General features: G+C 43.1%; 2 protein-coding genes across 2 annotated transcripts; one reads left to right on the forward strand and one right to left on the reverse strand.

Annotated features, from left to right (window-relative positions):
* The first annotated feature begins 838 nt into the window (after positions 1-838).
* On the forward strand, positions 839-21,633 carry LOC112264500 (trafficking kinesin-binding protein 1). Its single transcript, XM_024441143.2, is given in 18 exon segments — positions 839-987; positions 1,158-1,352; positions 11,599-11,792; positions 12,093-12,196; positions 13,927-14,108; positions 14,478-14,608; positions 14,711-14,785; positions 14,887-15,024; positions 15,145-15,221; positions 15,369-15,617; positions 15,835-15,960; positions 15,962-16,104; positions 17,206-17,324; positions 17,419-17,512; positions 17,514-17,612; positions 18,377-18,482; positions 20,084-20,215; positions 20,372-21,633. Coding segments are annotated over 16 exon segments (2,337 nt in total). The 5' UTR covers positions 839-987; positions 1,158-1,352; positions 11,599-11,624; the 3' UTR covers positions 20,766-21,633.
* Positions 21,634-44,697: 23,064 nt separating this feature from the next.
* cckb (cholecystokinin b) lies at positions 44,698-50,299 on the reverse strand. The gene is made up of 4 exons (XM_024443424.2): positions 50,193-50,299; positions 49,195-49,315; positions 48,720-48,878; positions 44,698-45,100 (listed from the first exon to the last, which is right to left on the reverse strand). The coding sequence occupies exons 2-4, from the start codon at positions 49,313-49,315 to the stop codon at positions 44,964-44,966; spliced, it is 417 nt and encodes a 138-aa protein (XP_024299192.1). The 5' UTR covers positions 50,193-50,299; the 3' UTR covers positions 44,698-44,963.
* Positions 50,300-72,089: the final 21,790 nt, after the last annotated feature.

Here is a 72,089-nt window from a genome sequence, read left to right on the forward strand (position 1 = left end):
AGTACAAATAGAAGTAAATAGGGGGCCTCCTGGGTGGCGCAGTGGTCTAAGGCACTGCATCGTACTCTGGATTCGAGCCCAGGCAATTGGCCTAGCGTCGTCCGGGTTAGGGAGGGTTTGGCCGGTAGGGATATCCTTGTCTCATCGCGCACTAGCGACTCCTGTGGCGGGCCGGGCGCAGTGCACGCTAACCAGGTCGCCAGGTGCACGGTGTTTCCTCCGACGCATTGGTGCGGCTGGCTTCCGGGTTGGATGCTCGCTGTGTTAAGAAGCAGTGCGGCTTGGTTGGGTTGTGTTTCGGAGGACGCATGGCTTTCGACCTTTGTCTCTCCCGAGCCCAGCATAACTACTAACAATTGGATACCACGAAATTGGGGAGAAAAAGGGGGTAAAAATTGAAAAATAAATAAATATATATATTTAAAAACATTTTTTTAAAGTAAATAGTATCCAGAGTAGAAGCAGTGTCACTGCAGTAGTTAGTAGTTGTGAGTTGCTATGTGCCCATGCTCTGTCCATTGCATGTTTGGTTGGCAGGAGGCCAAGTGCACTGTCAGAATGTTCTAGTGGTCTACTGATTTATAAAGTGTCTTCTGTCTGTCTCTTTCCCCAACATTTATCTAATCTCTCTTCTTCACCCTTTCACTTTCTCTTTCCAACCCCCCTTCTCTCTCTCTCTCTCTTACTCTCTCTCAGGCCCCTCTCTCTCTTCCCCTCTCTCTTTCTCAGGTTTAGACCTCTGCACCTCTCCTTTCTCCGCAGGTACCTGGTAACCCAGATAGAACTCCAGGTCTGTAGGCACATGGCCCTCCATTCTCTCCCTCAGTGAGAGGTGAGCCACGCTGGCCTCCCCAGCCCCCGCCCTGCCCCCGGACCCAGAGCCAGAGCCAGAGCCCGGCCCGGCCAGCCGAGAGGAGGAGCAGTATGTGAGCCTGCCTGAGCCACCCACCCCACCACCACCATGCAGGGACGCTGAGACCCTCACTGGTAGGTGTGTGTGTGTGAGTACGTTTGTAAGTCTGTGTGAGTGCGTATGAATGTGTGTGTGCATCTACTAACAAGAATGAGAAAATAGTTATAGGATGTGATGTGTCTCCTGTTTCTGCCTGTGATACTTTTCTCATTCATAAAAAAGTGTACAGATTTAACCCCCCTAGATGTGTGTAACACTGCTGACCTACCGGAAGTTGAGATCATCAGTCTGTTGGAGGAGCAGCTGCCGGTGTATCGGTTACGTGCCGACACCGTCTTCGGTTATGACCATGACGACTGGCTACACACACCGCTACTGTCACCAGACGCACGCATCGACCTGACCACAGAACAGATCGAGGAGACGCTCAAATACTTCTGTAAGTGTTTGTGTGTGAGGGCGGTTATGTGTGCAGTATAGTGTAGGGTATAGTATAGTGTTTTTGCTGTTCTAATGCTTGGGGAGATGACAGTTTCCACACAGGTTCTAGATCTTCTCTGTTGCATAACTCAGCAAGTATATTAGATCTCTGTGTGTATAATGTATAATGTATAGGCCGTGGCTCGGGTGGTTGATGTCCTGGAGGGCAGGTAGTTTGCCCCCGGGGATGGGTTGGGCAGACCGCACCACCCTTTGGAGAGCCCTGTGGTTGCGGCCGGTGCAGTTGCCATACCAGGCAGTGATACAGCCCGACAGGAGGCTCTCAATTGTGCATCTGCCACCTTGCCATGGTTAAATGCGGTGGTTCGCGCTTTCAGTTTTGCATAACAGATTTCACGACATATTAAGTGTGTTCCCTCAGGCCCCTACTCTACTACCACATATCCACAACCCAAAATCCATGTGTACGTGTGTGTATAGTGCGTATGCTATTGTGTGTTTGTATGCATATGTCTGTGCCGATGTTTGTGTTGCTTCACAGTCCCCGTTGTTTCATCAGGTGCATTTTTATCTGTTTTTTAGTCTAATTTTACTGCTTGCATGAGTTAGTTGATGTGTGTTAGCAGTTGATGTTATTGTTAACACAGACCCCGAAGCAAATCAGGGGGAGAAAAATAGGCTTATTCAAAGGGAACGGATCATTGCTGTTATTCTGAGAAGTAGATGTTCATTCTTCCCTGTCCTCAGTGATTCTCCACAGAACAAAGTGACAGGATGTAATTTATAGCCCCCAACCCTAGCCTGTTGTTGACCAATTAGAATTCCTTGCAGTAAAATTGGGCCAATGGCCAAATAACAAGTGTCCTGTTTCAGGCTCAATGTATAGACTATTCAGACCAATGAGATCTTGCCACATGTAGCTATGAGTCCAGGACTGAAGCCCCTACACAGATTCTAACCAGATGTTGAACTGGAAAACAACTATTTCCATTGATTGTTAATTCCCTATTGACCTCTAGTCCTCTGTGTTGTGGATTATCTTAAAATATTCTTACATGTGGAGTAGAGTTCTATGTAGTCATGGCTCTATGTAGTACTGTGTGCCTCCCATAGTCTGTTCTGGACTTGGGGACTGTGAAGAGACCTCTGGTGGCATGTCTTGTGGGATATGCATGGGTGTCCGATCTGTGTGCCAGTAGTTAAAACAGACAGCTTGGTGCATTCAACATGTCAATACCTCTCACAAATGCAAGTAGTGATATAGTCAATCTCTCCTCCACTTTGAGCCAGGAGAGATTGAGATGCATGTTATTAATGTTAGCTCTCTGTGTACATCGAAGGGCCTGCTGTGCTTCCTTTTTCTGAGCCAATTGCAATTTTCCTAAGTCCCTCTTTGTTCCACCTGACCACACGAATGAACAGTAGTCCATGTGCGACAAAACTATGGCCTGTAGGACCTGCCTTGTTGATAGTGCTTTTAAGAATGCAGAACAGCACTTTATTATGGACAGACTTCTTCCCATCCTAGCTACTGTTGTATCAATATGTTTTGACCATGACAGTTTACAATCCAGGGTTACACCAAGCAGTTTAGTCACCTCAACTTGCTCAATTACCACATTATTCATTACAAGTTTTAGTTGGTTTAGGGTTTAGTGAACGATTTGTCCCAAATACAATGCTTTTAGTTTTTGAAATATTTACGACTAACTAATTCCTTGCCACGCATTCTGTAACTAACTGCAGCTCTTTGTTAAGTGTTGTAGTCATTTCAGTCGCTGTGGTAGCTGACGTGTATAGCGTTGAGTCATCCGCATAGACATACTACACTGCCTTTAATCAAAGCCAGTGGAATGTCATTAGTAAAGATTGAAAAAAGTAAGGGGCCAAGACAGCTGCCCTGGGGAATTCCTGATTCTATCTGGATTTCGTTGGAGAGGCTTCCATTAAAGAACACTGTTAGACAGGTAACTCTTCATCCACAGTATAGCAGGGGGTGTAAAGCCATAACACATACGTTTTCCAGCAACAGACTATGATCGATAATGTCAATCGCCGCACTGAAGTCTAACATAACAGCCCCAACAATTTTTTTAGCATCAATTTCTCTCAGCCAATCATCAGACATTTGTGTAAGTGCTGTGCTTGTTGAATGTCCTTCCCTATAAGCGTGCTGAAAGTCTGAAAGTCCACAACTGTACATTTGGCGAAGCATGACAACTCAGCGACACAATGTCTCAACGCAGCCTTATAAGTCTGGGTTGAGGGACCCAAATGATTATAATACAAGCATTTAAAGATGCAGATGGTTTCATGGAATTCTTATTCAGTTCAAGGCACTTGGTCAAATGTTTTATTTCTTCATGAAGAGTAATAATCCTTTCTTTACAAATGAAGGTATCCATCGAACCTTTCCCCGTGACAACTATGAACATGTCGCAGATTATACACTTAATAGCATGCCAGTCCCCAGCAGATTCAATGGCGTTTTCACTGTTGAACTCCAACAGTCCAAGGGAACAAACATTTCCCGGCGGCGCTGGGGACTTCTATGCTCCCTCCATGGCTGTGGACGCCACCCACCAGTGCCTCGCGTAACTGTGTTGTTGTCTGACTCTTGTTGATTGTGAAGAGCAAAAGAGAATTGCAGGGGGGAGGGTGATGGTTGGGTCGGTTGTCAGTGGCAGGTCGCCGGTTGTGTCTTGGTGCGCACCGGTCCGGCTGTGTGTTAGCGTTTGGTGTAGTCTCTCAGAGCTGTGTCCCCAGTGTCCCCAGTGTCTGTAGTCATGGGGAATACAAAACATAAGGTTACAGCATGTACTGGCCAACAACTGGAGTCGCACTCACACGCTGTTTGACTTTCCTTTAGTAGTTCTATAGAGAGCGTTGTATAAGTTGAGCTCTTGGCAGCCTGGCTCGGTTGTTGGTATCCAGGTACTAAAGGGACCGCAAGATGGGCCGCGCAACGAACTTCCAGCGGTGGCAAGAGGAGGGCAACAGATGGATAATTCTTGATACACACAGGAAGCTGTTGAGTGTAAAAACCCGTCAGTGTTGAAGATGGGCAACTGGCTGGCCCTATTGTAGACCGGCGGACCAATTAAATGTTTTTTAAAATAATAATAATAATAATAGTAATAATATATTTATTTATTTATTTTGGAACTCAGTCGGGGTCTCAACTTACTGTTGAGAGTTACAATAATAGAATACACAAGGTGCAATTTCGAAATTTAGTTGTGCATCAGCAGTAACTTAATTAGCCTATGTCAGCTAACATTTTTTAGATTGGCAAGTTTGTCTAGCGGCCAGCTATCTAAACATGGTCGTATTACCAACCGGGCTGGGGCCCACCGATCCTCAGTTATCATATAAAAACTGCAAAAATGTGCCTCCACCCTATGGGAAGATGTGTAGAGTTGCAGGAAATTAGCTTTTAAATTATTTATTCTTCTCTTCGCTGTCACGAGGGGGCCAGCTAAAATGTTTTGCTCACAAGGTGGGGATATGGTAGTGGGCACACAGACCGAGGAGCCTCTGCAGCCCCTGATAAGTTCTGTTTTTTGTTATTGCTCCACCCCCATCACAGTTTCCCATCCCTGTTGTATAGTGTATTCCTGAAGATGTATCAAATGGGTCTACACCAGGCCTGGGCAAATGCCGGCTCGGGGGCCGTATGCGGCCCGCGACTGATTTAGTATGGCCCGCGGAATCTTGCTCAGATCACATAAAGAATTTGCGATTGTAAAGTTTTGAAAAACGTATTTGTTATTCAAATTAAAAGCCCAATGAATACTCACCTTTGTGTAATGATTTAATTGAACTCCCACCGCTTGTGGGACATTTATTTTGAAAGCATGTATAAATAACAACTGCACGAGGAGACAGTGACTGACAGGCTGACAAACACATCACAGTTACAAATAGTAGCTAGCTAGAAATTGCAGTTTTTCATAGATTTCAAGTAAAAGGAAAGTAGACAATGAATGTAGGGTGTTCCAGCAAGAGTGGACATCTAAATATGTATTTATTGAGGTATCAGGGAAAGCTGTGTGCTTAGTGTGCAAAGAGAGCATCGCTGTAATGGTTTTCCTCCTCTTCTGAGGAGGAGTAGGAAAGATCGGACCAATTTTAATGAAATATACCCAAACACTGAATAGAAAAGAACAAGAGAAATAATTGAAAACCAAAACAGTTCTGTATGATAAAACACAGACACAGAAAACAACTACCCACATATCATAGTGGGAAAACAGGCTGCCTAAGTATGGTTCTCAATCAGAGACAACGATAAACAGCTGCCTCTACCAGGCCAAACACAGAAATACAAAAACATAGAACACATAGAATGCCCACCCCAACTCACGCCCTGACCAAACTAAAATAGAGACATAAAAAAGGAACTAAGGTCAGGACGTGACAATCGCTGTCTTGAAAGACCACAACTTGTCCCGACACTTCCAGATGAAGCATGCAGATTATTATAGGAATATGTCTTCAGAGCAGAGGGCAAGTGCATCGAAAGAATTGCTTTCTCAGTTGCAAATGCAGCAAGGATTTTTCACAAAACTGCATTCAACAAACAACCGAATTGCGAGAGCTAGCTATGTACTGTTCCACAAAATTGCTAAATGTAGCAAGCCATTCGCTCGGGGCGATTTCATGAAATCATTTTTAATTGACTCTGCAGCAATACTTTGCCCCGACAAGAAAGAGCTGTATGAAAATGTTTCCCTATCAAGACGAACAGTGACACAGCGTGTTGAGGACATCACAGAGAATATGGAACAACAGTTGAAAGACAAAGGATTTCACCTATTTCTCCTGGGCCCTGGATGAGAGCAGTGATGCACGTGACACGGAGCAGTTGTTGATATTCTTACGAGGTCATAACCCCAGACTGTGAAATTACAGAGGAGCGTGCAGTCAATGAAGAGCACAACCACAGTGAAATATTTATTGGAGGAGGTTAGGAAGTGTGTGGCAAAGCTGGGATAGTGTTTTTGGGAAGTTTTCCAGTGTGACCACTGATGGCTGTCCAAATTTGACAGGAAAAAACGTTGACCTTTTGAAAGGATACAAGATCAAGTAGCTGAGCTGAACCCAGGTCAGAAAATTATTTCCTGCATTGCATTATTCATCAGGAGGTGCGCTGTAAATGTGTTCTGAAAATGAGCCATGTTGTGGATACAGTCACTAAAGTGGTAAACTTCATAAGAGCGACATCTTTAAACCACAGGCAGTTTGTTTCACTGTTGGAAGAGACAGTCGGGTCATGCATGTGAGTTTTCCCGTCGTTTTGAAGATTTCAAAGTGTTGGAAAATGACATGCATTATGTGATCTGAGCAAGATTAAGCAGGCCGTGCTGAATCAGTCGCTGGCCGCATACGGCCCCCGGGCCGGACTTTGCCCAGGCCTGGTGTAGGCACATGCATCTCTCGATGAACAAAACTTTCCAAAGATTTGTAGTCATGCTCAGAAGATGTTTGTACTGTTTGGGTCAACCTATGTATGTGAACAGACATTTTCAGTGATGAAATATAACAAGTCAAGACACAGATCATCTCTTACCGACTCTCACCTCTCAGCAGTCCTGTTCGTAGTGACATCAGAAACTACCTGACTTCACTCCTCTAGTCAATGCCCATTAGAGACTTCACTCCTCACACTGATTGAGTAGTTTAAATGTAATGTTGAGTTCTCTCTTTCTTGTGCTTTTGTGCATAGCCGTTATTAACAGGAGTTCTGTCCATGGTGCTGAATGCACAGTGTGCTTTTCCCTCTGTGTAGTTCATTGCATGTGAAAATACCTACCAAAAGGAGAACATGGATGTGGTTTATTTCTGTGCATGTTAAAAAAGTAAAATAAGTAGCATATCTGGATGTGATTTACAGTAGATTTACAATATCTGTCAACACAGTCATACACATGATGTATAATCCTGTAATATGATTCTGGCCCGCTATGGCAAAAATATATCCTAATGTGGCCCTCCATGGGAAATAATTGCCCAGGCATGGTCTACACCACCAGGGGGAAGTCCAATCAATCGTTCTCAGCCTTGTTTTGGTCTTGTGGGATGAGGTGTGTGTGTGTGTGTGTTGATGGAAGCTTAACTGTGATTATATAGGTGGATGGATGCTCTTTGTCCTTGGACAGAGGGGGAATACGTGTGTGTGTGTGTGTGTGTTTGTGTTTACTCTATTGAGATGGCCTGTGGGCATGACAGTGGGTGTGACTGGGAATGGAGGAGGGTCTGTCCCTGATTTTACAATCTCTGATTGGTTCCCTCTGTCTTCCTCCCCTCCAATCAGGATGCTATCTCAGCTACAGCTCTCACTCAGCAGTACACTAGAGTGTGTGTGTGTGTGTGTGACTTTCTTACCTAAGTACTGTCACTGTGGAAAGGAGAAGAGGGAGGGAATGAGAGGAAAGAAGGATGAGGAGGATGGAGAGAATTACAGGGGATGGATGTGAGCTGGAGGACTGGCGCTATGAGGAGGGAACTGAGGGTAACACTGGTGTGTGTTTGTGTGTGTGTGTGTGTGTCTGTGTCTGTGTCTGTGGGTGTCTTTGTTTTTCTGAGAGAGAGAAAAAGAGGGTGAGAGTTGTGTTAAGTGTAAACCTGTTTTTCAGTTTGTTGTAGAGAGATTGTAAGACCCTATCATTAAGGGATTTAGTTCTGTATTGTGTAGAGAGAATGGTGCTTCAGGCTCATATTTGAGATTTGTCTGTAATGTGTTTAAGTGTAGCTTGTTTTCCGCTCATAGTTGACGCAACGCTAAGTGCCTGGATACAGCCCTTAGCCGTGATATATTGGACATATACCACAAACCCCTGAGGTGTCTTATTGCTATTATAAACTGGTTACCAACATAATGAGAACAGTAAAAATAAATGTTTTGTCATACCCGTGGTATACGGTCTGATATACCACGGCTTTCAGCCAATCAGCATTCAGGGCTCGAACCACCCAGTTTATAATAATGTTTAATAATGTGTTATAATAGGTTTAAAGAGGAACTGATGGAGCTGTGTGATGTTGAGCTGGTTCAGTGTGACCTGTCTACCCTCAGGCTCACAAACACTCCCTCACATCATATGTCTCAGTTTCTCAGCGTCTCAATTCATGTTTGTTTTTGTTTCGGTACTTGGTTTAATGACAGAATGTCAGGTTTTAGGAAGTGTCTGTCTATTGGAGGTTGAGGAAGCTAAAGAAGCATTGTATTTTACGGATGCTCTAGCTCTCTTTAACTGTAATTTAGTTAGAAGTTTATTGTAAAGATGGTTGATTTAGAAGAGGCTATGTTATGTTTTAGTGAGTTTCTAGGTCATTACTAATTAAATTGATAATTATAGTTCTGATCAATATCAGCTTCAAGCCTATTGAGCACATCAGCCGTGTGCGGCATGGAACATAGTCCCCTTGTCTGAACCCTCAGGGTGTTCCAGGGAAAGTATTCCCCAGTAGTGATGCACGGGTTGACTCATCATCTGGGGCAGGTTTAGGGTAATGAAATATTGTGTGGATGAAGGGCGGGTGGCTTGCGGGCGGTCTGAATAAAGAGAAAACAATACCTTAAATCCATAAAGGTGTCATTGTTGTGCAATAATATATTTATAGGCTACACATTGAGTTTTTGTTCTTCTTGTTTTAGGCTATATTGGAAAATATTTTTGGTAATGGGCAAAAAAAGTTAGCGTCGATCCATGGAGGCAAAAAGGACAATGTGTCTGTGGTGTTGAGTTTAATTCAATACGAGAAAAGCTGCACAATGGAGAGTTGAAAATAAAGACAAGGGAGGGCGAGAAAAGTCATGTTTGAGGAAGATTTGGTGATTATGTTATGTGTGATGAGTGTGAGGCGCAATACAAATTTGACAGTCACAAGATGGGGACTTCAAATAGGCCTATGGCATGTCAAGGGAACTGTAGTCTACTGTTCAGATGGGCTAAATGGAAACTGAAATCTGGACACTGACTGTAGGTCTGTAACCTCTCACATCGTCTTAATATTAACTCCTGCAGAATTAAGCATTTCTTTCAGTAAAATTCTACACCACCTATATGCAACATTTAGACTGGGAACATGAGTGGAGAAATGTGATTTCTTTCAGCATCTTAAGAGAATGTGAATGCAAATAGATGCCGTCTCTAGAGGGGCTTCTTTATCAGCATCATAAAAGATCATATTATTTCAACCACATAAAATATACATCCAAACTGAAATCTTATCAGAAACATGTTGGGTCGTTTTCACAGCTTTCTATTTCCTTACAACAGGTCAAACTGATGTCATTGCGAGGTTTTGCACAGAGAATCTTTCAATTTTTTGTTTTGTTATTGAATAATTCTCCCAGGTCCCTAATCGTCTTTGCTCTGCGAAAGAAGCAGAGATGACAGAGAACATTTTACCCATGGCAGCTACATTAAAGCATTCATTCTATTGATTTCTGACATTATGCTGGTGAGCATTAGTGTTCTAGGGCAACATATAATGACAGAAGAGAAGCTGCATGTATCTAATTATAGACAAGTTGACTATCAAATAGTCTCCCAAAATGTTGGAAATTATGAGCAGAAACATACATGTACAGCCTTCAGAAAGTATTCATACCCCTTGACCTTTTCCATATTTGGTTGTGTTACAGCCTGAATTCAAGATGGATTACATTGTTGTTTTTTTCTCACCAATCTACACACAATACCCCATAATGACAAAGTGAAAACATGTTTGTAGAAATGTTTTCATATTTATTAAAAATGAAGTAGTCACACTACTGAGTCAATACATGTTATAACCACCATTGGCAGTGATTACAGCTGTGAGTGTTTCTGGGTAAGTCTCTAAGAGCTTTCCTCACCTGGATTGTGCAACATTTGCCCAATATTATTTTCTAAATTCTTCAAGCTCTGTCAAATTGGTTGTTGATCATTGATCACCATTTTCAGGTCTTGCCATAGATTTGCAAGTAGATTTAAGTCAAAACTGTTACTCGACCACTCAGGAACATTTACTGTCTACTTGGTAAGCAACTCCAGTGTAGATTAGGCATTGTGTTTTAGGTTATTGTCCTGCTGAAAGGTGAATTAATATCCCAGTGTCTGGTGGAAAGCAGAATGAACCAGGTTTTCACGGATGACGTTGCCTGTCCTTTTAAAGAATTGATTTTTATTGAATATTTAAAACATACAATCTACTTGCAATGAAGCCGCTCAACATCTACATCACATTAGACATTAGTCTAACAGACTCCCGAACCAGCGACCCACCAGCCACCGGCTCAACCTCCCAACCGCCAGGCCACCAGCCCTCCAAGATCCCCACCACAGTTCCCCAATAGTAGTCCCTTCTTTGCGAGGCATTGGAAAACCTCCCTGGTCTTTGTGGTTGAATCTGTGTTTGAAATTCACTGCTCGTCTGAGGGACCTTACAGATAATTATGTGTGGGGTACAGAGATGAGGGAGTTATAAAAAAATCATGTTAAACACTGTTATTGCACACAGAGTAGGCCCATGCACCTTATTATGTAACTTTTAAAGCAAATGTTTATTCCTAAACTTAATTAGGCACACCATAACAAAGGGCTTGAATACTGATTGACTGAAGACATTTCAGATTTTCATTTTTGATACATTTGTAAACGTTTCTAAAAACATTATGCCACTAACATTATGTGGTATTGTGTGTAGATCCGTGACACAACATCTCAATGTAATCCATTTTAAATGCAGGCTATAACACAACAAAAATAGGAAAAAGTCAAGGGGTGTGAATATTTTCTGAAGGCACTATATCTAAATTAGGCAAACAAAAATCCTGCACTCCTGTTAAAAAACAAATTCTTACGTGTCTGACTGTTCTGTATTAGCAGGTTAGTCTCGGGATCGGGCATCAGATTTTCACTTTATCACATATAGTCTCTGATAGTTGGGTGCTTGCGGATTGATTATTAGCAATTGCGGGCGGGTGCGGGTAAACAATCAGCTGACCCGTGCACCACTATTCTCCGGTTCTCACTAGATGGCCATGCTGTAAAGGATGAAATGGACAATATCATTCGAATTGATTAGCAAGTAAATTAGTGTAATTTAGGGTTTGGGTTAGGGGTATGGTTAAGGATATGTTGAGGTTATGGCTATTGGTTAAAATCAGAGATCAATGTGTTCTTACTCTTCTCTATAAACAGTGTGTGTCAAGTCAGTTGTGTGTGTATTCTAGCTCCTCTCTCCATCCACAGTGCTATGTGCAGACAGAGTGGGCCAGATGACGAAGACCTACAATGACATCGATGCTGTCACACGTCTGCTGGAGGAGAAAGAGAGGGACCTGGAGTTGGCTGCTCGGATCGGCCAATCACTGCTCAAGAAGAACAGAACGCTCACAGAGCAGAATGACTACCTGGAGGTACAAGTGGGACACATCACAGAGGAGGTGAGAGAGACATTGGGTCACAGAAGAGCACACAAGTGCATGTACGCACACATGCATTTACAATAACTGAGTTACAAGGGCACTAGTTCCTCATGCATAAACCCAGCTTTGTTTTTTTGCCAATGTTGCAAAGTTAGGTGTCATTGGTCAGGTTTTTAAAATACATTTTGGCTATATTTTTTCAGTAGTATAAATGTGACTTTTAAAGATCCACTGTTATAGGTATTTTGTTTTTGATATCAGTAAACAACACTGAGTGCTAGTGCTGCATCACCAGCTCAGTGATCTGTGTGTTCTCAGGTGGCCCAGCTGCATCATGAGTTGAACCTGAAGGATGAGTTGCTGCAGTTCTACACCAATGCATCAGAGGAGAGTGAAGAGGACTCTACTACTGGCTCACCCACGTTAGTATTGTCTGTGTGTTTACTATTCCTGACTGTCTTTCTCTCTCTGTCTCATCGCCAAAGCAAGTGAAAATGATAAACAAAGTGAAATAACCACAAAAAAGTGAACAGTAAATATTACACTCACACAAGTTCCAAAATAATAGACATTTCATATTATGTCTATATAGTGTTTTAGCGATATGCAATTAGTTAAAGTACAAAAGGGAAAATAAATAGATATGGTTTGTATTTACAATGGTGTTTGTTCTTCACTGGTTGCCCTTTTCTTGTGGCAACAGGTCACACATCTTGCTGCTGTGATGGCACACTGTGGTATTTCACCCAATAGATATTTCGAGTTTATCAAAATTGGATTTGTTTTCGAATTCTTTGTGGGTCTGTTTAATCTGAGAAATATAGGTATGTCTCTAATATGGTCATACATTGGGCAGGAGGTTAGGAAGTGCAGCTCAGTTTCCACCTCATTTTGTGGGCAGTGAGCACATAGCCTGTCTTCTCTTGAGAGCCTTGTCTGCCTACGGCGGCCTTTCTCAATAGCAAGGCTATGCTCACTGAGTCTGTACATAGTCAAAGCTTTCCTTAATTTTGGGTCAGTCACAGTGGTCAGGTATTCTGTCGCTGTGTACTCTCTGTGTAGGGCCAAATAGCATTCTAGTTTGCTCTGTTTTTTTGTTAATTCTTTCCAATGTGTCAAGTAATTATCTTTTTGTTTTCTCATGATTTGGTTGGGTCTAATTGTGCTGCTGTCCTCTCTCTCTCTCTCTCTCCCTCTCTCTCTCTCTCTCTCTCTCTCTCTCCCGCTCTCTCTCTCTCCCGCTCTCTCTCTCTCTCTCTCTCCCCGCTCTCTCTGTCTCTCTCTCTCTCTCCCGCTCTCTCTCTCTCTCTCTCTCTCTCCCGCTCTCTCTCTCTCTCTCCCTCTCTCTCTCTCTCTCTCTCACTCTCTCTCCCGCTCTCTCTCTCTCTCTCTCTCCGCTCTCTCTCTCCCCGCTCTCTCTCTCTCTCTCTCCCGCTCTCTCTCTCTCTCTCTCTCCCGCTCTCTCTCTCTCTCTCTCTCTCCTCTCTCTCTCTCTCTCTCTCTCTCTCTCTCTCTCTCTCTCTCCCGCTCTCTCTCTCTCCCGCTCTCTCTCTCTCTCTCTCTCCCGCTCTCTCTCTCTCTCTCCCGCTCTCTCTCTCTCTCACTCTCTCCCGCTCTCTCTCTCTCTCTCTCTCTCTCTCCCGCTCTCTCTCTCTCCCGCTCTCTCTCTCTCTCTCTCTCTCTCCCGCTCTCTCTCTCTCTCTCTCTCCCGCTCTCTCTCTCTCTCTCTCTCCCCGCTCTCTCTCTCTCTCTCCCGCTCTCTCTCTCTCTCTCTCCCCGCTCTCTCTCTCTCTCCCCCGCTCTCTCTCTCTCTCTCTCTCCCTCTCTCTCTCTCTCTCTCTCTCTCTCTCTCTCTCTCTCTCCCCTTTCTCCCGCTCTCTCACTCTCTCTCTCTCTCCCGCTCTCTCTCTCTCTCCCACTCTCTCTCTCTCTCTCTCTCCCCACTCTCTCTCTCTCTCTCCCGCTCTCTCTCTCTCTCTCTCTCTCCCGCTCTCTCTCTCTCTCTCTCTCTCTCTCTCTCTCTCTCTCTCTCCCGCTCTCTCTCTCTCCCCGCTCTCTCTCTCTCTCTCTCTCCCGCTCTCTCTCTCTCTCCCGCTCTCTCTCTCTCTCTCTCTCTCCCTCTCTCTCTCTCTCTCTCTCTCTCTCCATCTAGGAGTAAGCGGAGTAAGCTGCTGGGTGTGTCAGGATTTGGAGCTGACTCTATGCAGAGGAAACTCAGAGAGCTGGAGGAAGAGAACCTATCTCTCCGCTCAGAGGCCTGTAATCTGAAGACTGAGACTGAGACCTACGAGGAGAAGGAACAACAGCTGGTCAACGACTGTGTTAAAGAACTCAGTGAGTGGAGGAGTATTATACTCTTATACTCTTTCTTTCCTCATGACCCATACCTCCTGAGCTTGCCTCTCTTCCTCTCTCTCTCTCCCTTCCTCTTTAGCTCTTTCTCGCTCTCTCGCACTCTCTATGCTCTCCATCATTTTCTATCAATTAAAATATACTTCACTGGTATTGAATGCCACTTTTGGCATGAATTTAAAATAATGTTGCCAGAGCAGCTAATGAATCCCCCCTCTCTCCTCTCCTGTCTCCAAGACAGTCCAGTCTGTAGATAAACACCTAATGAATCCCCCCTCTCCCCTCTCCTGTCTCCAGGACAGTCCAGTCTGTAGATAAACACCTAATGAATCCCCCCTCTCCCCTCTCCAGGACAGTCCAGTCTGCAGATAAACACCATAGCGGAGGAGTTGGCTCGGAAGACAGAGGACGCCATGCGACAGCAGGAGGAGATCACACACCTGCTCTCTCAAATAGTTGACCTACAGAAGAAAGCCAAGTCGGTGAGACACGCATACCCATGCTTTACCCTCAGTAATACACTGCATGCAATGTGGTATATACTCAGTACAATACTCTTTGTGAGTGTGTGTGTGTTTCTTCAGTTCGCAGTGGAGAACGAGGAGCTCTCTCAGCACCTAGGGGCAGCTAAAGATGCCCAGAGACAACTCACAGTCGAGGTTAGACTCACACCCTACCCCTTTGCCAACCTACACCTCATGAATACTTTGCCAATGAGAAAAAGTAATCACGCCTGCTCTCTTTTGTTCCTTCTCTCTAGCTAACAGATTTGGATGATAAATATTCAGAGTGTATAGAGATGCTCCATGAGGCTCAGGAAGAGCTGAAGTACTTGAGGAACAGAAACCATCCTGCTGGAACACCACGCAGATTCCATCCTCTGGGTCTCTACCCTATGGTATGTGTGTGGTAGGGGTTATCAGAACGTACACTCTCAAAAGAGCGATCTCCTTTTGAGAGTGTAGTTGTATATCATAGAGCTGATGGTGTGTGTGTCTATGGTGTGTGTGTACGGCAGGACTCCCTGGCAGCAGAAATAGAGGGGACGATGAGGAAGGAGATGAGTCTGGATGACCCTGAGTGCGAGGAACAGAAGTACACACGCTTCTATTAGTTTATAACACTCTTCTAATCTTTCTCAATACTGTATAGTAACATAAACTCACCTATACTCATAATATATACCCATAGCTACCATACTTGCCTACACTCATGCCTAATTCATTTTATGTGTGTGAACAGGGTGCACCACAAGCGTGTGTTTGAGACAGTGAAGAACATCAACCAGATGGTCCGGCAGCGTTCTCCAATCCCGTCTAACGCCAACATCCCGGGATCCAATCAGGCGTCGTCTCTTAGCTCCGCTCACTCTAGTGGCAGGACCACACCCATGACTGGTAGCATTAGCTGGGATGTCAGAGGTGACGGTGTCACCCTTGACAACCGACAACAGAGCATGCTCATGGAGTCAGCAGCAGACAATCAGGACAGGTAAGTCGTGCATACCTGAACCTGTGAACCACCCTGTCTTTGACACAGTATAGTTGTACAGTTTACCAGATCTCGCCTGAAGAAATGTTTAAAATCTAACGAACCATATTAAAATGAAATTAGAACAAGCTTTTCATATTCACCAGGTTCATTTTTTAAATAGTCTATTTATGTGCATCAGTCTAGTAATATTTATCTATTTCTGTTTGGGCTTTAGTGTGGACGCCCGTGCTAAGAAAGCAGCTGGTGTTGAGGACCTGAGGCTGGCGTTACGCCGCCTGTCCCTGCGCCGCCAGAACAACCTGAGCGAGAGACGCTTCTTTGAGGAGGAAAGAGGGAGGAGGAGAGGTGGAGGAGGAGTTGCGCAGGATGGGGGCAGGGGGTGGGATGACACCCTCAGATAGCATCATGTCTCTGGGGTCATTACACCTGTGGGCCTCCCGACCATACCTCCCCGACAAACTACAGATCGTTAAACCCCTGGAAGGTGAGGGAGAGAAGGAGAGGGGGACGAGGAGAGAGGAGAAGAGAAAGGTGGGGATGAGGGGAGAGGAGAGAAGGATGGGGTGGAGGAGAGAGAGAGAGAGGGAAGAGAGGGAGGGACTGGCCAAGCCGTGGGAGAGAGGTAGGGAATGGCAGCGAGATGTAGAAGGAGGGAGCGAGGTAGAGAGAGAAGGAGAGGGAGAGGGAAGGGATGGGGAAAAGAGTGGAGGAGAGAGGGAGAGAAGAAGTTGGAGCAAAAAGAGGGGACTAGATAGAGAGAGGGAGCGAGGGAGGAGATGGGCTAGAGAGGTAGAACAGGGGAGAGAAACAGAAGAAGGGATAGAAAGAGGAGAGCGTCCTGTATCTTTAATGTTGTTTAACTCCTTCTGGTCTCTGATGCATCACCATCGTAAGTCAGGCCTCTCCACCTCACAACACTCCTACTATAGAGACCCTCAGCCTAGAGGTTGGCTGGGGATCAATTAAAATATAAGTTTAATCATGAGCAGTGTGGTGTTTTGTTGTGCTGCTGCTACCCTCTGCTGGTGAGGGGATAAACATACAACATGATAACATTTTGATGTAACATTAAATATGTGAGATGTCTGAGTCTAACTCTTTATTTTCTCTTTAGTTCACTATTCCATCTGTTTTGGTGTACTTCCCCCCTCTGCTACTTTCTTTCTTGTTATAATACTTTAATTTCTTTCATCTCATTTACTCATTTTAATGAAATCCTTTGTTCATTTTTCATCTTCTGTTTAACTCAACTTTTACTCTGCATCTTCAATAAAAACCTGACCTCATTCTCTTCTTCTGCTCTCTTCATTCTTTCACTTCTGTTGCCTGTGTGTGTTTTTTCATTTTCTCTGCAGCCTCCCTAGCTTTGTGTTGGGCTTTACTGTTATGGCTTTAACCATTGTCTACAGTTGAGATGTTTTCATGCAATACAATAAAACACACCCACTTTCCTCACTTCTCTCAAATGTTTAACCATATATAGCAAATTGTGAAAATGTGTGTGTGTGTGTGTGTGTGCCTGTGCTTGTATGTAAATATGTTTCTCTCAGCCTTTGCATTTCTCTCTTGGTCCTGTCGTCTCCAGGCTCTGCGACCCTTCACCACTGGCAGCAGTTGGCTCAGCCCCACTTAGGAGTGATCCTGGATGCTAGACCTGGGGTTGTACCTAAAGGCTTCAGGCCTCTGGAACTAGAGCTGGAACAGGTAAGTGTGTGTGTGTGTGTGTGTGTGTGTTTCCCATGGGTGTGTGTGTATATGGAATAACCTGTGTGTTTGTGTGTATGTTTTGGTGTTGCAGGTGTATCCATGGGGTGGTTTCGAGGAGGATGAACCAGGAGAGCAGTACTTCCAGAGTCTCCCCACCTCCTCAGCCTCTGCCTCCCCCGCCCTCCCCCTCAGCCTCACCCTCCTTACCCCTCTACTCCCCCAGCCACCTCGCCTCACCCTCAGCCCCCTCTCCCTCCCCTCACCTAAGCAACACTGATCCTGCAGGTATGTTTCCATATGCACATACAGATACTATGATAGATGCTACATCAACATGTTAGATACTAAGAATACTTAACCATTTATATTCAAAGTGAAAGAGAGAGAGAGCGATTCAAAAGACAGAGAGAGAGCGATTCAAAAGAGAGAGAGAGCGATTCAAAAGACAGAGAGAGAGCGATTCAAAAGACAGAGAGAGAGCGATTCAAAAGACAGAGAGAGAGCGATTCAAAAGACAGAGAGAGAGCGATTCAAAAGAGAGAGAGAGCGATTCAAAAGACAGAGAGAGAGCGATTCAAAAGACAGACAGAGAGAGAGCGATTCAAAAGACAGAGAGAGAGCGATTCAAAAGACAGAGAGAGAGCGATTCAAAAGACAGAGAGAGAGCGATTCAAAAGACAGAGAGAGAGCGATTCAAAAGACAGAGAGAGAGTGATTCAAAAGACAGAGAGAGAGCGATTCAAAAGACAGAGAGAGAGCGATTCAAAAGACAGAGAGAGAGCGATTCAAAAGACAGAGAGAGAGCGATTCAAAAGACAGAGAGAGAGCGATTCAAAAGACAGAGAGAGCGATAGAAATAGATAAACAGAAAGAGAAAGTGTTTTAGTGGTTAACTAAGTGGTTGACTGGTTCAATCATATACACACTGGTTCAGTGGTTCACTGAGTGGTTCATTGAGTGGTTCAGTGGTTCACTGCCACTTTTCCAGCCAGGAAAGGTAGAGGAGAACAGATAGACTATTCTGTGTGTTTGTGTCTTTGTGTTTTCAGCGGTGTACTACCCAGGTAAATGCATGGCCCATACCAGCTCTACCTACACCTTTACTACCTGTCGTATCCTACACCCAACTGATGAGCTGACCCGCGTCACACCCAGGTACAGAGACACACCATACACCTACATCTCCTCCTTCTCTACCACCATACACCTCCCTCTTCTCCTTCTCTACCACCCTACACCTCCCTCTTCTCCTTCTCTACCACCCTACACCTCCCTCTCCTCCTTCTTTACCACCATATACCTCCCTCTCCTCCTTCTCTACCACCATGCACCTCCCTCTCCTCCTTCTCTACTACCATACACCTCCCTCTCCTCCTTCTCTACCACCATACACCTCCCTCTCCTCCTTCTCTACCACCATACACCTCCCTCTCCTCCTTCTTTACCACCATACACCTCCCTCTCCTCCTTCTCTACCACCATACACCTCCCTCTCTTCCTTCTCTACCACCATACACCTCCCTCTCCTCATTCTCTACCACCATACACCTCCCTCTCCTCCTTCTCTACCACCATACACCTCCCTCTCCTCCTTCTCTACCACCATACACCTCCCTCTCCTCCTTCTCTACCACCATACACCTCCCTCTCCTCCTTCTCTACCACATACACCTCCCTCTCCTCCTTCTCTACCACCATACACCTCCCTCTCCTCCTTCTCTACCACCATACACCTCCCTCTCCTCCTTCTCTACCACCATACACCTCCCTCTCCTCCTTCTCTACCACCATAAACCTCCCTCTCCTCCTTCTTTACCAACATACACCTCCCTCTCCTCCTTCTTTACCACCATACACCTCCCTCTCCTCCTTCTTTACCACCATACACCTCCCTCTCCTCCTTCTCTGCCACCATGCACCTCCCTCTCCTCCTTCTCTACCACCATACACCTCCCTCTCCTCCCTCTATACCACCATACACCTCCCTCTCCTCCTTCTCTACCACCATACACCTCCCTCTCCTCCTTCTCTACCACCATAAACCTCCCTCTCCTCCTTCTTTACCAACATACACCTCCCTCTCCTCCTTCTCTACCACCATACACCTCCCTCTCCTCCTTCTCTACCACCATACACCTCCCTCTCCTCCTTCTTTACCACCATACACCTCCCTCTCCTCCTTCTCTACCACCATACACCTCCCTCTCCTCCTTCTTTACCACCATACATCTCCCTCTCCTCCTTCTTTACCACCATACACCTCCCTCTCCTCCTTCTCTGCCACCATGCACCTCCCTCTCCTCCTTCTCTACCACCATACACCTCCCTCTCCTCCCTCTATACCACCATACACCTCCCTCTCCTCCTTCTCTACCACCATACACCTCCCTCTCCTCCTTCTCTACCACCATAAACCTCCCTCTCCTACTTCTTTACCAACATACACCTCCCTCTCCTCCTTCTCTACCACCATACACCTCCCTCTCCTCCTTCTCTACCACCATACACCTCCCTCTCCTCCTTCTCTACCACCATACACCTCCCTCTCCTCCTTCTTTACCACCATACACCTCCCTCTCCTCCCTCTATACCACCATACTCCTTCTTCTCCCTCTTCTCTCTAAAGTGTACACTTGTTCTCTGTCCACACGTTATCTCATAGATCACAATTGTTGCAGTGTGCAGTCTCAATGTTCTCTGTTCTTTCTCTGCCCGTCTTTTTCAAATGGTGTTGTTATCCCTTCCCTCCTCTCCAGTGTTAACCCCGGCATGTCCTCGTCATCCTGTGTGATGACATCATCTATCCTGGCCACTCCCGCTGCCACGCCCTGTCATACACCCCGCAGGATGAGTCTACTACGACCCTCTGAGTCCTCTACCAACCTCAGGTACACACACACACACACACACACACACACACACACAATATATAAAACTTGATAGATTGACTCTAGCTACTACGTCTCATTCCCAGGACTTTGTCTGTGTGTGTGTGTGTGTGTGTGTGCACCTGCCCGTGTGTGTATATGATTTCCCTTCTTCAGGGAAGCCACACGTACCACCAGTACCTCTCTGGGATTAGTGCGCCTTCTGCAGGAGAGAGGCATCTCTGCAGCCATGTACCACCACCAGACCCAGGGCTGGGACAGGGCTGGCGGGCCCGGGGTGGGGAGCGGAGGGGTGCTGTTCAGTACCTCTATCACCCCTAACCTCCACCCAGCCCCCCACCCCGACTCCCTCCGCCCCTCCACTCCCCCCAACTCCCCCACAGGACACGACCCCCCATCCTCGGGGACCAACACCCCCGCGGGCTTCGACTTCAAGTCTCCTTCCTATGACAACTTCCTGGCCTCCAAGCCGGCACGGTCCATTCTGAAGGAAGTATCGGGGGATGGGGAGCAGCCGGAGCAGGAGGCAGCAGAGGGGGAGAGATTGTGAGAGCCAGACAGATGTTAGCGTCACAGTTCATAACCTCAACCTGGTGGACAAGGTGAGGCGCCTGGGTGTGGCTGGGTGTCCTCCAGGACCAGGGGGTGTAACCGGGGGACCAAGTCCCCTCCTGGGGCCTCTGGGTGGGCTACGGAGGCCCGGGTCGCCCTTTGGACCAGAGGGGATGAGGAGGAACAGGAGTTATCCAGCTATGGTAGGGGCCAGTATGGCGATGAAGGGCCCGGGGCCCCAGGAGGACTCAGAACTATTCCTGCCTCCTAACAAAATGCCTAAAGAGAAGAGCCTCAAGTAGAGGCTGGGACCTCTGGCCTCTAACCGCTGACCCCTAATATTAACCCTAACCAACTAGTTTCCTCAGGAGACTGAACTTGTTACTTACCTGTTAGACCTCTGGTACTATAGCTAGTTTTTCAAAATCCTACAAACTATTGGTACTCCTGGTCTAGCTATTGACAAATGACAACCAGTCACCTTTCTCAGCTACTGACAATGAATTAGTCTTCTAGTTCTAGCCGATGCTTATCCTTCCAGCTCCAAAACCAAATGGCTACCCTGCTGTCTGCTACTGTTTAACCAGCTACCAAACTAGTACTAACATTGAACAATGATCTTCCATAATAGCTAAAACTTTTCCTCTCTAGCCCTTGAACACAGCTATTTCTCCCTGATGTAAGTCAATGAAATGACATTGAACCGATGTCTGCGCCCAGAGTGGGGTAAGCTCCTTACATGTAGACTAAGCATAATATATGTAGTTCAAATCTAATTGTATTTGTCACATTTTCTTTAACCTTTATTTAACTAGGCAAGTCAGTTAAGAACAAATTCTTATTTTCAATGACGGCCTTGGAACAGTGGGTTAACTGCCTGTTCAGGGGCAGAACGACAGATTGGTACCTTGTCAGCTTGGGGATTTGAACTTGCAACCTTCCGGTCACTAGTCCAACGCTCTAACCACTAGGCTACGCTGCCGCCCTTTGTAAACAACAGGTGTAGACTAACAGTGAAAGTCTTACTAAAGGGCCCTTCCCAACAATGCAGAGAGAAAACAAGTCATAATAACACAAGGAATAAATGCACAATGAGTAACGATAACTTGGCTACTTACACGGGGTACCAGTACTGAGTGGATGTGCAGGGGTACGAGGTAACTGAGATAGATATGTACATGCATACATACATACAATAATAAATAGTAGCAGCAGCGTATGTGACGAGTCAAAAGAGTTCATGCAAAAGGGTCAATGCAGATAGTCTGGGCAGCTATTGGTTAACTATTTAACTACCTATTCACCAGTCTTATGGCTTGGGGGTAGAATCTGTTCAGGATCCTGTTGGTTTCAGACTTAGTGTATTGGTACCCCTTACCATGCGCTAGCAGAGACAACAGTCTATGACTTGGGTAGCTGGAGTCTTTGACAATTTGCTGAGTAAGTTAGATCAAACTTACACATCATGTGATTGTCATGTCAGCTGGACTTGGAGCTTCTTCATCACCATGTATTTAGATTACTAGTATCATGTAGCACCGCTAACTATAGTCTAAACCTTTCTTCCTAGGTAATAATGGATTGTGAGATAATGTTGAATATATAACAATTCTAATGGTAAAGATTTTCCACCAAATTCATGAAATAGATGATCAACTTTTTTGCTCAACTCTTTCTCCTTCTTTCTTTTTCTCTTCCACTCTCTCTTTCTCTCTCCCTGTTCTCAATGAGAAGAATAAGTCATAGTTCACTTTTAAGAGTCTTGTTAATGTTTTGTCTGTGTGTTAAAGTTTCATTAGTGTTATTTTTCTAAATGACTATAGACAAAGGGAAATGGATAGTGGTTTCAGAGTGGTCAGTGAGTGAGGGAATTATGAAAAGATCAATATACCCACTGCTGGAATGGAGACAGGGAAGGAGGAACAGGGGGAAGGGATAGAGGTTAAACAGTCTTTGTGGTCAGAAGCGTTTCCTGCTTCTTACTTCAGAGAACTCCACAGAGAATTTCAATTGCTTAAATTAATAAAAAAAGCATTAGTGCCTCAATATGGTTTCTACATCACTATGCTCATACTGGTTGTTTATGTTCTTATTCTAACAAAAACGTTGTCCACTGAGTTACACTCGTTAGCTCTTACATTGATATGTATAATTATGTAATTTATTGACTAAACAGTCTTTTGATTGAATATGCAAAACTATTATTATTCACAAGATTTAACACATAAAACACATGCGGTATATACGGTATATAACACTATATTCATTCATTGTTATTAGTACTGGAAAACTCATTTACAACAATCACGGTGAAATAGAGTGGTGGTGTTCAATACTAAACAAAAATATAAATGCAACATGTAAAGTGTTGGTTTCATGAGCTGAAATAAAATATACCAGAAATTGTCCACAATTTTTTTTGTATTTCTCTCAAATCAAATTTTGTGCACAAATTTGTTTTCCTCCCTGTTATTGAGCATTTCTCCTTTGCCAAGATAATCCACCCACCAAATAGGTGTGGCATATCAAGAAGCTGATTAAACAGCATGATCATTACACAGGTGCACCTTGTGCTGGCGACAATAATAGACCACTCTAAAATGTGAAGTTTTGTCACACAACATAATGCCAGACATGTCTCAAGTTTTGAAGGAGCCTGCAATTTGCATGCTGACTGCAGGAATGTCCACCAGAGCTGTTTCCAGATAATTTAATGTTAATTTCTCTACCATAAGCCACCTCCAACGTCGTTTTAGAGAATTTGGCAGTACGTCCAATCGGCCTCACAACCTCAGACCACGTGTAACCACACCAGCCCTGGACCTCCACATCCGGACAGCTGATGAAACTGTGGATTTGAACAACCAAAGAATTTCTGCACAAACTGTCAGAAACTCTCTCAGGGAACCTGATCTGTCTGCTCATCGTCCTCACCGGGGTCTTGACCTGACTGCAGTTCGGTGTTGTAACTGACTTCAGTTGGAATATGCTGACCTCCGATGGTCACTGGCACACTGGAGAAGCGTGCCCTTCACGGATGCATCCCGGTTTCAACTGTACGAAGCAGATGGCCTACAGAGTGTATGGCGTCGTGTGAGCGAGCTGTTTGCTGATGTCAAAGTTGTATCGATGGCAATTTCAATGCACAGAGATACCGTGACGAGATCATGAGGCCCATTGCTGTGCCATTCATTTGCCGCCATCACCTTATGTTTCAGCATAATAATGCACGGATCTGAACACAAATCCTGGAAGCTGAAAATGTCAGAGTTCTTCCATGGCCTGCATACTCACCCGACATGTCACCCATTGAGTATGTTTGGGATGCGTATGACAACATGTTCCAGTTCCCGCCAATATCCAGTAACTTCTGCACAGCCTTTGAAGAGGAATGGGACAACATTCCACAGGCCACAACAGCCTGATCAACTCCATGGGAAGGAAATGTGTGGTCACACCAGATACTGGCTGGTTTTTCTGATCCACACTCCTACATTCTTTTTTACGTATCTGTGACCAACAGATGTGTATCTGTATTCCCAGTCATGTGAAATCCATAGATTAGGGCCTAATTAATGTATTTCAATTGACTGATTTCCTTATATGAAACTCAGTAAAATCTTTGAAATTGTTGCATGTTGTGTTTATATTTTAATTCAGTGTATATTTAAACAGTTGTGTTTCAGCAGTTACAGTGGCTTGCGAAAGTATTCACACCCCTTGGCATTTTTCCTATTTTGTTGCCTTACAACCTGGAATTAAAATAGATTTTGGGGGGGTTTGTATCATTTGATTTACACAACATGCCTACCACTATGAAGATGCAAAATATTTTTTATTGTGATACAAACAAGAAATAATACAAAAAAAAACAGAAAACTTGAGCATTCCTCCCCCCAAAGTCAATACTTTGTAGAGCCACCTTTTGCAGCAATTACAGCTGCAAGTCTCTTGGGGTATGTCTCTATAAGCACATCTAACCACTGGGATTTTTGCCCATTCTTCAAGGCAAAACTGCTCCAGCTCCTTCAAGTTGGATGGGTTCCGCTGGTGTACAGCAATCTTTAAGTCATATCACAGATTCTGAATTGGATTGAGGTCTGGCCTTTGACTAGGTCATTCCAAGACATTTACATGTTAGCCCTTAAACCACTTGAGTGCTGCTTTAGCTTAGGGTCATTGTCCTGCTGGAAGGTGAACCTCCGTCCCAGTCTCAAATCAGGTTTCACTCAAGACTTTCCCTGTATTTAGCACCATCCATCATTCCTTCAATTCTGACCAGTTTCCCAGTTCCTGCCAATGAAAAACATCCCCACAGCATGATGCTGCCACCACTATGTTTCACTGTGGGGATGGTGTTCTCGGGGTGATGAGAGGTGTTGGGTTTGCACCAGACATAGTGTTTTCCTTGTCGGCCAAAAAGCTCAATTTTAGTCTTATCTGACCAGAGTACCTTCTTCCATATGTTTGGGGAGTCTCCCACATGCCTTTTGACGAACACCAAACATGTTTGCTTATTTTTTCTGGCCACTCTTCCATAAAGCCCATCTCTCTGGAGTGTACAGCTTTAAGTGGTCCTATGGACAGATACTCCAATCTCCACTGTGGAGCTTTGCAGCTCCTTCAAGGTTATCTTTGGTCTCTTTGGTCTCAGATTAATGCCCTCTTTGCCTTTGTCCCTGACCTGTTTGGAGAGCTTCTTGGTCTTCATGGTGCCGCTTGCTTGGTGGTGCCCCTTGCTTAGTGGTGTTGCAGACTCGGGGGCCTTTCAGAACAGGTTTATATATACTGAGATCATGTGACAGATCATGTGACACTTAGATTGCACAAAGGTGGACTTTATTTAACAAATTATGTGACTTCTGAAGGTAATTGGTTGCACCATATCTTATTTAGGGGCTTCATAGCAAAGGGGGTGAATACATATACACGCACCCCTTTACCATTTTTGATTTTTTTTTAAACAAGTTATTTGAAATCAAAATCAAAATCCATTTAAATAACAGGTTGTAATGCAACAAAATAGGAAAAACGCCAAGGGGGGTGAATACTTTTGCAAGGCACTGTATAGAGTTATAAGAGTTTGTGGTCAACCCTTCTCCTGATAATGATTAATTGCTTGGAGTGCAGGCTTTTGCTAAAGCCATACTGTAACACATCTGATTTAGCTAATCAAGGTCCTAATCATTTGTAGTTATTTCGGTAGAGCATGGCGTGAGCAAAAGCCTGCACACCACTACCAGCTGATGGCACTGTTTCACAGCTTATTTCCTAGAAGAAGTCTTGTTTTCAGAACACGCACACACTCAGATATAATGTTTCCCTCTCCATAAGTGTTGCGACTGCCACTGAGAGGAAGATGGAGGATGATTGGTGGATAAATGAGAAATGAACAGGAACATTTCAACCTTCATACCTGTGTGTGTGTGTGCTCTCCTTTCAATAACCACAAATATCACTGCGGCTGCCTCTAATCCAACACAATTAGATGTCAACAGACGATTATTGCGTTTCAAATGCCATTGGTGTCGATCATTAAGATAATGTGTGTAAAGTTTCATAATATTTTAATAACATTCTATAAGTCATTGAGATCAAACTGTACCTGACAAATGGTGAAACTTGTTTTCAGTAATGTGAACGGAAATGATTGAGTCAGATTTGAGTTCCTTTAAAGAAAAGAGAAAGAGATAAAAGGGGTTAGAGATGGGGAGGGGGAGAGAGAAAGAGATAAAAGGGGTTAGAGATGTGGAGGAGGAGAGAGAAAGAGATAAAAGGGGTTAGAGATGGGGAGGGGAGAGAGAAAGAGATAAAAGGGGTTAGAGATGGGGAGGGGGGGGTTAGAGAGAGGAAGAGAGAGAGATGTGGAGGAGGAGAGAAAGAGATAAAAGGGGTTAGAGATGGGGAGGGGGAGAGAAAGAGATAAAAGGGGTTAGAGATGGGGAGGGGGAGAGAAAGAGATAAAAGGGGTTAGAGATGGGGAGGGGGAGAGAGAGAGATGGGGTTAGAGATGGGAGGAGGAGAGAGAGATAAAGATTAAGAGGGGAGGGGAGAGATGGGGGTTAGGGGGAGAGAGAAAGAGATAAAAGGGGTTAGAGATGGGGAGGGGGAGAGAGAAAGAGATAAAAGGGGTTAGAGATGGGGAGGGGGAGAGAGAAAGAGATAAAAGGGGTTAGAGATGGGGAGGGGAGAGAGAAAGAGATAAAAGGGGTTAGAGATGGGGAGGGGGAGAGAGAAAGAGATAAAAGGGGTTAGAGATGGGGAGGGGGAGAGAGAAAAGAGATAAAAGGGGTTAGAGATGGGGAGGGGGAGAAAAGAGATAAAAGGGGTTAGAGATGGGGAGGGGGAGAGAGAAAGAGATAAAAGGGGTTAGAGATGGGGAGGGGGAGAGAGAAAGAGATAAAAGGGGTTAGAGATGGGGAGGGGGAGAGAGAAAGAGAAAAAGGGGTTAGAGATGGGGAGGGGAGAGAGAAAGAGATAAAAGGGGTTAGAGATGGGGAGGGGAGAGAGAAAGAGATAAAAGGGGAGATGGAGATGGGGAGAGAGAGAAAGAGATAAAAGGGGTTAGAGATGGGGAGGGGGAGAGAGAAAGAGATAAAAGGGGTTAGAGATGGGGAGGGGAGAGAGAAAGAGATAAAAGGGGTTAGAAAAGGGGGGAGAGAAGAGAGAAAAGGGAGGGGAGGGGGAGAGAAAGAGAGAAAAGGGGTTAGAAATGGGGAGGGGGAGAGAGAAAGATAGAAAGATAAAGGGGGATACAGGAAGAGTAAGAGAGAGTGAGGGAGAATAAGAAAAGAGAGAAAAAGAAAGAGAGATGGGGAGAGTGATTGCCAGAGACAGAGAGATGTCGTGTATCGGACTGAAGTGAGTTTGGATTGATGAGCAATTCTCCTGGGTATTAGCAGTCTGAACGCTGGACTGAATGTTTCTGAAGCTTTTGAAGACTAACTCCCACAGAGAGCGAGAGAGTGTGAGTGTGTGTGCGTGTCTGTGCGAAGATAGGTATTTGATGTCCAAATGCTGCACTAAGTATTCTTTATGCTATCTTCCAGATGAAGTGATGGCAGTTTGGGTCCTCGGGTCATACAGTCATACATTTACCCCTGTCTCCAATCCTAACACACCTGAGCCATTACCTGTCGAAGATGTGAAGAATATTTTTTGGTCTGATGTGTGTAATGATGAATACCCTGACGCTAGACTTGAAGCATATATGAAACTGCTTCTTCTGGTTATGGATAAGCATGCGCTCATCAAGAAACTGACTGTCAGAACTGCCAAATCCGCGTGAATAGATGATGAATTGAAAAACTGTATGGCTGAGAGCGATGAGGCAAAGGGAATAGCAAATACGTCTGAAACACAGCAGACTGGCAAACCTACAGTCAATAGAGAAATAACATAGCTAAACAAAAAGAAGAAGAAACTACACTATGGAACAAAGTTGAATGATATAAAAAATGAAATAGTAAAAAAATCTTGGAGTAATTTAAATAATTCTAGGCAAAAAAAGCAAACTCGGCTCCATCCTTCATTGTGGCAGATGCCTTGTTCAAAGCAAATCCCTTTGATATTGCCAACCACTTTAGTAACTTTTTTGTTGACAGGATTAGCAAATTTAGGCATGACATGCAAACAACATGCTGATCCTTCATGTTCATGCATAATGGCCGGGGTATCCTGGAAGGATATTGATCTCATCCCGTCAGTAGAGGATGCCTGGATATTTTTTTAAAATGCCTTCCTAACCATCTTAAATAAACATGCCCCATTCAAGAAATTTAGAACCAGGAACAGATATAGCCCTTGGTTCTCCCCAGACCTGACTGCCCTTAACCAACACAAAAACATCCTATGGCGTTCTGCATTAGCATCGAACAGCCCCCATGATATGCAGCTGTTCAGGGAAGCTAGAAACCATTATACACAGGCAGTTAGAAAAGCCAAGGCTAGCTTTTTCATGCAGAAATTTGCTTCCTGCAACACTAACTCAAAAAAGTTCTGGGACACTGTAAAGTCCATGGAGAATAAAAACACCTCACAGCTGCCCACTGCACTGAAGATAGGAAACACTGTCACCACTGATAAATCCACCATAATTGAGAATTTCAATAAGCATTTTTCTACGGCTGGCCATGCTTTCCACCTGGCTACTCCTACCCCGGTCAACAGCACTGCACCCCCAACAGCAACTCGCCCAAGCCTTCCCCATTTCTCCTTCTCCCAAATCCATTCAGCTGATGTTCTGAAAGAGCTGCAAAATCTGGACCCCTACAAATCAGCCGGGCTAGACAATCTGGACCCTTTCTTTCTAAAATTATCTGCCGAAATTGTTGCCACCCCTATTACTAGCCTGTTCAACCTCTCTTTCGTGTCGTCTGAGATTCCCAAAGATTGGAAAGCAGCTGCGGTCATCCCCCTCTTCAAAGGGGGACACTCTTGACCCAAACTGCTACAGACCTATATCTATCCTACCGTGCCTTTCTAAGGTCTTCGAAAGCCAAGTCAACAAACAGATTACCGACCATTTCGAATCTCACCATACCTTCTCTGCTATGCAATCTGGTTTCAGAGCTGGTCATGGGTGCATCTCAGCCACGCTCAAGGTCCTAAACGATATCTTAACCGCCATCGATAAGAAACATTACTGTGCAGCCATATTCATTGATCTGGCCAAGGCTTTCGACTCTGTCAATCACCACATCCTCATCGGCAGACTCGACAGCCTTGGTTTCTCAAATGATTGCCTCGCCTGGTTCACCAACTACTTCTCTGATAGAGTTCAGTGTGTCAAATCGGAGGGTCTGCTGTCCGGACCTCTGGCAGTCTCTATGGGGGTGCCACAGGGTTCAATTCTTGGACCGACTCTCTTCTCTGTATACATCAATGAGGTCGCTCTTGCTGCTGGTGAGTCTCTGATCCACCTCTACGCAGACGACACCATTCTGTATACTTCCGGCCCTTCTTTGGACACTGTGTTAACAACCCTCCAGGCAAGCTTCAATGCCATACAACTCTCCTTCCGTGGCCTCAAATTGCTCTTAAATACAAGTAAAACTAAATGCATGCTCTTCAACCGATCGCTACCTGCACCTACCCGCCTGTCCAACATCACTACTCTGGATGGCTCTGACTTAGAATACGTGGACAACTACAAATACTTAGGTGTCTGGTTAGACTGTAACCTTTCCTTCCAGACCCATATCAAACATCTCCAATCCAAAGTTAAATCTAGAATTGGCTTCCTATTTCGCAACAAAGCATCCTTCACTCATGCTGCCAAACATACCCTTGTAAAACTGACCATCCTACCAATCCTCGACTTTGGCGATGTCATTTACAAAATAGCCTCCAATACCCTACTCAACAAATTGGATGCAGTCTATCACAGTGCAATCCGTTTTGTCACCAAAGCCCCATATACTACCCACCATTGCGACCTGTACGCTCTCGTTGGCTGGCCCTCGCTTCATACTCGTCGCCAAACCCACTGGCTCCATGTCATCTACAAGACCCTGCTAGGTAAAGTCCCCCTTATCTCAGCTCGCTGGTCACCATAGCATCTCCCACCTGTAGCACACGCTCCAGCAGGTATATCTCTCTAGTCACCCCCAAAACCAATTCTTTCTTTGGCCGCCTCTCCTTCCAGTTCTCTGCTGCCAATGACTGGAACGAACTACAAAAATCTCTGAAACTGGAAACACTTATCTCCCTCACTAGCTTTAAGCACCAACTGTCAGAGCAGCTCACAGATTACTGCACCTGTACATAGCCCACCTATAATTTAGCCCAAACAACTACCTCTTTCCCAACTGTATTTAATTTAAATTTATTTATTTATTTTGCTCCTTTGCACCCCATTATTTTTATTTCTACTTTGCACATTCTTCCATTGCAAAACTACCATTCCAGTGTTTTACTTGCTATATTGTATTTACTTTGCCAACATGGCCTTTTTTGCCTTTACCTCCCTTCTCACCTCATTTGCTCACATTGTATATAGACTTGTTTATACTGTATTATTGACTGTATGTTTGTTTTACTCCATGTGTAACTCTGTGTCGTTGTATCTGTCGAACTGCTTTGCTTTATCTTGGCCAGGTCGCAATTGTAAATGAGAACTTGTTCTCAACTTGCCTACCTGGTTAAATAAAGGTAAAATAAATAAATAAATAAAAATGGACCAAGTAATGAAAGACCAGCACTGTAGTGGAGAGTTCCACAAAGTGGGTGTGGAAGAGGTATATCTTTTTTTGCTATCTATAAATAAGGACAAACCACCTGGTACCGACAACTTGGATGGTAAATGCTGAAGTTGGTAGCAGAATACCCTCCTGTTTGCCACATCTTCAATTTAAGCCTGTGTGCCCTCAGACATGGAGGGAGGGAAAGGTCATTCCACTACCCAAGAATAGCAGAGCACCCTTTAATGGTTCAAACAGTTGACCAATCAGCCTGTTACAAGTGCTTAGCAAACTTTAGGAAAAAATTGTGTTTGATCAAATATAAAGGTGTTTTACAGAAAACTAACAAGACTTTCAGCATGCTTATAGGGAAGGGCACTCAACATGCTTGGCACTGACACAAATGACTGAAAGAAATTGATAGTGTTGTGGAAAATGTTATCCAAAGATTCTGCCACCATCATAATAATAATTGTGGGAGCTGATTTGTAAGACTTCAGTGCAGCTTTTGATGTCATTGATCATAATCTATTGCTGAAAAAACATAGGTGTTACGGATTTGCATCCTCTGCCTTATTATGGATTGAGAGTTACCTGTCTAATAGAACACAGACGGTTTTCATTAATGGAAGCGTGAGTGTGGTGTACTGCAGGGCAGCTGACTAGGGCCATTATTGTTTTCTGTTTTTACTAATGATCTTCCACTGACCTTGAATAAAGCTTGTGGGTCTATGTACGCTGACAACTCAACACTATACACTTCAGCTGCAACAGTAAAATAAATAACTGACACCTTTAACATATACCCAGTTTTAGAATGGGTAACTAGCAATAGGATAATAGCAGAGGCCGAGAAACGCACAGTACAAACACACACAATAATATTATTACGTGAAATATTATTACCCACACATATACAGGACATTAATAAAGAAGTCAGACCCCTTCACTTTTTCCATATTTTGTTAAGTAACAGCCTTATTCTAAAATTGACCAAAAGAAATAAAACTCATCTATCCACACATAATACCCATAATGACTTGAAATTGAGCTCAGGTGCATCCTGTTTCCATTGATCATCCTTGAGATGTTTCTAGAACTTGATTGGAGTCCACCTGTGGTAAATTCAATTGATTGGACACACACCTGTCTACATAAGGTCACACAGTTGACACTGCATGTCCGAGCAAATACCAAGTCATGAGGTCGAAGGAATTCTCCGTAGAGCTCCAAGACAGGATTGTGTCGATGCACAGATCTGGGGAAGGGTACCAAAACATTTCTCCAGCATTGAAGTCCCCCACATCACAGTGGCCTCCATCATTCTTAATTGGAAGAAGTTTGGAACTACCAATACTCTTCCTAGAGCTGTCGCCCGGCCAAACTGAGCAGTCGGGAGAGAAAGGCCAGGGAGGTGACCAAGAACCCGATGGTCACTCTGACAGATCCCCAGAGTTCCTCTGTGGAGATGGGAGAACCTTCCAGAAGGACAGCCATCTCTGCAGCACTCCACCAATCAGGATTTTATGGTAGAGAGGCCAGGTTGAAGCCACTCCTCAGTAAAAGTCACATGACAGCCCACTTGGAGTTTGTCTTAAGGCACCTAAAGACTCTCAGACCACGAGAAACAAGATTCTCTGGTTTGATGAAACCAAGATTGAACTCTTTGGCCTGAATGCTAAGCATCAAGTCTGGAGGCAACCTGGCACCATCCCTATGGTGAAGCATGGTGGTGGCAGCATCATGCTGTGGGGATGTTTTTCAGTGACCACGGACTGGGAAAGTAGTCAGGATCAATGAAAAGATGAACAAAGTACAGAGAGATCCTTGATGAAAACCTGCTCCAGAGTGCTCAGGACCTCCAGACTGAGGTGAAGGTTCACCTTCTAACAGCACAACAGCCCTAAACACACAGCCAAGAGAATGCAAGAGTGGCTTCGGGACAAGTCTGTGAATGTCCTTGAGTGGCCCAGCCAGGACCCAGACTTGAACCCCATCGAACATCTCTGGAGAGACCTGAAAATAGCTCTAATGCGACGCTCCCCATCCAACCTGACAGAGCTTAAGAGGATCTGCAGAGAAGAATTTGAGAAACTCCCCAAATACCAGTGTGCCAAGCTTGTGGCGTTATACCCAAGAAGACGCAAGGCTGTAAATGAAAACTGTCTCATCAAAACAAAATGCTAGCTTTCTATATTAAATGTATTCAAAGAAATGTTGTCTATTCTCATGTTCAGTAACCAAAAAATTGCAAAGAAAAATGCATTTCGGCCTACCTTAAATTAAGTGCAGTTGTCTGTCCTTCAGGGTAAACCTCTTGGGGACAGCGTTGTGGAAGTCACAGTAAAACCCTATTTCCGTTATTTTATTGGGAATGCACACAGCAGGCCAACAGTCGTGTGGGACTGGAGATGTGGGACTGGAGATGCATCCCTAAGGCCTCCTTCGGTTCCAGTTTCACACTGACACAAGTCACACACACAAACAGTAGCTGGTAGCACAGTTCTCCCACTCAGCACACAGATAGGCAGCTACCTCCATTAGGGCATCCGGCCGGTCAGAGAGCAGAATCCTCCCGCCGAGTGCGCCCCCATGCAGCAGTACACGTAGAATAATGTTTAGTCGTATCCATTTTGTAGAAGCCAAGGCTCAAGGCCGCATTTGGTAGTGGGAGAAGCCCCATTCCCATAATGTCCACAAAGCAAAAGTAAATGTGAATGTATTAAAGTCAGGGTAGAAAGTATTACGTTTCAGACAAATGCACAGTCCAGCACTCATTGTTCCCCTGCCCGACAGCTAGCAGTGAGGGAGATGGTGGTTGCCAGTCATAAATATAATAATGTCTTGTAGAGCTCTTGTATGCAGCCCCTGTCTGGCCTTCCCTTTCATTATACATTGAGTGTACAAAACATTCTGAACACCTGCTCTTTCCATGACATAGACTGACCAGGTGAATCCAGGAATGGGGTATGGTAGTAGGTGCCAGGTGCACCGGTTTGTGTGAAGAACTGCAACGCTGCTTGGTTTTTCACACTCAACAGTTTCCCGTGTGCATCAGGAATGGTCCACCACCCAAAGGACATCCAGCCAACTTGACACAACTCTGGGAAGCATTGAATCAACATGGGCCTGCATCTCTGTGGAACGCTTTTGATACCTTGTAGAGTCCTTGCCCTGAAGAATTGAGGCTGTTCTGAGGGCAAAAGGTGTGGGGGGGCAACTCAATATTAGGAAGGTGTTCCTAATGTTTGGTATTCTCAGTGTAGTTGACGTTTCACTCTACGAACCCTCTAAATGTAATGTTACATTATTCCAACTTAGGAAATTGTTTGTGGTGCAGTATAGTTTTCATTTTGCCAGGTTGTTTTTCCTAGCTAGCTAGCTAGCTTCACCTTTGTTCATTTCAAGGGATGCCAAATTATGTAGACACCCCCAGATGTGCAGAGTTTACATGTAGATATAATTAAAGTGACTATACATTCCATTAGTGTAAAAGAGGGGGTGGTGGGACACAATGCTGAATGTGCAGGAGCACTGGTTGGTCCTGGTGAATGTAGAAAGTGACTCCTGCAGCAGTGTAAAAGAGGGATTGGGGCAGCAGCTTAGCCCCAGTGATGAGAAGCCTTTTTGTCCTAGACTTGGCACCGTACGCACTACCCTCTGTAGTGCTTTGCGGTCAGAGGCCGAGCAATTGTCGTACCAGGCAGTGATGCAACCAGTCAGGATGCTCTCGATGTTGCAGCTGTAGAACCTTTTGAGAATCTCAGGACCCATGCCAAATCTTTTTAGTTTCCTGAGGGGGAAAAGGCTTTGTCGTGCCCTCTTCACGTTTAGGCAATATGCATGCGCAAAATATAAAAAACGCTCAATGCAACGAATGAAGCTACTTCAAGCTAGGCAAAGCAGTGATGCCTATGCTGACCATGTCCGTTAACAGTGACTGGAGTCAGGAACGGCCGCGCGTGTCAACCACTTGCATGGATGAAAAGGAAGGCATGAATACATTGTCGCATTTCTTGAGGTTCTGATGCAGTTTTAGATTTTTTTAAACATTTATTTTGACCATAAAAGCCACCAGAATCATTTAGAAAAAACCTTAGATAATAAAAAAATATTATTTCTATTTAAATTTTTTAATTACATTTAAAAAATAAAAATAAGCACGGCATACCCTGCCAATGTGGTCTCACAACCTGGTCTCAGAGCATTTTGGATTTTTCTCTACGTCAATCCAAGACACTCCCTTTAGTATGATATGTTATGTGTTATGTTTCATATGGTATGTGCAATATTAATTTGTGGATCTCCATCATCCATTGCGTATGATATGTTACGAATTACAATTCGCATGATATGTTACGAATTACAATTTGTATGATATGGGCTGTGTTGAGTGTTGGACTAGTAACCGGAAGGTTGCAAGATCAAATCCCTGAGCTGATAAGGTAAAAATATGTATTTCTGCTCCTGAACAAGGCAGTTAACCCACCTAGGCTGTCATTGAAAATAAGAATTTGTTCTTAACTGACATGCCTAGTTAAATAAAGGCAAAATAATGTATGTTCTGAATATGCTAAATGTGCAATATGTTACACTAATGTTAGCTAACTCTAGTGGTTAGGGCTAATGTTAGGAGTTTGTCACTCCCTGGGCTGTTTCACCTGTCTTATGCTTGTCTCCACCCCCACCAGGTGTCTCCCATTATCCCCTGTGTATTTACTGCTGGGTTTTCTGTTTGCCTGTTGTCAAGTCGTATGAGCGTGTTTCACGTTTTTCCTGTTCTCAAGTTTTTCTTTTCTAATGTTCCTGGTTCTGACCTTTGTCCTGTCTGTCTGTCTGTCTGTCTGTCTGTCTGTCTGTCTGTCTGTCTGTCTGTCTGTCTGTCTGTCTGTCTGTCTGTCTGTCTGTGTCTGTCTGTGTCTGTCTGTGTCTGTCTGTCTGTCTGTCTGTCTGTCTGTCTGTCTGTCTGTCTGTCTGTCTGTCTGTCTGTCTGTCTGTCTGTCTGTCTGTCTGTCTGTCTGTCTGTCTGACCCAACCTCTGTCTGTCTGTCTGTCTGTCTGTCTGTCTGTCTGTCTGTCTGTCTGTCTGTCTGTCTGTCTGTCTGTCTGTCCCAACCTCTGTCTGTCTGTCTGTCTGTCTGTCTGTCTGTCTGTCTGCCTGCCCGCCCGCCCGTCCGTCCGTCCGTCCGTCTGTCTGTCCGCCCGCCCGTCCGTCCGTCCGTCCGTCCGTCCGTCCTGAGCCTGCCTACCTGCCGTCCTGTACCTGCCTGACTCTGACCTGGTTTATGAACCACTGTCTCGACCTGCCTTTTCCCGTCCCCCTTTGTTATAATAAATATTGTGTGAATCGTACTATCCGCCTCCTGTGTCTGCATCTGGGTCTTATCCTGAATCGTGATAGTACAAACTTCCTCAGGGAGAAGGATGAAGTGTCCACTAGACGATGATCAGTGTGTTATGTTTCCTCTCCTAATGATTGAGGTGAGGATTGGGGAGGGTAAACTGATCCTAGATCTGTTGTTAGCAGCTCCTCAGGGAATTCTGTTTACACTCAGTCCTCACATCTCTCCGTAAAGACCTCATCACACCACCTGAATAATTCACTAGTTTTACCAACACACACACACACACACTACACATATTTTCCTTCAATTAAATGATTTAATAAGTTAGCCTATGACTGAAAGTCAAACTGTCAAATCAGAAATTCTCTCTAAAACATCTCCAATAGTCTTTAAACCCTTTGATTAGATACAGGGTCTAGATGGCCCTGCTATATGGGTTTGACAGCAGCAGTCAGAGCATGTGATACTGACTGGACTGGTTGAATTGTACAGTACCGTATCACACTTTAAAGCTCTCAAAGCACTTTGCATTCAGAGGAGACCTAACTAATTCCTCAGTAACAGAAAGACCCTGAGACTTTTTCACTTTAAATGTAAAAACAAAAAAACAAACCAAATAACTACAGTGGGGTCTGAAATTGTTGACACCCTTGATAAAGATTAGCAATAACTGTTTATTTAATTTTATTTAACTAGGCAAGTCATTTAAGATCAAATTCTTATTTACAATGATGGCCTACCAAAAGGCTTCCTGTGGGGTGGTGGCTGGGATTCAAATTAAAATTAAAAATATAGGACAAAACACAAGAGAGACAACACAACACTACATAAAGAGAGTCCTAAGACAACAACATTGCATGGAAGCAACACATGACAACACAGCATGGCAGCAACACATGACAACACAGCATGGTAGCAACATATAACAACATGGTAGCAACATAACATGTCAGTAGCACAACATGGTAGCAGCACAAAACAGGGTACACACATTATTGGGCACAGATAACTTCAAATTTTTCAATTGAGATTATTATACAAAATTCTTGCAACCAATAGAATGTTATACACATGGGGGATACAATCTTTCCAGCTCTGCAGATTTTGCTGCGAGGAGGCAGAGTCATTAGATCATCTATTTTGGTATTATACAGGTCCAGGAATGGCTGAAGAATTGCATATTTACCTAGAACTAACGCTGCAGATAGTAATACTGGGTGATTTGAAAAGTCATAGTCAATTGATTAATAATAGAATAATTATTTTAGCAAAAATGCTTATCTTTAATTTACAATATGTAGAAGATATGATAATGGAAAGGTTCAGTACTTTTGTGAAGCATCACAGCACAGTTGAACAATATATGGCAAATATAAATCCAAAATGGATGGTGTTGAGAGATGGATGGGAGGGGATGAATGGAGCTGAAGGGTGGGACTAATAATAACAAGATAACGAATGTAAAACATACGGGGTTCTGTCAAATGTATAAATGTTCAGAACATTTGTGAAATAACACAGTTACAAATAGAAATGGAGTAAACTAATAAACAATAACACATGGGCTTCTACCTTTAGTTTGTAAATACTATACACATTTTATAGACAAAATCCATTTTACAATAGTTACATTTTGTTTGTTTTTAGTCCTGACCTTCCTCTAATTGGGGGAGGGTGGTAGGTTCGCAGGGAACAATAAAGGTATATTCTAAAAAAAAGGTGTGTATATGTATGCATGTTTGTATATATGTATGTGTATGTATGTATAAATATGTATGTATGTTTATGTGTGTATATATATACAGTGGGGAGAACAAGTATTTGATACACTACCGATTTTGCAGGTTTTGCTACTTACAAAGCATGTAGAGGTCTGTAATTTTTTATCATAGGTACACTTCAACTGTGAGAGATGGAATCTAAAACAAAAATCCAGGAAATCACATTGTATGATTTTTAAGTAATTACTTTGTTCTCCCCACTGTATGTATATGGGTATGTGTATGTATATGTGTATTTAGATATATATATTTACCCCAAAAATATATGAGGGATTGGAAATTATGCAGATAATTACATTGATGGAAGCAACAATCTATCTGCAATATTAAAGCTGATCCACCCCTTGAAAATAAAAATTTATATATATATATATATATATATATAATTGGGCACAGACAACAGTAAAAAGGGCAAGAAGGTAGAGACAACAATACATTACACAAAGCAGCTACAACTGTCAGTGTCCATGATTGTGTCTTTGAATGAAGAGATAAAACTGTCCAGTTTGAGTGTTTGTTTTAGCTCATTCCAGTCACTAGCTGCAGCGAACTGAAAAGACGAGCGACCTAAGGATGTGTGTGCTTTGGGGAGTGTATAAAATGACTGTATAAAATGAATAATTCAAATACTGAGCTATATTGCATGTATTTTATACTAACACAAATGCTCAGAGAAAGAGATTTAAATGTTTTGTGCCGAATAAATAACTGATTATGTCATTTTGGAGTCATTTGTATTGTAAATTCGAATAGGATATGTTTCTGAAAACTTCTACATTAATGTGGATGCTACCATAAGTACGGATAATCATGAATTAATCGTGAATAATGATGAATGAGAAAGTTACAGAGGTTCAAAGATCATACAGCCAAGACATGCTACAATTACCATGTCTTGGAGTTATGATATTTGACCCTATTAGGGCCTTCCTCTGACACCGCCTGGTGTAGAGGTCCTGGATGGCAGGCAGCTTAGCCCCAGCGATGTACTGGGCCGCACGCACTACCCTCTAGTGCCTTGCGGTCAGAGACTGAGCAGTTGCCGTTCCAGGCAGTGATGCAACCAGTCAGGATGCTCTCGGTGTTGCAGCTGTAGAACCTTTTGAGGATCTCAGGACCCATGACAAATCTTTTTAGTTTCCTGAGGGGAAATAGGCTTTGTCGTGCCCTCTTCACGACTGTCTTGGTGTGTTTGGACCATTCTAGTTTGTTGTTGATGTGGACACCAAGGAACTTGAAGCTCTCAACCTGCTCCACTACAGCCCCGTCGATGAGAATGGGGATGTGCTCGGTGCTCCTTTTCCTGTAGTCCACAATAATCTCCTTAGTCTTGGTTACGTTGAAGTATAGGTTGTTATTCTGGCACCACCCGGCCAGGTCTCTGACTTCCTCCCTATAGGCTGTCTCGTCGTTGTCGGTGATCAGGCCTACCACTGTCCTACCACCTACCGCTGACACCACTGTGTCATCTGCAGACTTAATGATGGTGTTGGAGTCGTGCCTGGCAATGCAGTCGTGGGTGAACAGGGAGTACAGGAAGGGACTGGGCACGCACCCCTGGGGAGCTCCAGTGTTGAGGATCAGTGTGGCAGATGTGTTGCTACCTACCCTCACCACCTGGGGGCAGCCCGCCAGGAAGTCCAGGATTCAGTTGCAGAGGGAGGTGTTTAGTCCCAGGATCCTTAGCTTAGTGATGAGCTTTGAGGGTACTATGGTGTTGAACGCTGAGCTGTAGTCAATGAATAGCATTCTCACATAGGTGTTCCTTTTGTTCAGGTGGGAAAGGGCAGTGTGGAGTGCAATAGAGATTGCGTCATCTGTGGATCTGTTTAGGCGGTATGCAAATTGGAGTGGGTCTAGGGTTTCTGGGATAAGGGTGTTGATGTGAGCCATTGCCAACCTTTCAAAGCACTTCACGGCTGCAGACGGGAGTGCTACAGGTCTGTAGTCATTTAGGCAGGTTGCCTTTGTGTTCTTGGGCACAGGGACTATGGTTGTCTGCTTGAAACATGTTGGTATTACAGACTTAATCAGGGACATGTTGAAAATGTCAGTGAAGACACCTGCCAGTTGGTCAGCACATGCCCGGAGCACACGTGCCCCGCAGTCTTGTGTATGTTGACCTGTTTAAAGGTCTTACTCACGTCGGCTACAGAGAGCGTGATCACACAGTCGCCTGGAACAGCTGATGCTCTCATGCATGCCTCAGTGTGTGTTGCTTGCCTCGAAGCGAGCATAGGAGTGATTTAGCTCGTCTTGTAGGCTCGTGTCACTGGGCAGCTCGCGACTGTGCTTCCCTTTGTAGTCTGTAATAGTTTGCAAGCCCTGCCACATAAGGCGAGCATCGGAGCCGGTGTAGTACGATTCAATCTTGGCCCTGTATTGACGCTTTGCCTGTTTGATGGTTCGTCATGACACCTTGACTTTGGTTATTGAACTACAGTAAGTGAAGTGGATTAAAACGCTGTAACAGAATGATGGTAACAGAATGACATGATGGTTCCCTGATCTGTACTGTAAAGAAATGCATCATTATGCATGTCGTTCTCTTCATGGTGATGTATCCTGAATAACAACACAAAGGTAGAAATATGTCCTATCCTCCTTTGCATGTTTGGGTATTATTCTACACACTGGCTATTATTCTAAGGAGCTCTGCTCCCAAACAAGTTAAGACATCACAGTACAGTACAATGTAATATCAGGCCCTGATCTGTTTCACCTGTCCTTGTGATTGTCTCCACCCCATCCAGGTGTCACTGATTTTCCCCAGTGTATTTATCCCTGTGTTTCCTGTCTCTCTGTGCCAGTTCGTCTTGTATGTATCCATGTCAAACAGCGGGTTTCCCGTTTTCCTGCTTTTTGCATCCTCCTTTTTCTAGTCCTCCCGGTTTTGACCATTGCCTGTTTCTGGACTTTGTACCCGCCTGCCTGACCGACCATTCTGCCTGGCTTGACCACGAGCCTGTCTGCCACTCTGTACCACCTGGACTCTGATCTGGTTTTGACCTTTTTTCCTGTCCACGACCATTCTCTTGCCTACCCCTTTGGATTAATAAACCTTGTAAGACTCCAACTATCTGTCTCCTGTGTCTGCATCTGGGTCTCGCCTTGTGCCTTGATAGTAGAGTATAGTTCAGTAGAGTACAGTATAGCACAATACAGTACACAATACAGTAAGTAATACTGTATTTTGAAAATGAAAAGACACTAGGCTATATTTTTGAAACTTACAGAAGGCAAATCATTTTTGTGTTGCAAAGTGTTGCTGTTAGTTGTCAGGAGTTTTTACTTCAACATTGTGTTTGGATGTATTTCTAATACCTTTTGCTGCTAGCTGTTTTCTAAGACCCTTTTCCATCGCTTTGACCAATAACCAAAGCCTTTGCCTGTTCCTAACTTTTTGAATGGAAAGTAGACATGCGTCTATGCCTTAATAAAACGTTCAAAAAACGGACTCTTAGCTTTAATTTGCAACCAAATGTAATGTTCTCTTATGAACTTCACGTTAATGCTCATAGGGCTCTTTACATGGAAATGCCCTTCTTTGAAATTCTCTCTTGGACATCTGAACCATTATCACTGAAGCATTTAATCTCATGCCATGTACCACCAATGTAGGCCTATTGCGGTGGTTCCCAAACTGTGGGTCGGGACCCACTTGTGGTTCGCAGCAGGTGTCCATGTGGGTTGTGGGATGACATTAACCACATGTTTTAATATATACATTTTCAGGATAGAAATCCCTTTCAGTGTAAACTTAAATGACTAAAATGAAATAGAAACTATGTTGAAAAGATAAAGGAGCTATATATTTTTCAATAATAGCCTATAATCTTTGAACATTTACAATCAACAAAATTGCAGCTACACCATCAGGCCTCCATTGATTTTGTTATGTTTGTGCATAAGAACAAAGCATTAGCCATGTACAATCCGTAGAATTGTATGAAATTATCTTTTATTCTGCAACATGGCAGGATGTATAGGATTGCAGGAGATTAGCTATGAAAGGGCAGAATGTTCTCTCCACTGCCTAGATAATATTTTTTACTTATTCTTTGGTCTGTGTATGTTTTTTCACTGCTCAACCCTTATGATGGACTGCGACTCGAAAGACACCTCAATTGGTGGGTCAGGAAGCAAAAACGTTTGGGAGACATCTGGGCTATAATACCCATGGCTGAATATCTATTATAGCAGTGATGTGCTGTACTTCTGTCTATTCTTCTACTTGTCATGGACTACTCTCTGTCCTGAGGTGAATAAGTGAATGTGTTCTTCACATTTAATCTCTGTCCATTTCTCTTCATTCCCTCAGCTCTGTCAATATTTACCAGATATGTACCTGTTCTCTGTCTCAGCTCTGTCAATATTTACCAGATATGTACCTGTTCTCTGTCTCAGCTCCGTCAATATTTACCAGCTATGTACCTGTTCTCTGTCTCAGCTCTGTCAATATTTACCAAATATGTACCTGTTCTCTGTCTCAGCTCTGTCAATATTTACCAGATATGTACCTGTTATCCGTCTCAACTCTGTCAATATTTACCAGATATTTACCTGTTCTCTGTCTCAGCTCTGTCAATATTTACTAGATACAGTATGTACCTGTTCTCTGTCTCAGCTCTGTCAATATTTACCAGATATTTACCTGTTCTCTGTCTCAGCTCTGTCAATATTTACTAGATACAGTATGTACCTGTTATCCGTCTCAGCTCTGTCAATATTTACCAGATATTTACCTGTTCTCTGTCTCAGCTCTGTCAGTATGTACCTGTTCTGTGTTTAGTGTGCTCAGGAGATAGTATGGTGATTGTCTTATTGATGATGGGATTGGGTTATTGATGATGTGATGTGGTTATTGATGATGTGATTTGGTTATTCTTTGTCACATCTCTGTCAAAATTGATCCCGTCTGTGTTTACTGTGCTCATGAGATTGTCTCTAGATTGTCTTATTGATGATGTGATTTGGTTATTAATTGGTTTATTTATTAGGAAATTAATGAGCAGTATCTGTTTACACTGCAGTCATTTCTTTATCTCCACCAGTTAGAACACCAGCGTTCCAGTCACTTTACAGTCTATCTCCAACAGTCTTTATCTCCACCAGTTAGAACACCAGCGTTCCAGTCACTTTACAGTCTATCTCCAACAGTCTTTATCTCCACCAGTTAGAACACCAGCGTTCCAGTCACTTTACAGTCTATCTCCAACAGTCTTTATCTCCACCAGTTAGAACACCAGCGTTCCAGTCACTTTACAGTCTATCTCCAACAGTCTTTATCTCCACCAGTTAGAACACCAGCGTTCCAGTCACTTTACAGTCTATCTCCAACAGTCTTTATCTCCACCAGTTAGAACACCAGCATTCCAGTCACTTTACAGTCTATCTCCAACAGTCTTTATCTCCACCAGTTAGAACACCAGCGTTCCAGTCACTTTACAGTCTATCTCCAACAGTCTTTATCTCCACCAGTTAGAACACCAGCGTTCCAGTCACTTTACAGTCTATCTCCAACAGTCTTTATCTCCACCAGTTAGAACACCAGCGTTCCAGTCACTTTACAGTCTATCTCCAACAGTCTTTATCTCCACCAGTTAGAACACCAGCGTTCCAGTCACTTTACAGTCTATCTCCAACAGTCTTTATCTCCACCAGTTAGAACACCAGCGTTCCAGTCACTTTACAGTCTATCTCCAACAGTCTTTATCTCAGCAGGTAGAGAGAAACAGAACAAACAGAACACACACCAAGCAGAACATAAAATAAAGGCTATTTATGATATGAGTATTTTCCAGATTCCTGTGTTTTCTCATCTCGGATTCCTGGTATGATATTCCCATCAAGTAACAGAACACTTTACTGTGGTCTGTCCCAAGATACTGTATCTCCAAACACTCTTTCATTTTCAGTTTAGTATGTAGGCCAACATTCCGATCGGGCACAAACAGGTTAACCTAATCTTTCATGTTATTTAAACATTTTGTCAACTTAAGCAATTGATATAAAAACCAAATTGAATTGGTAACACATCAAGATCTACATTTCCCTATATAATTTCAACTTCAATTTCAGTGACTGGGCTTGATGTTTGGTACATCTGCCATTCAATGATGTTGGTCAACAACACACAGTAAATATGAATCACAACGTGATGTTGAAGTCTATTCCCTGTCGGTTGTTGTTGCACACCAGTTATGTCAGGCAGTACTGTTGTTCACAAATGACATGTTTTTAAGTGAAAGGGGCACAGCTGCAGCGTCTGCTCGTTTTCATCCTTGCCTTTTAATCAAAGTCTGATTCAGTCCTGGGAAACCAGGTGTGTGCACTCTGACCAATCGTTGCACTTTAAAAATCAGTACATTATATTCATTGGTTAATTGAGAGAACTGAAAAGCAGCAGGACTGGAGTCCTAGAGAAGTGAGCTCTGTGTTCTACCAGCTTTATGTATTGTAATGAGCCACTGCTCACTATTTATATTTCTAGTTTAACGTCTTAAGGTGATACCATGAGGGTATTATGTTATTTGTGTGAGTTGTTATCTGTGCATGCATGCTTACGTGGGTGTGAGCATGTATCTTTGGGAACTCATTTGTTGAGATACTGTTCATTCTTAACTTTTATTGATCCAAGTTAATCTCATGACATCATATATATTTTTCCATTAACACCTGACCATAATTCATTCCATTCAATTCCCTCCAAAACCATAAACAGACAGAACACCAGGAAAGAAAACCAGAACTTTAAAGATTTCCTGAAAAATGTGGCATATGTATATATTGCATCATGTAGTGTTTACAAACAAATACGGAATAAATATACTCTTATCGCGGGACATTGACTGAGTTTTTTGTTTTCTTGTAGAGAGTGACTACTTTTTTACAAGGAGTACTCGTACTCTTCTGCACTGCGGCGGCCGAAGTCCATCCACCCATTGTAGTCTCGGTCTTTTATCCGGTGGTTAGCACTGAGACCGCTAGCTCTGCTGTTCACTGTTGAGTTCTTACGGAGAGAACCTAGAGGGAGGGAGGGACAGAGGAAGCAGAGAGAGAGAGCTATAACACCTGTCTATCTTCTACTGGCGTGAGTCTTTGTGGCGGGTTGAACAATTTGGCTACCCCACACGCATGCAGAGACATACTGTATCAACAGAAGCTCTGTGGGAATGTAATTTATTAGCTAATGAATTATCCAGATTGAGAGTAGGTAACATACGACATGGCTAACACTGGAGATATCTGTCTGTGATTTTTTTGACTGGCGTGTGAACTATGGTAATATCAATGGTGTTCGTGTCACAGGGGAGCTTTTAACACTCCTCCCACGCCACCCACATATATATATACACACACACGCACACACGCACACGCATGCACACACACACACACACACACACACACACACACACACACACACACACAGACAGACAGACAGACAGACAGACAGACAGACAGACAGACAGACAGACAGACAGACAGACAGACAGACAGACAGACAGACAGACAGACAGACAGACAGACAGACAGACAGACAGACAGACAGACAGACAGACAGACAGACAGACAGACAGACAGACAGACAGACAGACAGACATTCATTGTAGGAGGTGTAAATGTCAAGCATGTTACAGAGAGTCTTTCACATGCTTCCTGTGAGCCAAGACACTTCACAGGTCTCAGAATGATCTCTCACTCTGTGTGTGTGTGTGTGTGTGTGTGTGTGTGTGTGTGTGTGTGTGTGTGTGTGTGTGTGTGTGTGTGTGTGTGTGTGTGTGTGTGTGTGTGTGTGTGTGTGTGTGTGTGTGTGTGTGTGTGTGTGTGTGTGTGTGTGTGTGTGTGTGTGTGTGTGTGTCAGAGGCCAATGTTCTAAGCCCAACCCTCCGTCTGATTATAGAATTAATAACAGTCTTTACTAACAGGGTTCAGAGCTGCAATATCATGCCCCTCTTGTTCCATCTCTCTTTCTCCATCTCTCTTTTTTCTGGCTTGTTCTATTTCCTCTCTCTCTTTTGCCCTACATCTGTTTCTGTGACCCTCCCTGCCTCTGTCTCATTGGCACAGTAGAGTGATGCACAGAATAACAGACTAGCTGTGTAGGTTGTGATTTCATGGTACAAACTGTGAACATGAACTTTCGAAACAATAAAGTTAGAATTGTTGGCTTGTTGCTTTAAAGGCCCAGTGCAGTCAAAAAACTAGATTTTCCCATGTTTTATATATATTTCCACACAATGAGGTTGGAAAAATATTGTGAAAATTATTATAATGCCCTTTCAGTGTAAGGGCTGTTTGAAAAGGTTTTAGCTTGTTTTGGTGGTATGGACTTTTGGCCTTCAATGGTGACATCTTGCCTGGCTACCCAGACTCCTTGCTCCGGCCAAATGCTACTCCACGTCCACGGACTTTAGTTTCTTCTTCACAGTAAGTATGGATCTGAGTACGTCCTGACCCTTCACCGAATACGAGCACATTTGGGGCCATGAAAATGGTCCAGAAACCAATGGTTTGGGCCAGAACCAGAACACACGTGGAAGATTCATTGTTGGCTTTGATACTCTGATTGGTTGAAGACAATCCGATCGATGATGACTTTGTTTTGTACAATGCCTCTCTTCACCACAAACATCTTCATTGATGGCAGCCTCAGACTAAAGTATGTAGCGAATGACAGAGCAGCCAAACAATTTAGTGTGAGTCGTCAGGCTAGGTGACATCACCATGTGGTAAATTAGTTAATGGACCAATAAGAAAGTGTTCCAAACCTCTCTGCCAATAACAGCTAATTATCTGTTTTCCCTTCCCTACTCAGACCAATCCAAACATTCCTAGCAAAATTCTTGCTTGAGAAATGTCCCTTTGCAAAGAAGCAATTTTTAAAAATGATTTGTAACCATTTAATTAAAGACAATAACAGTAAGGTACTTAATTGTTACCCAGAAATAAATGGCTGCATTGGACCTTTAAAAACGCCTTCAGGATCGGTAGGTCCCCTGCGGGACGTTGAGCTAACGTAGGCTAATGCGATTAGCATGAGGTTGTAAGTAACAAGAACATTTCCCAGGACATTGACATGTCTGATATTGGCAGAAAGCTTCAATTCTTGTTAATCTAACTGCACTGTCCAATTTAAAGTAGTGATTACAGTGAAACAATACCATGTTATTGTTTGAGGAGAGTGCACAGTTTTGAACTTCAAAAGTTATTAATAAACAAATTAGGCACATTTGGAGAGTATTGATACAAAATTTGGAACAGAAATGCAATGGTTCATTGGATCAGTCTAAAACTTTGCACATACACTGCTGCCATGTAGTGGCCAAAATCTATATTGCGCCTGGGCGGGAATAATACATTATGGCCTTTCTCTTGCATTTCAAAGATGATGGTACAAAACTTCTTCTTTTTTAAATGGTTGTTTTTTTCTTTGTATTATCTTTTACCAGATCTAATGTGTTATATTCTCCTACATTCTTTTCACATTTCCACAAACTTCAAAGTGTTTCCTTTCAAATGGTACCAAGAATATGTATATCCTTGCTTCAGGTCCTGAGCTACCGGCAGTTAGATTTGGGTATGTCATTTTAGGCAAAAATGGAAAAAACGGGGCCGATCCTAAACAAGTTTTTAACCCATGAGTTTAACACATGAACTCAGCACTTATACATTTCTCTCAGGCGGAAGTAGTGAATTCAGATTGTTTCGTGAACTTTATCAAAAACAGTTGTTGAAGTGGGCACTTACATTTTCAACTGCTTGAGTATAACAACACCTCTTACAGAATACGTCTAATACTAACTCATTAGATAAACTGTCTTCAGTAGCCCCATGGTGCTATCTGTCCACATGTCTTCACCATGCTGTTCTCTGTCTGTTATCTTCTGAAAGGAGGTGTGTGTGTCTGTGTATGTGTGTGCGTGTGTATAACATCACACTAACTCAGACAGAATATCTCAAGCTCAGACAGAATATCTCTACAGTTGTTGTCAGCAGTGTAAAAGCCCTGACTTAGATCTTCTCTGATCCTGTCACAGAACAAGTGTCTTTATAGATCCTGTCACTGACAAAGCAGAGACAAGGAGATGGAACGAAAGCCAAAGACCGGAAAGATATACACACTCACAAACTTACATGTACAAACCACCAAAGCTTTTCTAAACCACCAGCCATTTAGACCAAACAACACTCTCACTGTAATAGAGGTCAGAGTGAAAGAGAGAGGGAGAGGTCCTAAATGGACTTTAAAAATTACTTGAAGAGAACAATGTGAGCTTAATTCATCTTCTCTCTTCTCTCTCTCCCTCATACCTTTCTCTCATTCTCTCTCTTCCCTCTCTCCCTCATACCTTTCTCTCATTCTCTCTCTTCTCTCTCTCCCTCATACCTTTCTCTCATTCTCTTTCTTCTCTCTCCCTCATCTCTCTCTTTCCGCTCACCCTCAAGCCTCTCTCTCCTGCATGTCTCTCTCTTTCTTTTTCTCTCTCTCTCAATCTCTCTCTCTGTCTCTTACACGCACGCACACACACACACTACACTCACTCACTCACTCACTCACTCACTCACTCACTCACTCACTCACTCACTCACTCACTCACTCACTCACTCACTCACTCACTCACTCACTCACTCACTCACTCACCCTTCCGTGAGGAGATGAGTCTAGCCAACAATTCACTGAGGTTGGCTCTGGAGTCTCCGTCTTCTTCTGCCGTATATGGGACGGTATTGTCCAAAGGGGCGGAGCGTGTCTGTCTGAGGCGTGGCTTGGAGAGGAAGTGGGCGTAGGCTTCAAGACGTGCTATCAAAGGGAGTACGAAACACCTTGTTAGCTTTTGTCTACTGTCTTGGGTTGGTTGGTGCAATTCAATGACATAGGTAAAAATATTATGATAATAATTGATTGATATAATCTGTTATTGCTAGTGCGTCTTTCTAGAGCCCAAGGATTGCCGTAAAAAGCATAAACATTCATCATATCATCAGGACACCAGTTTGAACAAAACATATCCATCAGTTCCATTGTACCAGGAAAGATAAATCAAGCTCAGCTAAAGCATTTGAACGTATTAGATTGAAATGTATTTGACATCCAGATGTGATCACCCTGTTCTTACCTTCAGAGGAAGGGGGCATGGCAGGGTCGCCCTCTTGGAGGGGGGGAGAGGACTGGGGTCGTCCCAAACAGCTAGTGGACAGGACCACCAACAGAACACACACACACAACCCTGCCGTCATCTGGGGGAGAGAGAGGGGAAGAGGGGTAGAGGGGAAGAGGGGTAGAGGGGAAGAGGGGTAGCGGTGAGAGGAGTGGAGAGGAGAGGAATGTGATATAAAGGTGTGAATGGTTAAACTACTTCTTTCGTCTGTCGGTGAAAAGCAAGACACCCCTTCACTAATTTACTGGAAGTCTTGACGTGTTCATCCCAAAGAGGCATTAGTGATGTGATGAGGTTATTGAAATGTTCTGGAGAGACTTAGGAAAACCTTTTCCTTCTCTTTCACTCCTGATCTGTTTCTTCCCTCCCCTCAGAGATCTCTTCACTCATTAAGTCAGAATATAACTGAATGACTGAACTTCTTGTCCAGATTATTAGTCAAAATAAAATATGCTTCAATAGAATATAAGAGAATATAATAGAATGTAGACTAAAGTGATCCCTAAAAGATACAATTACACAAATGTGTGGCACAGTAATTGTCAATCTGAATGACTGATAAATGTTGGCAGTCTGTAAAGTGGTCTATGGGAGACCAGTGAGGTCACTGTCAGCTGTTCCCATCACTAAACCTACACTTCAGCTGCTACACTTCAACCGATCATTTACATACACTTCACCATATCACTCATTACACACACAGCAGTCCACGCTACATCATTTATCTACTTGATCAAACACAACCTAACAAGAAAATATAGCAATTGGATTAATGAAAAAAATAATTCAGTTAAAATATTGTTCTCCAGAGATCTTGTACTTATTCCTGACTCAAGAACAACTACATCCAATTCGGTAATTCATTTGTTCTCAATTAACTGAATAAAGGTAGAGAAATATAGAGAAAAACACTCACAGAGCGAGAGAGAAAAGGAGGGAAGAAGTGCTGTTCTTACCTTGAGGAAAGAGAGTCCTTGTGTTGGAGGAGTGTTTGAGAGAGGGATGAAGGGACTTCTCCGCTCAGAGAGAGAGGCACCCCTTATATACACCCCGGCTCTCCACCCAGTCTCTGTGTGTGTGTGTGTGTGTGCTGAGTTTTGTGTCAGCTTTTACCTCAATGATGAGTCAGTGTGTGTGTCAGTGGGTTTTCTCAGCGTGTGAGAGCTTGGTTATGCCCATTAGGCCCTCTAGGGGGCATTACCTACAGCGGGGCAAAAAAGTATTTAGTCAGCCACCAATTGTGCAAGTTCTCCCACTTAAAAAGATGAGAGAGGCCTGTAATTTTCATCATAGGTACACTTCAACCATGAAAAACAAAATGAGAAAAAAAAATCCAGAAAATCACATTGTAGGATTTTTTATGAATTTATTTGCAAATTGTGGTGGAAAATAAGTATTTGGTCACCTACAAACAAGCAAGATTTCTGGCTCTCACAGACCTGTAAATTCTTCTTTAAGAGGCTCCTCTGTCCTCCACTCGTTACCTGTATTAATGGCACCTGTTTGAACTTGTTATCAGTGTAAAAGACACATTTTCTATAGGATTGAGGTCTGGGCTTTGTGATGGCCACTCCAATACCTTGACTTTGTTGTCCTAAAACCATTATGACATTGTCCATTTGGAAGACCCATTTGCGCCCAAGCTTTAACTTCCTGACTGATGTCTTGAGATGTTGCTTCAATATATCCACATAATTTTCTTGCCTCGTGATGCCATCTATTTTGTGAAGTGCACCAGTCCCTCCTGCAGCAAGCACCCACACAACATGATGCTGCCACCCCTGTGCTTCACAGTGGGATGGTGTTCTTCGGCTTGCAAGCCTCCCCCTTTGTCCTCCAAACATAACGATGGTCATTATGGACAAATAGTTCTATTTTTGTTTCATCAGACCAGAGTACATATCTCCTAAATGTACGATCTTTGTCCCCATGTGCAGTTGCAAACTGTAGTCTGGCTTTTTTATGGCGGTTTTGGAGCAGTGGCTTCTTTCTTCATGAGGGGCCTTTCAGGTTTAGTCGATTTAGCACTTGTTTTACTGTGGTTATAGATACTTTGGTACCTGTTTCCTCCAGCATATTCAAAAGGTCCTTTGGTGTTGTTCTGGGATTGATTTGCACATTTCTCACCAATGTACGTTCATCTCTAGGAGACAGAATGCGTCTCCTTCCTGAGCGGTATGACGGCTGCGTGGTCCCATGGTGTTTATACTTGCGTACTACTGTTTGTACAGATGAACGTGGTACCTTCAGGCGTTTGGAAATTGCTCCCAAGGATGTACCAGACTTGTGGGGGTCTACAATATTTTTTCTGAGGTGATTTCTTTTGATTTTCCCATGATGTCAAGCAAAAAGGCACTGCGTTTGAAGGTAGGTCTTGAAATACATCCACAGGTACACCTCCAATTGACTCAAATTATGTCAATTAGCCTATCAGAAGCTTCTAAAGCCATGACATCATTTTCTGGAATTTTCCAAGCTGTTTAAAGGCACAGTCAACTTAGTGTATGTAAACTTCTGACCCACTGGAATTGTGATACAGTGAATTATAAGTGAAATAATCTGTCTGTAAACAATTGTTGGGAAAATGATTGTGTCATGCACAAAGTAGATGTCCTAACCGACTTGCCAAAACTATAGTTTGTTAACAAGACATTTGTGGAGTGGTTGAAAAACGAGTTTTAATGACTCCAACCTAAGTGTATGTAAACGTCCGACTCCTTCTTTATCTCCCCTCTCCTTTCTCTCTCTCCCCCACCTCTCTCTCTCTCTCCCCCACCTCTCTCGCTCTCTCCCCACCTCTCTCGCTCTCTTCCCCACCTCTCTCTCTCTCTTCCCCACCTCTCTCTCTCTCTCCCCCACCTCCCCTCTCTCCCCCACCTCTCTCTCTTCCCCCTCTCGCTCTCTTTTTACTTTCTCTCTCCCCTCCATCCTCCATTTATCTCTCTCTCTCAGTTGATTGGATGGGAATAAGAGGGATTAAAGAGACTCATTGATCACTGTGGTGACCTGATCAATCATTAGGCATTGATCAGCTGTCTCCGGTTAATATCCTTGTTAAGGGAACAACGTTCTAGCGATCTATGAGAGGGTTTACAACGCTGTCACAGAGAGAAAGTCTTCACTTGCCTTTTCACTGGTCTCCTCCAGCTCCAAGGAAACTTTCAAGCCATTGTTAAATGTTCCTGAATCGTATATTATGGTACCAATACCACAGATTAAGCTTGTCAGCATGTGGACTGAGAGTCTTTCTCTTATACTTCCTCCTTCTCTTTTTCTCATATTTCTAAACTATCCCTCTTGCTCATTTGCTAAAGACACACACTCTCTCTCTCTCTCTCTCTCTCTCTCTCTCTCTCTCTCTCTCTCTCTCACGCTCTCTCTCTGTTCCAATTTCTCTCGCTCTGTTCCAAAGCCTGTTCCAATTTGAATTGATTATCCCTTCTGTGGGTGGCGTAGGAGTTGTGTGTGTTGACATGTGTATGTGTTTGTGTAATAGCGTAGTTGCGTGCTTGTGTGTGTGTGTTTGTTTGTTTGTATCATAACGTGGTTGTGTTTTTGTGTGTGTGGTTGTGTGTGGGTGTGTGGGTGTGTGGGATTGGATCCATAGCAGTGTCGATCTTTATAATTTTTTAACGGCAGGATAGTCTGATGTGTGTGTGTGTGTGTGTGTGTGTGTGTGTGTGTGTGTGTGTGTGTGTGTGTGTGTGTGTGTGTGTGTTTGCTTGGTGTGTGTGTTTTGTCACATTTTGCAAATGTGAGAACAGCACATAACTTGTAAGGACAGCACACAACTTGTAAGGACAGCACACAACCTGTAAAGACAGCACATAACTTGTAAGGACAGCACACAGCTTGTAAGGACAGCACACTACTTGTAAGGACAGCACACAACTTGTAAGGACAGCACACTACTTGTAAGGACAGCACACAACTTGTAAGGACAGCACACAACTTGTAAGGACAGCACATAACTTGTAAGGACAGCACACAGCCTGTAAGGACAGCACATAACTTGTAAGGACAGCACACAACTTGTAAGGACAGCACACAACTTGTAAGGACAGCACACAACTTGTAAGGACAGCACATAACTTGCAAGGACAGCACACAACTTGTAAGGACAGCACACAACTTGTAAGGACAGCACACAACTTGTAAGGACAGCACACAACTGAAACCAATGTGATCCAGTACTTAAATAAACCTACTAAAAGAGGTGTCATTTTATGAATAGAGTACCTTTTGGGTCATGTCAATTTGTAAAAAAATATATATATATTTATTTCACCTCATTTTAAAATACTGTCATTAAGAGCACATGTTCAACTTTATAATGAACATATTTTCCTATCTCAAGAAAAAATGGCAGTGACAGTTACAGGGTTTAAGTTTTCATCTTTAATCAGTGCTAACTCCCCAGGCGACAGGGGGAATTGAAGAGTGTTGTGCGCAACAGGGAGGGACAAATGAAAGCCTGGGAATGTTTCATTTCTAGCCTGCCTAACTATGGGTAACAGGGTTGATGTGTGATGCTCGACACGCTCAATTGTCCATCACAAAACACTAGAAAGTAGCCAAAAAGAGTGGAACCAGCTCACCTGCTTTAACTCTGATGTGACTATTAGATGTTCAGTGTTTCTTTACATAAAAATATGTACAAAGAAAAGGAATGATTAAAACAGTTCACATTACAGGGTTGACCTTAGACCTAAGGGAAACATTTTAATCACAAACCGCTTTAAAGCAGCAATCAGCATTTGTAACTCTAACAAAGTGGACTCCCCAACCCTGTTTCGATAAAAAGCTGAGGGATGGGGCTGAAGAAATGTTCCCACTCTCAAATTCATAGACAGAGCTACTGGATGCAATGACTGACCAAAATATAGTTTGATCCATGTTTTGAGGCTATATAGGGTTTGTTTACATTTACATTGTTTACAAACATAGGAGTAAAACAAATTGATATTTTGGGTTCTGATGGGGTACAACAATTGATCTAAGCTCATGCGGCATTTCTAAGTTATTTTCTTCAAGAATCAATGGGTACTTATCATAAATGTATAAATCCAAAACTGTATGTAGCAACAGCAACTGCAGATTGCCCCTTTAAATAAGTACAAATCTTCAGAAATTACACTACCGTTCAAAAGTTTGGAATATCTACATAGCAGTACAGAGGCCCATTATCCGCAACCATCACTCCTGTGTTTCAATGGCAAGTTGTGTTAGCTAATCCAAATGTATCATTTTAAAAGATTACTTGATCATTAGAAAACCCTTTTGCAATTATGATAGCACAGCTGAAAACTGTTGTCCTGATTAAAGAAGCAATAAAACTGGCTTCATTTAGACTAGTTGGGTATCTGGAGCATCAGCATTTGTCGGTTTGATTACAGGCTCAAAATGGCCAGAAACAAATACCTTTATTCTGAAACTCGTCAGTCTATTCTTGTTCTGAGAAATGAAGGCTATTCCATGTGAGAAATTGCCAAGAAACTGAAGATATCGTACAATGCTGTGTACAAATCCCTTCACAGAACAGCGCAACCGGTCTCTAACCAGAAAGAGTAGTGGGAGGCCCCGGTGCACAACTGAGCAAGAGGACAAGTACATTAGAGTGTCTAGTTTGAGAAACAGGCACCTCACAAGTCCTCTACTAGCAGCGTCATTAAATAGTATCCGAAAAACAACGTCAACAGTGAAGAGGCGACTCTGGGATGCTGGTCCAGAGCATAGATATACAGTATGTAATCCAGCTGTTAAATGTAACACTTTATCAAAATGGACTCACATAACCTCTGAAGGACATAAAAGGCACTCAGAATGTACGACCCATAATGCATTTTGCCATGTCATAGAGAGATTTTTTATGAGATTCATTTTATTTTAACAATAGAAACCTTCCACCGCCATAGAAACACTCCTAGAGCTGAAACATCTCAACCATTCCTCATACCTCTATTGATGTAAACACATTTGAGAGAGAGAAAGAGAGAAGGAGAGGGAGCGGGAGAGGAAGAAACAGGCAGAGTGACAGAGTGAGAGGGGGACAGAAACAGAATGAAATGGAGAAAGGGAGAAAGAGAGAAGGAGAGGGAGCGGGAGAGGAAGAAACAGGCAGAGTGACAGAGTGAGAGGGGGACAGAAACAGAATGAAATGGAGAAAGGGAGAAAGAGAGAAGGAGAGGAAGAAAAGGCAGAGGGAGAGGAAGAAACAGGCAGAGTGACAGAGTGAGAGGGGGGGGACAGAAACAGACAGAAACAGAATGAAATGGAGAAAGGGAGAAAGAGAGAAGGAGAGGGAACGGGAGAGGAAGAAACAGGCAGAGTGACAGAGTGAGAGGGGGACAGAAACAGAATGAAATGGAGAAAGGGAGAAAGAGAGAAGGAGAGGGAACGGGAGAGGAAGAAACAGGCAGAGTGACAGAGTGAGAGGGGGGGGGACAGAAACAGAATGAAATGGAGAAAGGGAGAAATGGAGAAAGGGAGAAAGAGAGAAGGAGGGAGCAGGGAAGAAACAGGCAGAGTGAGAGAGAAGGAGAGGGAACGGGAGAGGAAGAAAAGGCAGAGTGACAGAGTGAGAGGGGGACAGAAACAGAATGAAATGGAGAAAGGGAGAAAGAGAGAAGGAGAGGGAACGGGAGAGGAAGAAACAGGCAGAGTGACAGAGTGAGAGGGGGACAGAAACAGAATGAAATGGAGAAAGGGAGAAAGAGAGAAGGAGAGGGAACGGGAGAGGAAGAAACAGGCAGAGTGACAGAGTGAGAGGGGGACAGAAACAGAATGAAATGGAGAAAGGGAGAAAGAGAGAAGGAGAGGGAACGGGAGAGGAAGAAACAGGCAGAGTGACAGAGTGAGAGGGGGACAGAAACAGAATGAAATGGAGAAAGGGAGAAAGAGAGAAGGAGAGGGAGCAGGAGAGGAAGAAAAAGGCAGAGTGACAGAGTGAGAGGGGGACAGAAACAGAATGAAATGGAGAAAGGGAGAAAGAAATGGAGAAAGGGAGAAGGAGAGGGAGCGGGAGAGGAAGAAACAGGCAGAGTGACAGAGTGAGAGGGGGACAGAAACAGCAGAGTGACAGAGTGAGAGGGGGACAGAAACAGAATGAAATGGAGAAAGGGAGAAAGAGAGAAGGAGAGGGAGCGGAAATGAGAGGAAGAAACAGGCAGAGTGACAGAGGGACAGAAACAGAATGAAATGGAGAAAGGGAGAAAGAGAGAAGGAGAGGGAACGGGAGAGGAAGAAACAGGCAGAGTGACAGAGTGAGAGGGGGACAGAAACAGAATGAAATGGAGAAAGGGAGAAAGAGAGAGAAACTCTTGCCGAGGGCATGTAAATAACAGATTATAGACAGCACCTCCAGTTCCGTGTAAACACAATCAATTATTCACAGAGGTATTAATACATCTGTCTCTGTAGCATTCACCTTTACACACACACACACACACACACACACACACACACACACACACACACACACACACACACACACACACACACACACACACACACACACACACACACACACACACACACACACACACACAACACACACGCTATTATTCACGTGCGTGTTATTTATTCATCTTTCTGAGATAACAACACTTCCTGTGAGAAAACATAATAATTTGGCAGAAACTGGTTAGAGGACAACGTTCTAACAAGCAAACAACATGTATTAATATAACAGAGATGGTTTGGGGAATGTTTGTTGGCTCCCCTAGTTAATTCAGAGGCTTTAGCTCATTGCTAGCACGGGCTTGTGGCACATAGATCAACCAGGGTTTGAACCCATTCCTACTGCTAATTGTCTAGTCGTGTCATGTGAGTTTGTATATGTAAGTGCGTAAATGCGTGACCTATTAAGTGCACATCCATGACCACACATGTGAACACACACACAGGTCCCTGATCCTCAGATCAAGTGTTTGTAGCTGCTTCATCGTAACTATGCCAGCAGTTACACACATAATTTATGTGCGCATAATTATCCTTTGACAGTATTGATGGGAAAAGGGAGGTTTCTGACAGAATTAATTCAGTTTGAACATTTACAGTCATTTCTCTGTCACTGAATCTCCAGTGTGAAGTTGAATAAGGAAGACTAATTAGACAGTTTGATGTCCTGCATGGTGTTGATGCTCCTCAGGCAGTCTGTCTGTCTGTATGCTAGTGATTTGGAGGGGGTGGTTTGGCATTCTATGTTCACATGGTGATCTGGAGACAGGTGTTATCTCCTCGGGCTTCTGAAAAGATAGTTTGAATAGTTTGCTTGTATGACTGGCCAGGTATCGAATCTGGGTGGTGCTCACAACTCCTAGTCCGAGTTTGCCCTTTGAACTAAAGCCCAGGCATTAAGAAGCTAACACAAGTCTTTATGTCTCAAGCAAGGATACTCATCAGGCAAGACACCAAACTGCCTCTGCTATATGGAATCCCAGTACAGTCACAAGTCATGAGAGGGTGAAGCGGTTAAGGGGCTTAGAGCTCTGTTACCTGAACCGAGCCCGACGGGCCCGACAATATACATCAGGTTAGGGCCGGGTAGGGACCGTTTTTTTCATCAATATAAATAGGTTTTGGGTATTACTAAATTGATCTCTAACATTTTGAAGCTGAGCCATTTGCTTGTGCTCTGCTGCACAGTCAAGTCATATCTGACTAAGATCATGACATGGTGTCAGAAATGCTTCAACCTCGTCAAATATAAGACCAGAACATTGCCTGAGTCGACAGGTGAGATTATTTCACAGAAATAGTAACTTTCCTTGATTTTTGTCTGAGTTTAGAGTGAATACAAGTAGCTAGCTACCTGCTAACTGCTCTCTGTCATGTCTCGTGAACAGCCCAAGGTGTAGCCGTTGCTATGTAAAATAAAACACGCAGACTAGCAGCAGATTGCATGCAGCATGAGCAGCACAGGGAGCGAGGACAGACAGAGATGAGCAGCTAATGTATACAAACATTTTTTTTTCTGATTTTGGGTCCGGGGAGGGCCGTGCCTTCAATTTGGCAGAAGCAATCAGTCCTGGGTAGGGTATGGTCTGAACGTTGCGGGTATGGGTAGGCCTCGGGCTTAATATTCATGCCCCTACTTGGCTGCAGTCTCTGTGAATGTGGGAACATTGCCTTTAAATTTAAATCACGCTCTAGCACTGAACTTTGGCGATATGGATGGAATCGAGCCCAAGATGAGTCATTCCAAGACGTCAAGATTTGTCAATTCTCTCCAAGGAGTTGTCAGGTGGCTATTCCTACTGGTGTGAATGAGCCACTGGCTCCAAGAGGATGCAACATGCGACATTAGAGTCAAAGAAAAGGAAAGCGCTCACTATTTTTAAAACTTACTTATGGAACTAGCACCCATTTTCAGGAGAGTAGAGTAGATGAGTGGTGAAGAGAGGAGAGAGGGATGAGGAGAGGGATAAAAGAAGATGAGAGCAAGATGAGAGGGGAGGTAAAAGGAATGAGAAGAGAGGAGAGGAGGGAAAACAGTACAAACAGTATGCTAATGAAAACTTGATACTAAACTATCAAAATAAAACGTATACATAATTTCAAATTCTTTATATTAAGCAAACCACTTTTTTTTTAATGCATTTATGGATAGCCAGGGACACACTCCAACACTCAGACATCATTTACAAACAAAGCATGTGTGTTTAGTGAGACCGACAGAGGCAGTAGGGATGACCAGGGATGTTCTCTTGACAATTACATGATTTTGACTATTTTCTGTCCTGTTAAGCAATACAAATGTAACGAGAGCTTCTGGGTGTCAGGGAAAATGTATGGAGTAAAAAGTACAGGATTTTCTTTGGGAATGTAGTGAAGTATAAGTTGTCAAAAAATATAAATAGTGAAGTAAAGTACAGAAAAAACGATTTAAAAAAATAATATTTTTACTTAAGTACTTTACACCACTGTTGTTACAAAACCATTACACCGCATGACCAAAGGTATGTTGACTCCTGCTCGTCAAACATCTCATTCCAAAATCATGGGCATTAATATGGAGTTGGCCCCCTTTGCTGTTTTAACCCCCCTTTGCTGTTTTAACAGCCTCCACTCTTCTGGGAAGGCTCTCCACAAGATGTTGGAACTTTGCTGCAGGGACTTGCTTCCATTCAGCCACAAGAGCATTAGTGAGGTCGGGGACTGATGTTGGGCAATTAGGCCTGTCTCACAGTCAACGTTCCAATTCATCTTAAAGGTGTTCGATGGGGTTGAGGTTAGGGCTCTGTGCAGGCTTGTCAAGTTCTACCACACCGATCTCGACAAACCATTTCTGTATGGACCTCGATTTGTGCACAGGGGCATTGTCATGCTGAGACAGGTGAGGGCCTTCCCCAAACTGTTGCCACAAAGTTGGAAGCACAGAATCATCTAGAATGTCATTGTATGCTGAAGCATTAAGATTTCTTTTCACTGGAACTAAGGGGCCTAGCCCGAACCATGAAAAACAGTCCCAGACCATTATTCCTCCTCCACCAAACTTTACCGTTGGCCCTATGCATTGGGGCAGGTAGCGTTCTCCTGGCATCCGTCAAACCCAGATTCGTCCCTCAGACTGTCAGATGGACGCGTTTCCACTGCTCCAGAGTCCAATGGTGACAAGCTTTACACCACTTCAGCCGACGCTTGGCCTTGCGCATGGTGATCTTAGGCTTGTGTGCTGCTGCTTGGCCATGGAAATTCATTTCATGAAGCTCCCAGCGAACAGTTCTTGTGCTGATGTTGATTCCAGAGGCAGTTTGGATCTCGATAGTGAGTGTTCTACTGCCAATGTTTGCATGGCCGTGTGCTCGATTTTATACACCTGACAGCAACAGGTATGTCTGAAATAGCCACAGTGTATCTTGTGAGCCATTGTAATTGCATTTATTTTCCAATTACTTAATAGGTCTTAGTCAGATCCCTGAACAATTCTTTTGAACCAACAACATACATTCTGATGAGAGTATATATGTGTGTGTGTGTGTGTGTGTGTGTGTGTGTGTGTGTGTGTGTGTGTGTGTGTGTGTGTGTGTGTGTGTGTGTGTGTGTGTGTGTGTGTGTGTGTGTGTGTGTGTGTGTGTGTGTGTGTGTGTGTGTGTGTGTGTGTGCGTACAAGTAATTGGGAGGTATTACGCATTTTTATCTAATAACCCTTGATAAGGGTCAATTATATTGCACTCTGAAACTCATTGCGATGAAATCGTTTTTTGATGCAGAGACAGTGTCAGAGAAAGGTCTGGACAGAACAGAAAGAGGGATTCAGGAGAGCTAGGCTTACTGATTGTCATCAATAATAATATGACAAAACTATCTGAAGCCTTTCTTCCTACTCAATAACCCCTGTTATCTTTAATTCTACATGAGGGAATATTTGAATGTGTGTTTCCAAAGTGTATATAGTACTGTACAATACAGATATAGCAGCAGTATAGAATAGGGATTATAATAGTAAGATGAAAGGTGTGTATTGTGTATAACTACCCAGCAAACAGGGGACCTCCTAACGACATTTGGCGACATTCCCATTAGGTCCCTTAAACGGTTTTGGGAAGACGTTATCCCGCTGACATTCGGAGAACATTAAAACATGACGTTAACCTCGGGACCATAAGAGGATGTTCAGTACAGGTCCCGGTTTGGTCGCATTATATGATATTATTTGATATCCATTAGGGAAATGTTATGAAAAGGTTCCTATTTGGTTCTGACAAGACGTTATTCATGGGACATTCAATGACCACAAGGGGACGTTTCACAATGGTCAAGGGGATGTTGCATGATGGTCCCAAGGGAACTTACTCTGGGGATCTTTGTATAATTCCCTATACGTTACCAGGACATCGCTTAGGACCTTGTCAGGACCATGTCAGGTGACAAAATAGTCACCTAAAGTGGTCAGGATGTTGTGTCATGTTCCCCTGGAGGTTTTGTCTAGTTCCCGGTTTGTTCTGGGGACATCCCCGAGGATGTTTTTAGGACATGCTTGGGATGTTGTCTCATGGTCCCCTGGAGGCCAGGACTCACATGATGGTCCCAGGTGTCCCAACCTACTATAAGTGAACTATTGAAATGGTGTGGGTGTTTTAAGGTAAGTGGTAGGGTAAGGTAAATAGTTCAAAAATCTTTGATCAATATGAATACATTTTACATGATTACTTAGTACTGATTTTCCAACATTTTCAACCTGGGATTTGAACTCATAATTTGCATCAGGCTGATCTTTCTGCTATGCCACACAGTCTGAAACATTCTCAGAAGTCCCATACAGCACAGCTACCCAACTGGCGGCCAAGTTCGGGTGGTTTTATTTGGGCCCCCAAGTTTTCTGAGCAATAAATAAATAAATAAATAATAATAATATACAGTACCAGTCAAAAGTTTGGACACACCTACTCATTCAATAGTTTTTCTTTATTTTTTAAAACTATTTTCTACATTGTAGAATAATAGTGAAAACATCAAAACTATTAAATTACACATATGGAATCATATAGTATCCAAAAAAGTGTTTAAAAAAAATCTAAATTAGCCACCCTTTTCCTTGATGACAGCTTCACCTGGAATGCCTTTCCAACCATCTTTAAGGAGTTTCCACATATGATGAGCACTAGTTGGCTACTTTTCCTTCACTCTGTGGTCCAACTCATCCCAAACCATCTCAATTGCGTTGAGGTCGGGTGACTGTGGAGGCCAGGTCATCTGATGCAGCACTCCATCACTCTCCTTCTTGGTAAAATAGCCCTTACATTGCCTGGAGGTGTGTTGGGTCATTGTCCTGTTGAAAAACACTTGATAGTCCCACTAGACAGGATGGCGTATTGCTGCAGAATGCTGTGGTGTGCCTTAAGTGTGCCTTGAATTCTAAATAAATCACTGGCAGTGTCACCAGCAAGGCACCCCCACACCATCACACCTCCTCCATGCTTCACGGTGGGAACCACACATGTGGAGATCATCCATTCACCTACTCTGCATCTCACAAAGACACGGCGGTTGGAAGCAAAATCTCAAATTTGGAATTATCAGGACAAAGGATTTCCACTGGTCTAATGTCCATTGCTTGTGTTTCTTGACCCAAACAAGTCTCTTCTTCTTATTGGTGTTCTTTAGTAGTGTTTTGTTTGCAGCAATTTGACCATGAAGGCCTGATTCAAGCAGACTCTAAACAGTTGATGTTCAGTTGATGTTCAGAGATGTGTCTGTTACTTGAACTCTATTTGGGCTACAATTTCTGAGGCTGGTGAGGCTGGTAACTCTAATGAACTTATCCTCTGCAGCAGAGGAAACTCTGGGTCTTCCATTATTGTGGCGGTCCTCATGAGAGACAGTTTCATCATAGCGCTTGATGGTTTTTCCCACTGCACTTGAAGAAACTTTCAAAGTTCTTGATATTTTCCGTATTGACTGACGTTCATGTCTTAAAGTAATGTTGGACTGTTGTTTCTCTTTGCTTGTTTGAGCTGTTCTATCCATAATATGGACTTGGTCTTTTACCAAATAGGGCTGGCTTCTGTATACCACCCCTACCTTGTCACAACACAACTGATTGGTTCAAACGCATTAAGGAAGAAAAATCCACAAATTAACTTTTAACAAGGCACACCTGTTAATTGAAATGCATTCCTGGGGATTACCTCATGAAGCTGGTTGAGAGAATGCCAAGAGTGTGCAAAGCTGTCATCAAGGCAAAAGGTTGCTATTTGAAGAATCTGAAATATAAAATGTATTTTGATTTGTTTAACACTTTTTTGGTTACTACATGATTCCATATGTGTTATTTCATAGTTCTGATGTCTTCACTATTATTCTACAATGTAGAAAATTGTTTAAAAAAATAAAGAAAAACACTTGAATGATTAGGTGTCCCAACTTTTGACTGGTACTGTATATCGTTTTAATTTTTCATTTTTTATTTTTTATTGTTGGACATGTGTGATATCTACCTGTACATGACCATCTGATCATTTATCACTCCAGTGTTAATCTGCAAAATTGTAACTATTCGTCTACCTCCTCATGCCTTTTGCACACATTGTATATAGACTCCCCCTTTGTTTTCTACTGTGTTATTGACTTGTTAATTGTTTATTCCATGTGTAACTCTGTGTTGTCTGCTCACACTGCTATGCTTTATCTTGGCCAGGTCGCAGTTGTAAATGAGAACTTGTTCTCAACTAGCCTACCTGGTTAAATAAAGGTGAAATAAAAAAAATAAAAAATAAAAAATAAAAGACTAAAAACATTAGGAAATTAGTTCCAAGTGATTTTAATTTTGTAAATCTGTTCCAAGCATTCCCACACATAATAGAGAGAGAGAGAGACACGTGATCATATACAAATGTAAGCATGGTTTGACATGATTATGTTTCAGTCAAATATTATATCTGTTTTAGCTTTTTGCGGTCAATTTGCAGTCTTCAAATGATTTGTGATTGGATTCTGGCCCACCGACCATCCACTCAAGAAAGAATTGTCCCCCAGCGTTATGTAGTTGATGATCCCTGCCCTACACATTCATTACCTGTAATACATCTCCCACTTAGCTAAAGAGTACCATCTGCACATCTATTCTAGTTATCAGTTAATCTGACTATTTTATCATTATTTATTTGATTTACTTATTTCAGAAATGTTTTTTTTTGTGTAGTTGTCTAATGTTGGTGGGGCATATTATTCTGTTTTAATGTTACTCCTGAATCACTGTGATAAATATAATAGTGAGATTTACATTGAAGTGTAGGAAAACAGGTGAAATCACTCATTGACACAGATAGCAGGCAGATTGGAATGCTGTGAACCAAGATGTTGTGAGTTCAAATCCCAAGTGAGGACATGTTGAATAATAATGACTGTATAAATCATTTAATTATCTATGTCAAATATGTATGTTGAAAACACACTGTTTTTATTGCCAACAGACAAAGAGCTGTGAATGGATCAGTGGTTCACCAATCAGGGCCTTGATCTGCTTGGCAACAGTAACAATGGATACTGTGTAAGGAAACTAGTGTGCGCATGCCCTGGGTAGAATGTTCCCAAGCCGGGAACTAGATGAAAACCCCCAGGGGACAATGATAGATCATTTAAAAGAGGCCTATAAACATCCTTGGGGATGTCCCCGTAAAAACTGGGAACTAGACTGAACCTCCACAGGACTATGACACGATTTGCCAAGAACATCCTAAAATCGTCCTTGGGGACATCCCGGGAACTAACCAGTGACTAGGCAAAACCCCCATAGGACCATGACACAACGTCCTGATGACTTTAGGAAACCATTTGTGTAGGGATCACCTATGTATTAAGTATTAACCAGTCATTATACACGTCATGGGGAAATCATTAACTATAATCAATCGCTGTCCAATTACAGCTGAATGGATCACTTGACTGTATTGACTGAACAGTAATGGTTGTTCAACAGAGATGTAAGTATGTGTTGACTTTAGTATCAACAGGCTGGGAAAATAATGTTGAACAAATCAGTTCCAAGTGATGCAATCAATTTATCAAATTATTTCAAATGAGTCAAGACTTGAGAGGTACAGCTCAATGTCTAAGTGGTGTGTGTGTGTGTCAGTGGCAGTCGGTGCCGTTTAAGATTAGGAAGAACATTTTTTTTTTTATGAGCATGGCCTTATTTCTATTACAGCATATTGGATGACTGTCATTCATATTCCGTTCACCCAGCTCAATGTAACATCGATAGGTTTAGGCTACTACATCATACTTGAATTTGCCCTATACCCATCATGAGGTTGCTACAACCTAGCCTACACATAAAAGTTTATAACGTACACTACTGGTCAAAAGTTTGAGAACACCGAGTCATTTAAGTTTTTTATTCTTTATTTTTACTATTTTCTACATTCTAGAATAATAGTGAAGACATCAAAACTATGAAATAACACATATGGAATCATGGAGTAACCAAAACAGTGTTAAACAAATCTAAATATATTTTATATTTGAGATTCTTCAAAGTAGCCACCCTTTGCCTTGTTGACAGCTTTACACACTCTTGGCATCCTCTAAACCAGCTTCATCCTCTAAACCAGCTTCATGAGGTTGTCACCTGGAATTGGTTTCAGGTAAAATGTGTGCCTTGTTAAAAGCTAACTTGTGGAATTTCTTTCCTTCTTAATACATTTGAGCCAATCAGTTGTGTTATGACAAGGTGGTGGGGGGGTAGCCCAATTTGGTAAAAGACCAAGTCCATATTATTGCTGTATAATTCCTTCTCTTCACAATCCATGTGTACAATCACAAAGTACAGTGTACAGCAAGCAGTTTAGCAGTTACATTGGTGGGCCCCGGTGGCAATACATTTATAAAACCGAAAGCTTACCTTGACTTGGAATAGTTGCAGTGTTGGATAGCCTTAGCCATCTAGCTAACATAATTAGCATTACTGTCAGTTTGAGTCAGGTTGTTGAGTTGGCTGAATTAACTGCATTAGCTAAGTAAGTGAAAGGTAAACAACAACAACAACAAAACAATGAAATATAGCCATCTATCTTTCTCCCTTTCTCTTTTTTGCTTCTCCTAAATTTTTTAAGAAACTAATTTGTTCAAAACTGTTCAACTATTGTCTTTCTCTCCCTTTGAGTCAACTACTCACCAAACTGCAGTGCTAGCTAGCTGTAGCATGTGCTTTCAGTACATTCTCTGATCCTTTGATCAGATGTACAACATGTCAGTTCATACTGTAAGAACTCTGATAGGTTGGAGGACGTCCTCTGGAAGTCGTCATAATTATTGTGTAAGTCTACGGAAGAGCGTGAGAACCATGAGCCTCCTAGGTTTTGTATTGAAGTCAATGTATGCGGAGGAGCACGGAAAATAGCTGTCCTCTGGATACACCCTGGTGCTACCCTAGAGGGTGCTATTGAGGCTACTGTAGACCTTTGTTGCAAAACAGTGTGTTTTAATCAATTATTTAGTGACATAAATATATTTATGGTAGTTTTATTTAAAAATGACAAATTCTTTCAGGTTTCACAATAAAAAAAATCTGAAATTCACAGAGTAGATTGGTCCTCCCCTTCCTCCTCTGAGGAGCCTCCGCTGGTGTGTGTAAGTGTGCAGCTCTGTGTGTATGCATGCATGTGTGTGAGGGTGGCAGGTAGCCTAGTGGTTAAGAGTGTTGAGCTGACTAGGTGAGAAAAATTTGTTGATGTGCCCTTGAGCAAGGCACTTAACACAAATTTCTACTGTAAGTGTCTCTGGATAAGAGTGTCCACTAAAATGAAAAGTGTGTGTGTTCGAGTCTCTCTGAGTTACGTCGGGCATGTCTCTTCTGGTAATCACCAGATTCTTGTCACCATCTCCAACACTATTGACAGGGAGATGGGGGATATCGTGCATAATTGGCTGATGTGCTGTCCCTCATGTAGTTGCTTGTATTAGTGTGACTGTGGAAATCAGTGTGTAACATAAATGTCACTAGTGACTTAATTTTGACATTTACATTTTAGTCATTTAGCTGATGCTCTTATCCAGAGAGACATACAATTAGTTAAATCATCTTAAGATATCACACATGACCAAAAGTACTGTACGTGCACACCTACTCGTTGAACATCTCATTCCAAAATCATGGGCATTAATATGGGATTTTCTTCCAGTCAGCCAACCTTAGTGAGGTTGGGCACTGATGTTGGGCGATTAGGCCTGGCTAGCAGCTGGTGTTCCAATTCATCACAAAGGTGTTCGATGGGTTTGCGGTCAGTGCTCTGTGCAGGCTTGTCGAGTTTTTCCACACCGATCTCGAAAAACAATTTCTGTATGGACCTCACTTTGTGCACTGGGGCATTGTCATGCTGAAACAGGAAAGGGCCTTCCTCAAACTGTTGCCACAACGTTGGAAGCACTGAATCATCTAGAATGTCATTGTATGCTGTAGCGTTAAGGTTTCCCTTCACTGGAAGTGGCCTAGACCGAACCATAAAAAACTGTCGCAGACATTGTTCCTCCTCCACCAAACTTTACAGTTGGTACAATGCATTTGGGCAGGTAGCGTTCTCCAAACCTAGATTAGGCCGTCGGACTGCCAGACGGAGAAGCATGATTCATCACTCCAGAGAACGCCTTTCCACTGCTCCAGAGTCCAATGGCAGCAAACTTTACACCACTCCAGCCGACGCTTGGCATTGCGCATGGTGATCTTAGGCTTGTGTGCGGCAGCTCGGCCATGGAAACCCATTTCATTAAACTCCTGACTAAACAGGTCTTGTGCTGACTTTGTTTCCAGAGGCAGTTTGGAACTCAGTAGTCAGTGTTGCAACTGAGGACAGATGATATTTACGCACTAAGCACTTCAACACTTAGTGGTCCCATTCTGTGAGCTTGTGTGATCTACCACTTCGCGGCTGAGCCGTTGTTGCTCCTAGATGTTGCCTCTTCACAATAACAGCATTTACAGTTGACCGGGGCAACTCTAGCATCACATAAATTTGACGAACTGACTTGCTGGAAAGGTGGCATCCTATGACAGTGCCACTTTGAAAAGTCACTGAGCTCTTCAGTAAGGCCACTCTACTGCCAATGTTTGTCTATGGAGATTGCATGGCTATGTGCTCGATATTATACAAATGTCAGCAACGGGTGTGGCTGAAATAACCTAATCTACCAATTGGAAGGGGTGTCCAGATACTTTTGTACATACTGTATAGTGTAGCTGGGTGAGACAACCACATATCACTGTAGTAGCAAGTACATTTTCCCTATATAAAGTAATCATCAGCAGTCAGTGCTAGTAGAAAAACTTTTTTTTTAAAGTGAAAACTACAATGTGTACTGTAACTTTTTGTACTTTATCTTTTTGGGCAACCCTACCACACTCACATAGAAATGTGACATAGATCTGTCATTCTCATTGAACACAAGTCTAAGAAGCGGTAGATATGTTCTATGTACTCTATTTCAAAACAGTGTGTTTGTGTGTGTTTCGTTTTTGTGTCTTTTACTTTCAGTTTTGCACTACAGCTTCAAAATACAAGATTTGGGGTTATTGAAAAGGTATTTCTGTCACGTTGGTATGAATGATCGGGAGACAGGCGCAGGAATTCGTAATGTTTTTTTTATTAAGCCCAAATTACGCCGTTCCGTGTAAAGGCACTGGGATGAAGACCAAACAAACACATAACAAAACACAGGGTAGAAACCCAAAACAAAAGAGCGAGGAGTATCTTGAATAAATAACACATGTGCACGATGATTAACACAACGAGACCAGTAATCATCTGTGCAATCCACAAGGGCACGAAAGCCCAAAACACACAGCACTGGTACTCACACGCACCAGCGGACTTTGTAACAATAATCGACCCCCAATGGAAACCAAAGGGCACACTTATACAAGTACTAATCAGTGGGAATAGGGGACAGGTGTGCATAATGAAAGTTCCGGAGGGATCTGTGACAATTTCACAGCGGTTTAGATGGTACAATGATTCTCTACACACTTGCTTGTTTTATTTCACATAAACTGAAATTAGACGAACTAATATAATTTTTGCAAAAAGGAAAGGGCAGAGTGATTTCTGCATATTGCACCTTTAAGATATTATTTGAAGAGGTAGATTTTCAGAGGTTTTTGGAAGATGGGCAGGGACTCTGCTGTCCTACCTTCAGGGGGCTGCTGGTTCCACCATTGGGGTGCCAGTGTAACAGTATAACTTTGCGTCCGTCCCCTCGCCAATACCCGGGCTCGAACCAGGGACCCTCTGCACACAGACAACAGTCACCCACGAAGCATCGTTACTCATAGCTCCACAAAAGCCACGGCCCTTGCAGAGCAAGGGGAACCACTACTTCAAGGTCTCAAAGCGAGTGACGTCACCGATTGAAACGCTATTAGCGCGCACCACCGGTATCTAGTTAGCCATTTCACATCGGTTACACCAGGACAGAGAAGAACTTTGACTGGGTGGAAGGGGGAGCTCACATGGAGGCAAGAGACCAGTGTTGACTTGCGGCACAAGCAGGGAGCCCACCAACAGAGAGTTGCAGTAGTCTAGATGGTAGATGACAAGAGCCCGGATTACGACCTGCGCCGCTTCCTGAGGAAGGGATGCAACATGCAACAAGTTGCTAAGAGAGTGCCAAAGTGAATCATTTGGCTTGACCAGACTTACAAGAGTAGAATTCCAATGGGAATTATGCAGATTGGACAAATATTTTCTTTAGGTATGTCTCATCTTGTTCACCATGGACTGAGAATGAGAAGTGCCAGTTAAACACTTGCAATGCATCTGTGATTCAACAGAGGTGGTCTCTAGCAGTGGCTCGTATGTGTGTTTGTTTGTGTGTTTGTTGGTCTGTGACTGCTGTGTATCACGGAGCCATTCATCCGTAAACAAAGAGACAGTCCCATCTGTTGTGAGTGTGTCAATAGATAACTCTGATCCCCCAGGTATAACACACACACACACACACACACACACACACACACACACACACACACACACACACACACACACACACACACACACACACACACACACACACACACACACACACACACTGCAACACAACAGGTTGGTCTCATTTACCTAAGGGTCTAGGGGATCTCGACCTCCTACAAACTCATCACATATGGATGTTTCATGCCTACGGCTATCAGATGCTGCGTGTGCGTGTGTGTGTTTAAGCTCTTGATGAATATTTCATATCTAGCATGCCAGGGCTTGTTGAGCAGATGGAGAGGCTCCCACTGCCTTGGTAATGTGCACCTGTACCCTCCTCTCTCCCTCTCTCTCTCTCTCTCTCTCTCTCTCTCTCTCTCACTCTCTCTCTCTCTCTCTCTCTCTCTCTCTCTCTCTCTCTCTCTCTCTCTCTCTCTCTCTCTCACTCTCTCTCTCTCACTCTCTCTCTCTCTCTATTCCTCCTTCTATCCCTCTGTCTCTCTTTCTCATTCTTTCTCTTGCAGCTATGGTAAACGTCTGGCCTTGCATTTCTGCTCTCTCTCGTTCCTCCTCCCTCCATCTCCTCTGTCTCTTTCTCTCTATATCTCTTTGTCAGTCTGCATACCTCTCTTCTCCATCACTGCATTTCTCCATCTCTCCATCTCTCGGTCTTTCCTCTTCATCCGTCTCGCTGTATTTTCATCATCTCTCATATTTGGAGACAGAATGTTCTCTTTCTCTCTCATTTCCTCTCCCTACGCAATAACATACTGTTATTTGACCGAGAACCTGTATCATAACATATACTCTAATCTATCCACCAGTAGTAAGCAGTCACAACGATTCTGTTGACATTTCCGTTGTCATGGAGAGTCTACATCTTTTAGTCTCCCTATTTTCTCTTATTTTTTTCTGGGAGATGAACAGCGCTCAAAGTTCAATTCAGTTCCACCATTGAATGGCAAGATCAGAGGCAATCATTTCTGGGCCCGGTTGCATAAAACAATTTCCTTATTGGTTTACCTGAAAGGAAAATTCCACCCAAAAACAATATTTTTTAAATATTTGTTTAATTAGTCCATTGTTGATGTAGTCCTACACTGTTTTTTTATGGCAGCAATCAAGTTTTAAAGATGTATAACATCCAAAATACAGAAATGCAGCCTGTAAGATGCATACTGTAAGGGCATACGTGAGAGATTTTATGGTAGTTTGATGGCATGTACGGCAGAAAGAGTCTCTGGTTACCATGGAGATGGCCTGATTCACCGACTGAATGTCTCATCAAAGAGATCACATTTATTTTGGAAGATCGCAAAATAGGACTTCTACATCTACATCTACAAGACAGGAGAAACAAATTGATTTATCAGTGGTGTGTTGCAATTTGTTTTTGTGCGGCAGCGCATAAATCCATCATAATTTGTCATCAAAGTTTCTACTGACAGATATAGCCTGAACATTATTATAGAATATGCATAAAATGCATCCTCCAATTAGAACGTTTGCCTATGCCCACACAGTCTAAATATATATATATATACAGTTGAAGTCGAAAGTTTACATACACCTTAGCCAAATACATTTAAACTCAGTTTTTCACAATTCCTGACATTTAATCAAAGTAAAAATTCCCTGTTTTAAGTCAGTTAGGGTCACCACTTTATTTTAAGAATGTGAAATGTCAGAATAATAGTTTAGAGAATTATTTATTTCAGCTTTTATTTCTTTCATCACATTCCCAGTGGGTCAGAAGTTTACATACACTCAATTAGTATTTGGTAGCATTGCCTTTAAATTGTTTAACTTGGGTCAAACGTTTCGGGTAGCCTTCCACAAGCTTCCCACAAAAAGTTGGGTGAATTTTGGCCTATTCCTCATGACAGAGCTGGTGTAACTGAGTCAGGTTTGTAGGCATCCTTGCTCGCAAACGCTTTTTCAGTTCTGCCCACACATTTTCTATAGGATTGAGGTCAGGGCTTTGTGATGACCACTCCAATACCTTGACTTTGTTGTCCTTAAGCCATTATGACACAACTTTGGAAGTATGCTTGGAGTCATTGTCCATTTGGAAAACCCATTTGCGACCAAGCTTTAACATCCTGACTGATGTCTTGAGATGTTGCTTCAATATATCCACATAATTTTCCTCCTTAATGATGCCATCTATTTTGTGAAGTGCACCAGTCCCTCCTGCAGCAAAGCACCCCCACAACATGATGCTGCCACCCCCGTGCTTCATGGTTGGGATGATGTTCTTCGGCTTACAAGCTTCCAACCTTTCTCCTCCAAACATAACAATGGTCATTATGGCCAAACAGTTCTATTTTTGTTTCATCAGACCAGAGAACATTTCACCAAAAGGTATGATCTTTGTCCCCATGTGCAGTTGCAAACCGTAGTCTGGCTTTTTAATGGCGGTTTTGGAGCAGTGGCTTCTTCCTTGCT

The sequence above is a fragment of the Oncorhynchus tshawytscha genome, linkage group LG13, assembly GCF_018296145.1.
Source record: "Oncorhynchus tshawytscha isolate Ot180627B linkage group LG13, Otsh_v2.0, whole genome shotgun sequence".
NCBI classification, from domain to species: Eukaryota; Metazoa; Chordata; class Actinopteri; order Salmoniformes; family Salmonidae; genus Oncorhynchus; species Oncorhynchus tshawytscha.

Excerpts from the sequence above, each read along its gene's own strand:
- cckb (XM_024443424.2), bottom strand. The coding sequence starts at position 49,315 with ATGACGGCAGGGTTGTGTGTGTGTGTTCTGTTGGTGGTCCTGTCCACT. Across the intron at positions 48,879-49,194 it reads CATGCCCCCTTCCTCTGAAG|CACGTCTTGAAGCCTACGCC; the intron begins GTAAGAACAGGG and ends TCCCTTTGATAG. Across the intron at positions 45,101-48,719 it reads ACTCATCTCCTCACGGAAGG|GTTCTCTCCGTAAGAACTCA; the intron begins GTGAGTGAGTGA and ends CCCTCCCTCTAG.